Raw genomic sequence first — 60,948 nt, 5'->3', positions numbered from 1 at the left:
ATTAACTCCGTCCTGCCAACAAATCCACCGCCTCTGGCTGCATTCGAGCTATTTTAAGGAGTTAGTGCCCTGCCCTTAAAAATCAAACTCACCACCTTCCTCTCAAAATGACTCTTTGCATTTCATCAGATGCAGTATGAATCATTCCTTTCTGACTAATTGGTGCCGTTTTTTTTTTTTACTTTTATGTTTATTATTTCACTTTCACTCTCTCTGATTGCCTTGTATACTAAATAACATTGATTTATGTCTTTAACACTTTCTGACAACCTGGATATCCCACTGTAGCAGTGGGCTTTGGTTCAACTAAACTTATCTGACTTTTCTTTTAAGTGTCAGGACAAAAAGGGATGAAACTATGATAAACAGGACGATGGTCCACAAATTAATCATGCCTAGAAGACCAATTGTTGTTTTATAAGTATGCAATATTGTTTTTATGTATCTTATATGTCAAATACGTCTGTAATTAAATGAACATTTACCCACACCTGCCATGATTTTCACCCAAACTCCTAAATTACAGAATGTTTCAAGGCTGTGAAATACGCTTTTCTAATTTTTCATATGCATAAATAAGACAGAGTAAAAAAAAAAAAAAAAAAAAAAAACGATTACAACAGGTGCTTATCAGTTATTACGTGTCTGCTTCAACATTTTTTTTTTCCTTTTTCCTTTCTTTTGTCTAATCTGTTTTCAGAAAGGATGATGGTTTTTTAGATGTTTCTTTGCAGGAATAATTATTGCATTTTGTTTTGTATAATTATTCACTTGTTTACTTGTACAGACATCTTTCCAAATATTTTGAAATGCATAACAGGAGAAATATCTGAATTATGAGGACTACGTCAGATGCACAGGAAACACACAGTGCACACAGAAATACACACTATAAACACCTCAAATATCCGGTAAAATCTATGAATTTATTTAATTTGACATCTCAGCACAAACTTATTAAATATATAAAGCTAAGATATTGAAAGCACAGAGAGAGGGAATCTTATACACATGCAGGTCACTCATGATGAGGAGTTATGAAACGGTGACGCACAAAGTGACGAAACAGAGGATAGGACAGCATGGGGCAGATAAGGGCTTGAGGCGTATTTGAAAGACATTTGTCACAGGTGGCGGCTACATTTGGAAGGGTGACACATGTAGGGAGGAGAAACTGTCCTGGCAACCTTTAAATGGACCAAACAACCTTTAAAAATTTTTATTTTTGTGCTGTTCATGGTTTTTCAACACCCAATTATTGGCACTGTGGACTCATAAACACAGCACTTCAAATATTTCATGAAATTCAAATTAATGAAAACATTTAAATGAAATTTGCAAACTTATTCTGTAGTAATTTAATGATTCAGTATGTAGTGCTAACTTAACACCATGCAAGACTTTTGCAAAGCTTAATGTTGACCCTGAGCCATCTGTAATGAAGGTTTCGGCCTGTGTGATAAAACAAGTGGGTATTCATGCAAAGCAAATATACTACACAATAACTAGAAAATTTTAAGACAGTCTTTGTGGGATAATTTTCTGTGAACAGGCTGGAAACTTGCTAAAAAGTTGCATACGCACTTCAGGTGCAGTCGTCTTTGTCTTAACTGTTTCATAATTTGCCTCTACACTAACTGGATGATTTTACCAACACCGGAAGTGATGAGCTGGTCATGACTCAAATTATCTTCAGGAAAAAGTTTCCTCTGTTGGAAGTTTGACGTTCTCAGGAAATGAGGAAACAATAGCATGAACGTTCTCTAGATTGTGAGTGAAAGAGGGCAATCAGCGGGAATATAAATATCCACATTTAAAAATTATCAAATGACACTCAGGATTGATTAGAACCTTTTATAAATGCAACAAAAAACATAATTACTGCATGGCATCTTCCCATGGGTGATTATCCCGCTCGATTGCAGCCAATCAGAGACAAATTGCATTGTAACGAAGTGGGTTTTTGCAGGCACCATCTGTGCACATAAAAGAATCACACTTGCCGCTGTATTTAGTTTCAGTAATTTTCTCCCACGTCACAGCAGTGGATGTCACTGCAAATAAACTATCTGCTTTGGTATTTTAGGAAATAAATCTTACAGAGGAAAACCCTCAAAGCTTCAGTCATTCTTGTGGTCCCTGAGCTGAGAATATTAGTTTGTTACTTGAGGGAAAGACATGTCAGCTGCTGGACCCAGGTGGTCTGTGATGACTGGGATCGCCATGCATTATCAAGATTTGGTAGTAATTTCTTTAAAAAAAAAGCTTATATTGCCTGAAGAAATAAGCAGTGACAGAAAGGTGAAATGAAAGCTGATTTTACACATTTTACAGTCACACACTAGCTGTCAAAGCTCAAAAGTCTGACTTTCCTGAGGATGCATTCAGACAAAGAGAAATATCTGGTAATAAGTCTAGATGAGCAGCTCTTTAAATGCACATATTTAAACATATTTCAAATTGAATGTCTTAACAAGTCTTGCCCTTTAACAATTTAAAATTTTTGCATAAAACAGGTTGTTTTGGGTAAAAGACTTATTGTAGACAGAACCATTTTTAGTCGTGGCATCATCTGCTACTGGAGTATAGCTTCAACGATAAATTGCATTGGTGACTGGTCTGAAATTAGTGTTTATACTGACCCTACAGTCAAGATTATAGCCTGAAATGATATACATCATTCACATCTCAAGAATCTTCCCTTTTCAATGGTGTATCACATGTGCAGGTACATAGAAGGTAGACTTGGCAAAGTACATATTCTTTTGTCATATCCCACCCACGGGACATCTGGTACCAATGGTACATTCTGAATGCAAATTCCTGAATGTAATACAAAGGTTAAACCATCATCACTGAAACACATGGTGGACACTTGACATGTTTATTATGAACTGCATTTTCCATAACTTCACCTTTGCACCTTCATGAGGGGAAAAAAAATCTTTCTCCTTGGGGAAGGGAGCTGAACAGACAGGTAACAAGAAATATTATATATATATATAGTGAAATATTAGAAATAAAACATCTGACATTTACAATTTTGGGAGGACAGTCTGAGCTGGGAGATCTGCTGGGACAAAAGCTAACATACAAACACAGCTTTAGATGACAAAGATATTTTTAGAGGAAATCACTGAATTAACTAACAATAACAAACAAAACTAAAAGAGTTTTAGAGCTTAATCAGAGTTGGTTGAATTACACTGATTCATTGCAAAATGAACATGATAATAGTTTGGATCAGTCAGAGAGATTAATTTAATTCACAACCTTACATTGGGAAAATTTCTAAATAATTAGTTGATATGACATTAAATGTGATAAGATCACTAGTTGGGGATTTATATTTAGTTTACACTTGATATTCTGCATGCATCTACTTGCTATTTTTATTCTGCTCTTGGAAGAAGTCATTGCAGGCGACAGTCAGGGCGGCCACCAATACAACAAACTCGTTGAAATCCACCTCGTTGTCCTTGTTAGAGTCTAGGTCATTCATGATTTTCTCCACCAGCATCGGATCTTTCTGAGACTGTAAAGCAAACAGAGAAAAGCAGGAACTATAACACCGCTGTTCATGGTGGCTCAGAACAGAAATGGAAAGCTGATAGATGGTGCTGCTAAATGACCTGTGTATAAGATCACATACAACATTTTCTGGTTTCACCTTTTGCTTCAAGACTGAGGAACACGACTGGCTTTCCTTTCCATCTCTGACCTCAGATGCAGAATCTTTGTTTCACTACGTGGTAAGATTTAAATTCAACCCACAATGATGCATCTCAACCAGAAAATATCAGCCCCCTTTTTTATGTAGAGCATCAAACAATGCAAAAAGGTTGGAGTTAATGCTCATGGAAAGGTTTTGTGGCTATAAAATGAGAGAAAATGTGTGGTATTAACATGCAGCATGACGTTTTATTGATATCAATGTGCTATGTCATTATATCCAGCAGTTTTTAAAGCTCCCTTTGAGTTTAGAATAAGAGCAAAAGCTCAACAACAAATCCTACATATTTTTAATTAGTAAATAAATCAAGAAATTCTCCTTTGATTAAATTTTATTTATTGAACAAAAAATATATATATCTTTGTGTTGATGAGAGAAAAACTTTTTAGCTTAACCACTTTTTAGAGGTTTCACAGGGCTCTATTCTTAAACCAATTTAATTTACACTCCATGTACAAATTTAGCTAATGTGTGTCAAAATATTCTAGTATATGCAGATGATGTAGTCATTTTTACACAAGCAGAAAATGTTCAGAAACATCTGCGTTTCATGTCATGTGCAATTAACTTCACATTAACTGCATAAATTAATTAATGCAATTCATGCTATTCAGTTAATGTGCTCATTTGATTTTAAATCTTGTTGTTGAATGTTCAAAGAAAAACAACCGTTAATCATCTGAAATTCTTATATTCCAAATGAACCTTTAGACAGTACCTCTAAGATGATTTTTACTCAGTAATTTTTTTCAACACCAAACACTGTATTACTTTGCTGTAACAGCACTTCTTTTTAGGTGTTTAATAGAAAATCTAAATATTTTTATTGTCTGGAAAAATATCATGTAGTCAGCTGTGACAATTTTATCACTTCAGAATAAGTTTGCATTGGGTTTGCATAGACTTGGCATTTATCCTTTAAATGAATCTGCCACTGAGAAGACTAACAGTGGTATTGGTACCAGGGCATTATTAGAAAAACTAGGAGTTCCCTGTGGATGCACTACACTGGGACAAACTGTGTTGTCAGTAAATAGAAGTAAACAGTTTCTTTGCAGATGTCTACTACCCCAACTTTAAGATTCAGCTCAAACAAACAATTGCATGTTGTTTTGTTTGTATTGTTTTATTTCTATTTATGCAATATTGTCTATAAAGTTTTATTTAAGTGCCTTGGGGCTACAGATATTGACATTTTGTATTCCTGCAACAACGATCATTTATTTGCATTGTCTCGATTAAATAAATAAATAAAATATCAAAGTTTTCTGTCAACCGAAACTGATGGTGAATGTCTTACTGCTGCTACATCTATTCTCAGAGGTGACTATAGCTCAGGGGGATGTGATGACATCGTAGGGCTGTCTATATTTGGAAGTGATATGGGCCAGTGATGATGATGATCATCATCATGGTGTGTGAACACCTGAGGCTTCCCATTCTCATGAAGGAGGACAAGCAATGCAGAGAAAGACAACCAAAGGCATCAGAGGTTTAAGATCTTGGTTGCTTTGAGGATGCGTTGGTCTCAATCACTCCAAAGTCAGTCTTTCCTGGTTGCTATCACACAGACTCAGAACCTGGACTTATCTCAAATGACCTTATTAATCTCCTTCTCCACATCCTTTATTTCTCAATGTGCTATGATGTGAGAGCCCTGAGCAGTTACACTCTGACAGCAGGATAAAAATCAGTAAAAAATCAATTTCCTCTACAAGGTCAGAATACTAAATCATCTGAAAACATCCTTTAATTTGACCTTTGTGTGAATAAAGCAAAAGCAAAGTGTCCTCTGAGATGCTGAGAAATCTCTAACCAAATTAATAAAATTTAAGTGCATGATAAACAAGCAGATAGTGTAACCAGGATAATAAAATGTCTATGTTACCATGAGGAAGTCCGTGAGCTCGCTGTTCAAGAGCTGCTTCAGCTCGCCTTTGTTGAGCTTGTGTTTATCGCCATCATTTCCAGAGTAGTTGTAGAAAACTGTTATCAGTGCGTCCATGGCACCCTCAAGCTGGCTTGGCATTCTGCTGGAAGGATAAAAACTCTTGCAGCTTTGTGGAAAAGAAAAAAACAAAAACAAATGTTTTCACACTTTATAAACTCTAAAACTGTACTTACATAAGAGAGAGAAATAAAGTAATTATTCTTAGATGAGAGAAGTGTTCTCACCTGGTTAGAGTCCTGTTCAAATGTGAAGAAAGATGCTGCAGCACAGCTTGTTTATTAGGAAATGAAGAGAAGCTAAGTGGGCCATCCTCTATCTTTGTGGAGATAATTAATTCCACAGGTGAAAAACCCATGGTAACCATCTTCCTTTCCAGATTTTAATCAGTATTGTTAAGTGAAAAACAAAACATGCACTGATGCAGCCCTGGAGCCCTCATGGGCATTCATCAAGACCTGGGCCATGCATGGGCCTTCACAGGTGTGTCTGCATCACTCATTACATCCCCAAAGTCACTCTAGGAGGATGGGTTAAAACATGTCTGTGCTTTTAGGAGGACAGTCATTAAGGACGACACATTTTTTTCATCTTTTATGGCTGGCTTTTAATGATTTTAATGATTCAACACAATGAGTCATGAAAAGGTCTTCCACATGAAAACATTGTGTTACAATATATAACATGACAAAAATAAAAAAAATAATAAAAAAAGGTTTTGTGTAATTTAATAAATAAAGAAAATCTATTGCCTCTGATAAATGAGAGCCTCACCAGGAGAAATGTGTAATTAGATATATATGATATTTTGCACTTTATTAGCTTTAGATTTAATAAATTAAATCCATTGTCATCTACACTTTTTAAATCTTAAAACTAATAACACACTTGAGGTAAAATTCATTTTTCTTGTTAACATACAAACATACAAGGGAAACATTTTCACTCCACCAGTTTAAACCAGACTACAAACTGGGCTCAGGGGAGAGTTTTTTTGTTTTTGTTTTTGCTCGTCTTTTTTTTTTTTTTTTTACTCATGAGAAATAAACCATGATGACATAGGGATGTCATCGTGGTCATTTCTTATTTAAGCCAGTTGTAGGATGTGCATTTTACTTGTAATACACAGCAACGTTTGCTCCGATGTTAAACCAGTCTGATGTTCACTGTAAAATATAACATTTGTTTATTAGAATATTCTTAGTGTGTATAACTTTTTAATCTAGTTGTATCTTAAATAAGTTGTATGAACTTTGGGGTGTAAAAAGTTGTATAAATGACTGTACTTAACTTGAATCTAAATAAGATGAGTACATGAATAATGGTGCTGGTGGTAGTGGGGGTGTTGCCCAGTGCTGCTGACTTCTATCAACCCTCCGGTCATTTTGACCCAAAATGAAATCCTTTTGTAATCATTTTTACTCACTAAATAATCTGAAAGTTATGGGTTTGTCTTCATTACACTTCATTCATGTCAGACGAAAGATGTGACAAAGAATTGATTAATAATTTATATTTTAAATAAGAGGTAAACTAGGGTCAGAACTCAGAGGTACAAGGTGTAACAACACTGGGACATTACAAGGGTCAACAACAAATTAGAGGTAAGGAGGTCAAATTACCCAATATATTTTTAAAGTTTTTTTTTTTTATTTAATTTTATTTTATTGGTTAATCAATAATTCAGATTACTCAAAAAAGGTTTCTAATGATTTCCATAAGAAGTAAAAAATCTGACAAACTATAATGCCGTTTCCATTTTCTAGTCATAATTAGTAAAATATCTTCCTTGTTTAGTTTTTTACCTTATTGTGTTTTAACTGTCATGATGAACAGCAATCATCAGTAACAGTAATTTAAGAATGATAACGTAAAAATAAAATAAAAAAAAATCATCCCATGTCACCGTTGATGATTTCTACCTCTAAAGCCTCTCATTTGAGGAAGCCTCAACATTTTTGGTCTCCTTATTGACCTCATATCAGTAATAATCCACCTTTCACCATAGTTTCAGTGATGTTATGGGCATTAAACACATCTGATAACAGTGGCTGATAATAAAAAAGAATTATTGTTTTGGGAGCTTTCTTCTTTTTTTTTTTAACTTGTTCTTTAACAAACAGAACTCAAAAATGTCAGTATCAGCAACACGCTGTCCAGTTTAAGATTTATTAGTAGAGGTGCACCCAAGACTGTGTCAGCTCACCAGTACTTTTTCCTCTTCATGCAAATTATTGTGCAAGCAGGAAACAAGGCAACATAATTACCTTGAGCAACACTCAGCCTGGGACACTGAAGGGTCCTTGCTTGGTTTACAGTCCCCCCAAGCGGGGGGTTGACCATCCATAATAAAGAAATCAACCAGGTTAAATTCTATAGGTATCTTGGAAATTAAGTTGATTACCTCTTCAACAGGAATGATTATCTGTGTTCTCATTTGCAGCAAAGACTTTATTACTTATAGACTTAGGGTGTTTGCTGTAAACCAGAAAATCATGCTTCTGGAGAGAATCTATAGATACAAGAATCTCTTGGCACAAGCAGAATCTATGCTCTTTGGTACAGTTTCCCATGAAGGTGATGAGGACGAACGTGCTAAGAATGCATAGTAGTATCTTGCTTTATTTATTTTTTTATTATTATGCATCCTCTTCTTCCTTTTTTTCTCCCAAAATGGATCATGTACAATATATCTACATATGATATATATTACTTTTGTTGTATGGTTTGATGATTGTGTTCTATATTATTACCTTATTGATTAAGTAAAGGCAGTAAATACAACAACATCAGTCCAAGAAAATTTCCCAATGAGGACAAAAAATCTATATGGCATGGCATGGCATGGCATGGCAGGCATAGTGAGAAGGAAATCAAACAAGCCTTAAAACTAAAACATTTGCCCATCCCGGTCAGGTCTTTGTCCTTTAAAGTGTACTGTATTACTTCACACTGCTTTATATTGATGCTACTTATCATAAATCAAATGTGTTCCTGCTCCAGAGGAAAAATGAAACTGCTTGTGACTGGCTTTGCTGTTTTGCTCACTGTCTTTGTTCTTTGTTTCACCTTGTGTTTCAGAATTGTCATGCTCTCATTGTTGGGTTTATTTTTAGCAACCACAGCTTTCATCCTTTGTCATTTTGTGTCCTATGGTCCCTCTCAAACCTCCTCCTCTGTCACTGTGTCATAACTGACAGAGGAGAATAACACTGTTAAACCTTTAGCCCCCACAGGCAACACCTGAGGGATGTCAGTTGTCAGGTGTACCTGCAACTTCTTTCCACTGTCATCAATAAAATAATTTTCCATTTGTTGAAGTGATGTAACTGTTTCCCCTCACAGCGTCAGATTGTCAGTGTTGCTCAGGAAGTCGCCTGTGGAGCCTTAAAAACAAAATTTCACCAATTTAATTTAAACAGAATGAGCCATCATTTATGGAAATAAACTATGTCAACTGCTTTGACATTAAATTCTGACATAAAGACAAAATATAAGTTGCACTGGGATTTTATGCTTTTTAAAGGGGATTGATGCTCCCTGCCTATAAAAAGGTTTGTCTCCTTCCTACATGACAAATGATTCATTTTACATTCACTTACATTCACCCTCAGGTCCTCTGCAGCGTCCTCACAGACACTAAAAGGACAAAAATATGATGTTTCCTTTCTGTTTGCACTCAAGCTTTAACAAGACTGTTACAGAGAAGATCTACTCTGAGCACTAACGAAGCTGGAGAATTTGTGTTAGTAATTATTGTTTTCATGCTTTCATGTTATGCTCTTTCATGAGGTCATTTTCTGTCTAAAAAAAAATAAATAAATAAAAACGTTGGTAGAGTCAGCAGAAAATCAGTCTAACAGTTCCTTTAAATCTCCACAATCTGAAACAACTCAAGAGCAGTGAAGGTGTGTTTTCAGATTAATCAATAATCTTGTGCAAAAATGACCAACTTAAATTTAATGAAAGAGTGAAGCACCTGCAACTGGGGTGGCCATTTAAATTTAAAGCAAATTATTTTCTTTATAATTGCAAGATGGAGCATTGACATCAATAGAAGACCAACTGTGTGGCTTCAAGCCTCCAGTACTTCTCTCACACCTACAGTTTCCACTACAAGGTTTGCACTACAAGTCTTTCTTTCATGATTTTATTAATTTTTCATTTGACATAAAAGATTTTAAAGATCACAATATATTATTTGTGCATGAGTTTTCTTCCTAACACAAACTAATGTGTACCAATGCCTACACCAGGGGTCTGTGGCACTCTGAACCTTTCACAACGGCTCCTAATAGATGCTTAAACACTAACTAAAGATATACAAAAACAAATGCAGATTTTTAGCAATTTCCCAGTTTTTTTTCTGGAATAATAATAATAATAACGTGACACTAAAAGTACCAGTAATATATATATATATATATATATATATTACTGGTACTTTGTCATTAGGTTGAAAACTATGAAGCATAATAAACACAATTTCCCACAAATATCTACATCCTATAGAAGAAAGTCTGTCTATCCTGTTTTTGCAAAAGTTTTATGTTTGTCTTTGTTTTAGAACCTAAAAATATAAATAAAAATGTGGTTCTTAAAAATTTACAACAAATTTCCTATAGTAGATATGATATATGATATATGATATATATAATATAGATAAAAATGATAAGTTGTCTTGTAACATTGCGGCTTTAAACAAGTTTTATATTTAGCTGAAGGAAAAATATCTGTTTGGATTGTAAAGGTTGCAGACTGCTGGCCTACAGTATCACAGCTTGTCATTATGTTATCGGACACCTGCTGGCACCCAGCAGTGGTCTAGTGTAACACTAAGTTCAGCTTTGTTTATTTTAACGACACCAGTGACAAGTGGTAAAGCAGATCCAGAGATGTTGTTTTTTTAATGATTTACAAACTAATTATTGTGACAATGTGCAAACAGCCATACTTTTTTTTATATTTGAGAAGTTAGTCATGTAAATTCTCTTCTCTGACTTTGACTGACTGATGAAAATTAATTACCACTGGTCAGCTGCATTATGGAAACAGCTAAACATCATAGCAGGCCACATTGCACACATGCACACACGCGCACACACACACACATACAGTAAAAGATTGTCAGAAATTTTCTGTTCAAATTCATTCAGTATCTCTTCATGTTTTGCTTGCTGTTTATTATGTGTGTGTGCTCTGCAAAACACACAGTGGCTTGGAGTGATATTTTCTGCTTATCTACAGGGAATATGAGTTCAGAGGATTTTTAAATCACCACATCTCTTCAGGTTTTCAGTGATGCTGTTTCACCAGCAAAAGCTACCCGAGCATGTGGGGGCATGTAGAGATGTGAGAGACAACAGAGACCCAGTCGTCTTCACAACCAGGATCTTTTGGTTGGAGGATGAATGCAATTCCATGTGTAATATTTAATTTCCCTTCCTACTAGGGATGGATAATATGATCTGGAACCTAATTTTCACTTTGAAGATGCAACTGGTACATGTATCTTGGATTGAATAAAATATACTATAAACAAGTCAGTGACCTTAATCTGGTATTACAGAATCTTTTTTTTGTCCTTCCTAAAGGGACGATTATGATCATTATGATAGCAAAGTTACTTATCACAGTCATAAAAGTTACTTATCATAATTATTTGGAGTTCCCTTCAGCTACTGGTTTTTTCACAGGGTTTCATGAGTGACCGTCTTTACTTTAAGGTTAATTTCTGCTGCCCTCTGCTGGCCAGTATTAGAAAGTGTGCTGATCACAGCTGATTTTTGCTCCCTATAGTGGACATTTTGTTGACAATGTCTTAGAGACATGATGCATGATTTTGGAAAATTATAGGTTAAGTTGTATTGCCTGCAGCGGTCCTGCATAGTTTTACATACAAAATGGATAAAATGACATTAGTTGCAAAAAACTATACAAATGTTTTACAAAAAGTCAAAACAAACAACAACTTTGAATTTAACTTGTTTTTTAACAACAGTGTCATATATATATATATATACAATGGGGGAAATAAGTATTGGACACGTCAACTTTTTTCTCATTATATTTATTTCCAAAGATGCCATTCATGTGACATTTCTTCCAGACACTGGTATTAACTCAAATAATCCACGCATGAAAAGAAATCACAAGATTCAAATCCATAAATAGTGATTATGTGGAATTAAGTGCAATAACACAGGAAAAAAGTATTGAACACACCATGGGAAAGCTGTATAGTTTGGCAAGGAAAGGCACCATACCATCTCAAACCTGAAAGTAATTAGTCTTTGTACTTCCTATAAGTGCAAACCAACATCAGCTGGGTTAGTGCTAATTGATGGCCCTATAAACAGGTTGTTTTTTTTACTAAGTAGTCAAACAAGACACATCTCATGATGGGTAAAAGCAAGGAGCTCTCTCAAGACCTTCGCAGCCTGATTGTTGCTCAGCATCAGAATGGAACTGGTTATAGACTTATCTCAAAGAATCTGAGTATTCCAGTAAGCACCGTTGGGGCCATTATCCGCAAGTGGAAGAAGCATCACCTTATCATCAACAGGCTGCGCACAGGAGCTCCTCGCAAGATTTCTGACCAGGGAGTCAGAAAGATGGTCAGAAGAGTTCTCAAAGAGCCAAGGACCACCCGGAAAGCGCTCCAGAAGGACATGGAGGCAGCAGGTACAAGTGTTACAGAGAAAACGATAGGCAATGCACTCCACCGCCATGGCCTCTATGGACGTTCAGCCCGCAAGACTCCGTTCCTCAAAAAAAGGCATGTTGAAGCTCGTTTACAGTTTGCTAAACAGCATCTGGATAAGCCTGTGGAATACTGGGAGAATGTTGTCTGGTCAGATGAGACCAAAATTGAACTTTTTGGCTGTCATACTACACACCATGTTTGGAGGAGAAATGGCACTGCACATCACCCAAATAACACTATACCAACAGTGAAGTTTGGTGGTGGAAACATCATGGCGTGGGGTTGTTTCTCATCTCGGGGTACTGGCAGACTTCATATAATTGAAGGAGCAATGAATGGAAACATCTATCGGCACATTCTTGAGATGAACCTGCTGCCATCCACCAGGATGATGAAGATGAGACGTGGCTGGACCTTTCAACAGGACAATGATCCGAAGCACACGGCAAAGTTGACTCTCGAATGGTTTAAAAAAAAAGAAAATCAATGTGTTAGAATGGCCCAGTCAATCACCTGACCTAAATCCGATTGAACATTTGTGGAAAGAACTAAAGATAGGGGTTCACCAGAGGGCACCAAAGAATATTCAAGATTTGAAGACAATCTGTGCGGAGGAATGGGCAAAAATCACACCTGAGCAGTGTGGGCGATTAGTTCATACATACAAGAAGCGTCTGGAAGCAGTCATTGCAAACAAAGGCTTCTCCACAAAGTATTAAACGAGTCTCAGATAGTGTGTTCAATACTTTTTTCCTGTGTTATTGCACTTAATTCCACATAATCACTATTTATGGATTTGAATCTTGTGATTTCTTTTCATGCGTGGATTATTTGAGTTAATACCAGTGTCTGGAAGAAATGTCACATGAATGGCATCTTTGGAAATAAATATAATGAGAAAAAAGTTGACGTGTCCAATACTTATTTCCCCCATTGTATATATATATATATATATATATATATATATATATATATATATATATATATATATATATATATATATATATATATATATATATATAGTAAATAGTAGTCTGCCGCTGGTGACTGATACTTGTCTTTCATTGGTCAATGTTATTTATTTAAAGTATATAATGGTGGATATATAATGACCATAAAGCATTGATGTTATTTGCATTTTTAATAGAAACAATAAATTAAACAGAAACTCATGTGAAAAGAACATAACATAAGCAGTATATCTGCATTATGTACGGAGGGAAATTATTCTAAGTCTGAAAATGTTTTTAACCCATAAAATGTAATAAAACTGACAGAAACTAAACAGGGAACAGAGCAGAGAATAGAAGGTGCAAGTGGTGAAAACAGTACATGTGGGAAATTGGATCTCAGTATGTCAGTCATGTGCAAACTTTTTTACATCCTGCCTCAAAACGAATGTCGACTTTTCCATCACATAAATATTATGCAACATCTTAATCCTGGCGTCATTTGAAGGAAAGTCCAAAATCACCCATTTTCTTACGAGTGATTTCTGACTAGTTTTCAGTAAATCACTGAACAAATATCGATTGGCTATCACTTTTACTGTTTGTAGCCTCAAGCCCGAACAAAAAGTGCTAAAAGAGTTGAATTGCTACCGTCAGTACTTTTCCCTCTCATTGTCCATAGTACTCATTTCCGAGTTTAATCAGAAATGTTGTTCCATAGCATCCACAGTGACAAGGTACTAGTGACATGCTCATGGTCATGAAATATTGTTCTGATTATCAAACTGGCAAGTAAATAAATATAAATAAACAATAAAGTCTTTTTTGCTGATAATAAGATCCCTGTAAAAACGTATAACTGAGTGAGTTTATTATTTTCATTTTAGTGATGGGGTCAGGTGGTTCACAAGTGACACCTGGAGGGTGTTCGGTGTCATCTGTTCACTATGTGAGGTTAATGCAATCTCAGTTATTTGTTTGTTGGAGTGTGTGTGTGTGTCTGTGTCTGTGTGTGTGTGTGTGTGTGTGTGTGTGTGTGTGTGTGTGTGTGTGTGTGTGTGTGTGTGTGTGTGTGTGTGTGTGTGTGCGTGCATGTGGAGGGGTGGGAGTGGGGGTGTTCCTGCTCTGAGATGTGGTTAGATAAAAACACAAGGCCCCTTAAGGCAAGGCAAGGCAGGTTTATTTGTATAGCTCCCCAGGTAAAAAAGTAATATACTTTAATGTACTAAAAATGTACTTAATTTTCAGAAAGTACATTTCTAGCACATTTTGACTTTATGTGTTAAAATAAAGTAAACCAAAAATATATTATAAATGTATTAATTAAAAATATATTATTCCCTCAGTAGTACTTCAGTTTACTTAGATAAAGTACACTATGTAGTACTAATACTTAAATTCATATTAAGTATATTCATATAAAATATACTAACACTGAAATATATATAAGTGTTTTATTAGTATATTTACTTATTATGTACTTCGAATGTGTTAAATATAAGTTTAATGTCAGTGTATTTGCATCTACTTTTATCAAGTGCACTTTTAGCACCCTTTCAATAAGTTCACTTTTATAATACTTTTTTTTATATCATTGTTAGCACAGCAGTGTTAAAGTGCACTTAAAATAAGTATATTAATAATTGAATACTACTTCAGTGGTAAATTAGTGTATTCTTGATAAGTACACTATAAACCAGAACAAATTCATCAGTATGTAGCCATTTCTTTTAGTGTGCTAAGATCATTTTAAAATAATGTACAATAACAGTTAATTTCTGCAGCTGACCTTTTCTCTTCAATATTTTAAAATAATGTATTTTACCAGCAAAATGCAACAATGCTGTTATGTAACAATACCTTTTCTAATTGAAAAAATATCCTTACTTTTCTATTTCAATTTTAAAATGTTAGCAATTAGTGTTATAAAGTATTTGGACTATTTCAACAGCACAGTTGTTTTTATGCAATATTTAAAGATCCATCCATTCTCCAAATGTAATGGTGAGTTTTGAATAAACATGAACATCAACAACAGAGTTCCTTTCAATTGACCATGTGCTTTTATATAATGCAGTAGTCACCAGTATTTCTAATAAGAAAACAGTACAACCTTGTGTATTTCTTATCATCACATGGAAAGTACATATTCCAAAGCTTGGATTGTTTCACTTACATTTGACAGCAATCAGAAAACACATTACACTTATGAACATATTAAGATGTGTAGATAACAGGAAATTTGCTTTGCTGCTTGACAGAAAAATTAATCCTTTGAAAGTCTTTGATTTTGCATGAAAACAGTCTGTTAAAGTTCAACATTTTGAGGCCAGGTACAGTGCCTTGCAAAAGTATTCACCCCTACAATTTTGTTTGTGTTTTGTTATACCACAACTGTTATACTAACTGTTTAACAGCACAGTCTTTGTGTGCTTGCCCATGTATGCCTTATCATTTTTACAGACTTAATCCTCTGAAGTTGCCATTTTTGGACATTGTCCACTAGTTTTAAGGCACACCAAGAATACACACTGATATGTAATCCCTATTTCTTACAATTTGGCAGTGGTTTCAGCAATTTTTCTCTAACTTCCCCAGTAACTATTTAATCTCTCTCTACATTATTTGGTAGAGGAATAACATATTGTTTGTCTCTTGATTGGATCAAAACACATTTCCTGTGGAACAGGTCAGTGGGCACCGCATAAACATTCCTAGATTCTGACACCTCAGACATAAAAGTGGAAGCAATGTTCAGTTGACTATCCTTGCAGAGCTGTCCCTCAGTCTTCACAAGCTCCTTTACCAATATACAGTGCAATGACAAATCGCCTGCTCTGAATACTGACATGCAAAGAATTCTACATAATCTTCCATCCTGTAACTCCACTGTTGAGTTGATCCTTTTTTTTAGACTTCTGTTACTGCTGGAATGATACAGTACGCCTTTTACAATGAAACGGTGAAAACAAACACAGTGTTCGACTGTAACACTTAGCAAGTCTTTGATAGCAAGTTTTTCTAATGCTGACAGTTTGTGATGACAGGGATTACCAAAAACCCTGACATTTTCATTCAGGGTAGATGAATTAGAACTTGATACATTGCTGTTTAGGAGATGTGAAAAAATGCATTTCACCCCTTCATTAGCATCTACCATGTACTTTTCGGCTTTTTGTGTTAGACTCCTCCAGCAAAGAAACCTTTTAACTATTTGCTCTGGAACATGTGTTGTCCCATTGAAGTACTGTAACAAAGTGCCATTAAATGATTCAAAGGAAAAGGTTGATGTGGCCCACAAAGGGCCCCAGTTCCTAACACTTGCTGCAAGGTGTGTCAGAAGATGGACATTAAATGTCATATTTGCTGCACCATATAACTTCTCAAACTGCAGTGAGAACTTCTTGAGAGCTCTTTCAGCTACTTCAATATCACAGCGTTTCACCTTTTCTCCCAAAAGAATGTGCATAGCGAACACAAACAGAAAAAGGTGGTTCCAGAACTTCTTTAGTAAGACCCCATTCAGTAAAGGCAGGCAATAGAATAACAGGAATGACCTCCACTCTGATGCTTTCCAATATTTTCTGTCTGCAACAGATCGTGGTACTCTTGTTATCTCAACAGGGGGTTGAATTGCAATGAGCTCTTTGTCAATGCGGTCTGATTTTGCTCCTAAGTACCACTCTTTGTCATGATTTCTTGAGTCAAACCACAGTTTTGCTAATTGCCTTGTCACACCAAGGCAGACACAATGCTGATACTCTGGAACAAATCCATTTATCATTTGAAACTTTGTGAGTTTCATTAATGGTGAAGGTCCTTTTACTCCCATTACTGGACTGTCTGGTGTTGCAGCCATTGCGTGATCAAAATGCTTAGCTTCAGTTCTAAGATGTGGTTTTGGGCCTTTGTTTGTGTAAGGACCACCACCAACATGGTAACAAAAATCACATCCATAAAAGCCATTAAACTGTTTGGTGTTTCTTAGAAGTGGGCGAGCAACTGAATCTGAACTGCATATCAGAGCATACACTTTGGAGACATGTTGTACATTTGCTGAGTCCTTCCATTTAATACCATTTTGTTCTAAAATTTGCAGTTCATCAACAAATGGCTTCAAATATGTTAAGAAGTTTGGCTTCTTCTCGCCAAACCAGAGACAAGGAAGACAGATATTTGCCTTCCGTTCTTTAGGTTCAAGTTCTATAACCTGGCACTGAATGGGCCAAATTTGATACTTTGAACTCCTGAAAACTGGAATTCCATCACAGTTCCAAATTAAAGTTATGTCATCCTCACCTAATTCACCTGATTCTTTGAGTTTATGGTACTCTTCTCCACACTGTATATCTGACATGACATCTGCACATTGCCAGTCTTTTTTTAAACTTTGGTTTTGTTCAAGCAATGTTTTGATTTGTGAATCCAAACTAAGCACTAGAAAGAAACACCCACTTTTGAGACAGCTCTCTGAATCAGTTACTGCATTACAAGCTCCACACTGTAGTTCACTGGTATTATTTACCCCCAAGTAGTTTTCACATGCTGGACAGTAAAAATGGGGGACATAATTTCCATATTGTCCATAAGCTTTGTGAAAAAGGTATGTGGTTACTGGTACCATTCCAGGGAAATGTTCATTAACAATCTTCAGTAGATGTTCCAGTGCCACACCTGTCACATTGTGCCTTAGTACATAAGACATCAGTAAGATTAAACTTTGTCCCTTTGTCAGTGGAGCTCCAGGATACGCTGGATCATCTCCATCCAACAAAAATGTCTCTGCCTGCGAAGACATAAAAAAGACAAGATACTGTAGAAAACTGTTACATTCATCTGCATTAAAAAAGATTGCTTACAGATTTACAGAGAAAACATAATGTACAATAATACATGTTAATAACCTGTTGGTTTGGTGTCTCTTGCTGATCAGTTGGAGTAGCAGGCACATTGCATCCTGGTTGCTTCTCTAACATGTCCTGGCAAAATATAAATGGAAGCATAAATATTTTCATTTTCATTTCCTTTATAGTTTTGACATATAAAACAATACTAGTGCTCCAAAAGATAAGTGGTAGGTACTACAAGTCATATGGTAGTTTTTACATTTAAAGAATTTGCCATGTTGCCTTCTGGGGTTGTTAGCAGAGAGTTATGCAAATGGAATATACACTAGCTTCATATAAAACTGATGTGATTTCAGGGGAAAGGATGAATGTAGTGCCTGTATTCAGTAAATATACAAAATGTGTAACTCCTTGCCCAAACCTAGAAAACAAATTAACTCTATTAACAAATCAGAAACAAGAATACTGAAAAGCACTAATCCTTGGGTGGATGCAAGACAGGGCATCTGTTTCTATCAAGACAGTGAGTTCAAACATTAAGCCAAAACTGCATAATAATGCTTAATAAAAAACAAAATTGTTGTATTGGCGGAATAAAAAACATCAGATTTAAGTCACATTAAGCAAGTTAAGCCACATTTGCATTATATGTGCAGTGAAGATCTAACAGATGGATAATATCCAGGAAAATGGTGACTACAGCTTCACATACTGAAGAACTGTAGCCATCAAGTGCCAATGTAGGCTATAAGTCAGCCACCTGTTAGAAACTTTGTTAGCCTCATGTGGAACTACTAATTTGCTTGAATCACAATGTAAATTAAACATGAATGAATAATGCAATCATACTTTTAAATAGTTATATGTACACTGTAGTTATAATTCTGTGACCAAATGAGACCTTGCTGGTGTTCACTTTCAATACATGTTTATTATCGGTAGCCTATATTACTATTTGTAGACGTCGGTTTAGAAAAATAAAAAGTACTCTATTCACATTTTCTGTATCAATTAAAGGGGTTGTTTTTAGGATAAAAATAAAACTAGTAACTTGTAACTATAGTACCTGTGCTTCTGGTCCGATTTGCATATCTTGTTGATCCCCACAAAATTGAAAAGTGCAGTGTGAGTAGGTGGAGGGTGGCAATTCTAGCACTGGGTGGGTATTTCTGGAGACCCCCTCTCCGGCAGGCTGCATATAATGAAGATATAATACATGGAAATTCTCAAGTGAAGTATTAATGACAATAATACATGTATGTGTCTCATTTTAAGGAAATACACTATAGAGGCTAGGACAATCATTATTTTCATCACGTTTAATTTAATTGAAATGACTATTATACAGAAACTATACATATAGTACAACACAGCAATTAATATCTACAATTTCAATTGCTGGTATTTTAATACCTCTGATGAATCTCTGTTTGGTCTGTCCTGAAGCAGATGCTCTGTTATTGGAGTGACAAGATGCTTTCCTCTCAAACATTCTAAAGATGACTGACCGCTTGGTCCTTCTGCAACAAGGCCCTCATCGGGAACATTCTGATCATGAGACAGCACATCGATTTATTTAACTATAATACTGTAAACATTTAGGGTATGATAAACATAAATAAAATTATGGATGAATAAAAGCTTTAGAGGAAAGTAATATGTATTTTGTGAACCCCTTCATTTTATTTCAGAATGGAAACATAAAACATAATGATCACTGTTTTTACCTGTTTGTTAGTTGTGGGATTGTCTCCTGGATATTCCTCCAGAGAATATGTTCGTTCACCGTTATTTGAAAGTGGAATCTGGGGAGAGCAGTTGCAATGTCAACTTGCATGTAACACTATCTGCAATTCATATTGTTGCAAATGAAAAAAATGGTCTACCTCTTTCAAGACTCCTCTATTGTTAGTTGTACAGGATGCACTGAGGTATTTCTTGTAATTTCCTCTGCAGTTTAAAGTATTCTGCAATGAACAAGACAGTTCTTGCGTTTAAAATGAAGAATTATTCATCTTATTCTATAATCACTGCTGTTGTTGATAATAAATGTGAAAGCTCAAATACCTCGTTCTCCTTTGCTAGCCGTCTGTATTTGGTTGCCTTTGAAGGTTGGCTCGACTCATTCAGCAGATATTCTTTGTAATGTCTTTTGGGTGCCATGTCTGCGGGCGGTTTCTCTAAGCCCGCTAAAATACATCCATGGGTAAAGTAAAGTGCAGAGGGCGCGCGCAGTGTCCTGGATAAAACGTCATCGTAAACGTGCGCATGCGTGCATGGACATTACGGTGTACACAGACTTTAAAAAAAAATGTAATTATATATATATTTTTTTTTGCAAGAACGTCTGCGTCTGACAGACCATTTTCAATGTCAAAATGGAAAATTTGAATGTGGTGGACATTTTCCCAATTGACCCTAAAGTACTCGTGGCGCTGTGCTGCCGCTGATTGGTTACCCCCGAATGCAACGCACTTGAATGTACAGTAGATGCTGAGGGAAGCGTTGTCGCAGTTGAGTTACAATGGCGCAGTTCAAGTTCGGGATGTTTTATTTTAGGGACAACACAATTCACGTCGAAAGTACTGACATTGTGACACCTCAGTACAGACAGCAGCTCGTTCAGGTATTAAAACGGCCGGACCTCTCCAGTGAAGACGGATGGATACAAGTGTGCTGGGGCACCAGGAAAGCACCTAAAAACAAGGTGGCCGCGAAACTGCTCTTACTCGGAGGTTTGTATTGCTCGTACTCGGAGGTTTGTATTGCTCGTACATGGTGTAAAATATCTTTTGAATAACTGTTCTTTCTACTAATGACTAAGTTCAACAAGATAATAGGCAAACTTATCATTCACAAGCTGCATTAGCTAATAACTAGCTAGCTAGCTGTTAGCGGCAGACGGCAGCTAATGCTAGCGTAAATGGTGCTAACTTAGTAACTTCTGCAACTTCAGATGAGATTTTGTGTGAACATTTGTGAGCGTGCTGTGTGGAGAATGTTTAGCAAAATTGCCCACTGTAAAGAAAATAAAAAGAAAAAAATTGTTGGTACAAATTTGTTATGCTAGCACTTGCCAGCCACTAGCCTACTGTTAGTGCTGTTAGTGTTAGTGAATAATTTGCCAGGGGCTCATGCTAATGATTGTTAACGTTAACCTTGTATGTAATTTAATTTTTATGTAACTATGTTTATAAAAAAGACTTAAAGTGACTTGTGTATAATATTAGATTGACTGTGGTGCATTTCACGAGACATACAAAATACCTAAAATATTGAGCAAAAGAGGGAAAAAAAACATGGTTTTGATAGTTTGTCTGATGTATGGTTGTGGTTACAGACAACTACAAGGAGTTGATGGGGAAAAAAGAAGCCTTCCTCAAGGATGAGGACATCTGGCACATGGCAGTTGCAAGGAGAAGGACCACACCATGTACCACAACACGTGATGGAAGCAAACCAAAGGTTATTTTTGTTGCTTGTGTTGGTAGTTTCTTTAGAAAACACACTTTAATTAATAGTTATATTGTGTTGCAACTAGGGATGCCACAATACCACTAATTTTATAGATAGTTCTGACGGCATCCAATTTTGTCCATAACAAAGTCGATAACAGTGTTGCCAACTATTTTCAGTGGGAAGTAGCAAAAGCCTGCAGGAAAAGTCCTGGATGTCTCTAGATAACGTCATGTGCTAATTTGCATATATATGATGGCATGAATTTATTACATATATGCAAAATATAAAAAATATTTTAAATTAAGTTAAACTAAACTGACTGACCAGCGTTTATTTCAAGAGGCTCCTCAATGTGCATCCAAATCTGCCTCTAATGTTAAAAAACTGTTTATACAGGCTGTTGCATCGACTGTAACTGAAGTATCGTGAACAGATAGATGATCATGCACTGGAATAAATTCACTATTGTTAACTAGTAAACTAGTTAAACTCAAATAGTATTTTTAATTGTAACACATAAAATCGTTAATGAATTTATGACACTGTAATACTATGATGTTTTTTAGTTGAAATGTTTTTCTAAAAAATCTCTTCACCAGAAAGCGTCTATGGTAAAGTTCATATGTTGTTGTCATGTAATACATTCTTTCTCTTCTGTACAGAAAAAAAGAATTACTGCAACTTCCAGTCTCACTTCAGATGAAGATGAAACACAGATTGACCCATCACAAGTTTTTCAAACAAATGTAAGTATTTACGGGAATAAGGGAATATTGTGGGAGGATAAGACATATTTTCCTTTATAAGTGGCTTTAGGTTTGACAGCAGTGCAGTTGCAGAAGTGGCTTGTGGCACTCCAGCTGTGTTAGTTTTGAAATACTGACACATTGTATGATATTAAAAGATAAAATTGTGAGTAGTGAGTACTGTTACTCTAGTGAAATATGGTCTGACAATACCTTAATAAGCTGTACAGTAGGTGATAGATTCTACAAACATCTACAAAGATGGATATTTACCCCTCTTGCCTTTGCAGTTTAACATTTTACTTTTTCTGCCCTTTGTTTAAGAAGCCGAAGATGACAAAAGCTGCAAGAGACAGAGCCCTTTCCCAACTGAAATCCTCGCTGCTGAGAAGAAATCCAACAACCTCCACCTCCTTGACAAGTGATGTTGATACAGACATAGACACCAATGTGGACTTATTTGACCCACCTCAGGCTTCAGAATCAACTGTAAGTATTTACAAAACACAAGAAATAAAACTAGAATTAGGGCCCTATTGTTTCCGCGATCACAGAATTGCAGACGGAATCGCGGAATTGAGCAATAAAAACGGAATCTACTTTTTAACACTGAATATCACGGAAAATGACATAATTTGACTGAAATGCTGTTAACGGTGTCAGCGGCACAGATCTCACGCGGTGTTGTTTCAGTGCGCTGCCCTCTCACATGCTGGACCCGGTTCGGCACATAGTTACAACAGTGACAACAGTTCTAATCTGAAACGAGTTATTAACCATTCATTATGGTCTTACTCTCTCTCCTTTCTCCTCCAGCGGTGCCACGGTGCAGAATTACGCACAGGGCTTTCCACTGTATTTATACATTTATAAAAATAATTATAATAATTTTTATTTATAGAGCATTTTCCATCAAAGTGCTGTACAGTTACAGAAGGTTAAAAAACATGTGAAAACAGACACAACAATAACAACAATTCAGAAATGAATGAAAGAAAAGGCAAAAACACCTACTCATACGTGACAGTATACAAGTGGGTCTTAAGCTTGGCTTTAAAGACCTCAACTGAACATGACTGCCTGATGTCCAAGGGAAGACTGTTCACAAAATAGGTGCGCGGAAGGAAAAAGCCCGCTCACCTGCTGTTTTTTTTATTCACCTTTGGGACACTCAGATAATCAATCGTCTGGGAGCGCAAAGGTCGTACAGGTACATAAGTCTTAACAAGGTCTGACATATAGACTGGAGCAAGACCATTTAAAATTTTGTAAGTGAACAACAGCACCTTGAAATCGGCTCTGACCCGAACAGGGAGCCAATGAAGAGAGGCCAATACAGGGCTAACATGTTCATAGCGGGATAGTCCAGTCAGCAAACGGGCTGCTGCGTTTTGGACTAATTGCAGACCACGAATGCTCTTTTTGGGCAGCCCAGATAAAAGCACATTACAATAATCTAACCTTGAAGTTACAAAGGCATGAATAAGAGTCTCTGCGTCTTTCAAAGTGTACAGTACAGTTCACAGTACAGTAATTAGTAATTTGTAAATTACAGTAATTAGACCAATTGATAAAACTTTGAATAATCAGTTGACACTTCTCCTACAAGAAAACAGAATGTAACAATTGTGCGAACGATTACTGGAATTTTTTTCCAGGCTTTGAGATTTAATTGACTCTGGATTATATGTTCACACAGTATCACAGGAACATATAGTTATTTTACACCATGCATTTATTCCATACAGCCACGCTGTCCTTTCCTCCTGCGCTCTGGGAGTGGACAATATGACGGAGAGATGGTGGTGATTAAATTAGATTCTAAGAATATGTTTCTGAAACATCAGCCCGACGCAAAATAAGTACGCATGGGTCAGAGTTAGCTTAGAGCTGCGCACATTCTCCCGTCAAGTTTGTTTTTTAGAGATCACAACCTTGGCGTGAAAAGTCACGTACGCCACTTTCAGCCTCGTTTTGTGCGTACGCAACGGTTATAAATGAGACCCCAGGTGAGTCATACTAACATAGCATTGTTGACATTTTCATTTATGCAGGACCTGGGCCAAGGGGAAAGTGAAGAGGAGAGTGTCCTGATGGATCAGTCCAGATCCAGTGTTGACATGCAACAGGACGTGATGGATGCTCTGAAAGGTATTCATACAAAGAAGAATTGCTTATGTTTTTTTTTTTGTCAGTAATTGTATCGATAGGAGTCTTATCTCTCATATATCTGTGACTTGTGTTTTTTTTCCTTAATGCAGAAATTCCAGCCTTAGTCAAGTGTGTCAGAGATCTTATTACAACCATGAAGAGAATGCCACCTGTCATGGACACTGACAGTACAAGTTCTGGTTCTTCCAGTCCAGCTCCAGAAATGGTATGTTTTGCATTTATACACGTTTTGTAAATACTGCCTTTTTATTACAGGAAACATTTCATCCAAAATTGTTGTAAACTACTTGACTGTTAGCAGTTTTGTCTCTGTAGTCTCGACCCACATTTTGCACGAACTGTATTTGATAGAAACTGTTTTTTTCCATTTCAGCATGCAGTTGTTCAGAAATTATACTTTAATTCATTGAAGACCACTTGCAGAAATTAGAACTCAACTAATATTTGGCATTCAATAGTTCGGCTTTGTCTTTTAAGAAATGCTTTCCTAATACCATTTCTAATAATTGACTAACTCTATTTCCTGGACACAGATTTCCTTGGGCAACACGGGGGTGCAGATCAGCAAAAACTGTTTCCTAAGACTAAACCGAACAAGAATGTCCCTGTTCACACAGGACTTAGCTGTGCTCATCTTTGGGCGGGATGTTTTGGCATCCTCGACTCTCACAGGAAAACCAGGGCCTACTGGAACAGCGAAAGAGCAGCTAAATCCGGAAAAGCTGAGTGCCCTCGTTGGTAAGTATTGGTTAAGTCTATTTTTCCTTATTATCATTTTGTTTTTATGCCTCTACCCTTGCCTTGGCCATAGCCAGAAGCAACATGTTTCAGGTTGTCCTCATGTATGTATGCCCCCTTCTTGCTAATGTGATAACTCTGGAAAAGCATGATTTGTAACACCATTTTATTTGTCCTTTTCTATTTTACAGATACAGTTATTGCTGAATTTCCAGGAACAAATGTGTCTGATGTGAGGGCAGTGATTCGGAGAAAATGTAACAATGAGAATTTTGTGAGCAAAAAGAAACAGTAAGCAGTAACATCAGTAACTGTTTGTAATAGTTTTTGTTTGTTTGTTTTTTGGTGGACATACATTTTGAGTTTTAACAAACTGTGTCAATGTTTCACATGTAAAAGTTTCAAGAGTCAGTTTAATGTTCATCCCTGTCATTACTAGCTTCTCTGCAGTGCACAGCTAGCAGGGTAGTGCTACACAGCTATTGTTTCTTTTTATTTTTTACTTTTATTATTGTTTTTTAGTTAAGTTGTTAAAACTAAAAAGAATTCTCTGGGGTCAGATGATCCAAATTTGAATAAAAATGTTACGATGAAGAGAAACTGTTTGAAAATGTTGTTTTAGATGTTTTTAAAGATGTACTTAAATGTACTTTATTATGCACATTTTCCCTGTAATGCCGTGCATGTTAAAAATAAACTTTTTTTCTATCTCAAGTATGTTCTAATTATTTTTTATGTTTACTTAAAAGTAATTTAAAATTCAAATTAATTATATAAAAAATATACTTTCTGTGTACTGTTGAAGTGTACTTTAATGAAATACATCTAGTGTACTTTCTGCACACATAATTAGTGTACTCAAAGTATATTACTTTTGATGTGCAAAGTATAGTAGTAGTAGTATAGTAGTATACTAATGATATATCATGAGTGCTACTTTAGACATACTAAAGTACAACTTAGTGTGATTATCTGTACTATTTTGAGACACCATTAAGATGAACTATAGTATACTTAAGTACAACTTTTACATTTTTATTTAATTTTTGTAAATGTATTTAAAATGCAATGGCAACACATTATGATTACATTAGAAATACATTTCCAGTATATTCTAAATTTATTAATAGTAATCTGAGATGTTGATTAAAGTATACTTTAAATCGAACTAAAGAACATTATAAATAAGTACAGTATTAGTAGAGGAAAGTGTACTTAAGTATATTTAAGTTGATCTTAATGGTGTCTCAAAATAGTACAGTCAAGTACACTAAGTTGTATTTTAGTATATCTTAAGTAGCAATAATGACATATCATTAGTATACTAAGTACGTTTTTAGTACTCGAAAATAACACACTTTGAGTACAATACTTTTGTGCTCATGAAGTACACTAAGTGTACTTAAATTTAGTATGTTCAAGTATACTTTTTTTTCGCCTGGGTCATTTCATGTAAAAGACAATTCAAAGTGCCTTACATAAAACATTAAAAGTGTTACAGCTGGGTGCAATAGCAGTAAAAAGTATATTAAAAACTAACTTTAAAAATAAATAAAAGGAGTTGAATAAAACAGAAAAAGCCTAAAAAAAATAAATATAATGCAAAAAATAAAGTTCCAGTGTGAGGAAAAACACTCTCCACGTTTAGTTCTGATTCTGGGAACAGAAAATAGATTAGACTCTGATGGTTTAAAGTAAATTATTTGACAGACAGGAAGCCAGTGTAAAGATCTAAGGACTGGAGTTATATGATCTACTTTCTTGGGCTTAGTGAGGATTCGAGCAGCAGCGTTCTGGACTATCTACCGTAGTTTCTAGTCTCCTAAAGAAAAATGCATAGACAAGTTTTTCATCACTCCTCTAATCCTCGATATGTTCTCTAAGTGATAAAAGGCTGACTTCGCAACTGTTAATATAACTGCTAAAATTCATTGTTTACAGCCAACTTGTCATATGAGACAGAACATTATTAATAAAGCTGATTTGTTTAACCTGACAGGGAAGAACAAGTAACACAGCTGTATGCGTGACTTCCTATGCAACATTAAACTATTTCTAAACCAAAGAATACCCAAAAAAGAAAAGACCCACAGACATGAGTGCTGCAACGTTTTTTCATCACATAGTAAAGGCAGGATTCATGTTTTGCAGGTTAGTGAGACCATGTACGTGTCTGTGCACATTATAGTGGGTATTTAGCATTATAATAGAGGGTGTGCTTTTCATAGGGCCTGCTCACCAGCTGGAGCTTTCATCGGTGGATTTTTAAGGCAGGTCTTTTTTATGTACGCTGAGGTACAGCAATGTTAACAATAATCCCCCAAAACATGCCATTCTTAGTTTTATGGGTGTATTTTTTTCTGTTTTTGTAATCATGTGAAGCACTTTGTCATCTCTTTACTATCTTTCCTTGTATGTCAACTATTGGGAGTATTGGCAAGGCTACGATTTCACTACTGTGCCACACCCTGCTGTCCTTTGTATGTGACAACAAAACAGTCTGTCTACAAACATAACTCATCCAGTTGTGATTGCTTCAATCACTCAACTTTTCAATATACATTTTCTGTCATGATGTCTTACTAGAGCTGTGTCCTCCAATGCAATGACTAAACCTTTATGTATTGTTTGTTTTGATTGTGTACAGAAGCAGTTTGGATTCATTTGACAATTACATAGACAGAATGCAAATAAACCCTGTACTTCTAACCCGGATAGAAAAATGTATCATTTGTGTCCTATTAATTTAAGCTGTTTCCATGAGAAAAAAACCTTTTGAGTTACACATAGAATGCAAATGAGGTACATGCTTCATCTATCCAGCTAACACTGAAATGTTTTTACCCTTCAAGTAGTCAGATCTGATATTTCTGATCTTTTATGTAAGGACATATTGACATCACCTTCATGAGACTGAAGGTAGTGCATTGCAGACTTAAAGCAGAAATCCAGCCATAGCAGTGATGCTGATTTATGTCTTACAACACATAAAAAATATATCAAATGTTCATATTTACAGGATGTGATTAGCATCAGAGAAGGACTACAAAAACATACAGTAATGGGAAAATGTGCCCAAATTATTGTATGTTTAGATTATTAATTTATTTTGATTGTTTTATAATGTATTTGCAAAAAATGTGGTTTTAAAAATTTTATGTAGCCCGTGCTATATATGCCTTCTAGCCTTTGTGGTCCTTGACCCTGATTAGGCTTTACACAGTAACATGAAAACATAAAACATCACACAGTGAAAATAAAAGAAAAAACTCACAGTTAATTAAATGCAAGAAAAACAAGTAAAAGGGAATTAAAATCAATCATATATCACTAGTTTCCCCAAATATCTATAGTTTTTTTTGTCTCTTAAGTTTTGTTATTCTTCCATTAAACACAGAAAGGATGAGTTGTAAAGGTCTGAAATTTAAAATATGTGTATCTTTTATATTAAACACTTGCCAACAAATCGCTTAATCTAAAATGTTATTGCAGGCCTATAAAGTAAAGATGAATGATGCTACTTCTCAGGCTACAGTGAAGGCATTAATGTAAAAGAATATAAACATACAAAAACCTGTTGTACTCTGGACTTTTATTATTATTATATTATTATTTATTTATTCCCCATTTGTGATGTGCATCAGCTGCTACCAGTAACATAAAAGAGAGGAGATAATTAACCAAATGTATGACATGGTATAAAAATATATTTATTAAAATGTCCTCTCCCGGCAGAATTATTGCATCACACCATAGAAACAAAAGCTGCTCCAGTTCTGTCCAGTTCTATTGAATGCATGTCTCATTTGACAACTTTTCCATGATTAATGACTCTTTTGGGCTCATGTGGTGTGTGCATGTGCATCTGTGCACTGTATGTGTCTGATGATCAGAGAGTGTGAGAGACAAAACACCACCAGGCTCATTATTGAAATGCTGGCCTGGAAATATTACTTGTTGTGTTAAAGTTTGTTTTTTTTCCAGTTCGTGCTAACAGCTGAGAGACAGTGCTGCTTTAGATTTTTGTGACCAAGTCAAACTCACAAGAAAGCGGAAGCTCTCTCTCCATGATTTGGGTCAAAAATGAGAGCTGTTGTGGCCCGGCTCCTGAGTCCTGGCTGCGGGCCTTGTGGCCATGAAAAAGGGCCTTTACAGAGCGGCTTCTTTTAAAATGCAGAGGGTGGAGGGGTGGAGGTGGGGCTTGAACATACATAAGAGGCAAAGGCAGTCCACCAGTCCAATTTGGCACATCACCACCAGACAATTTGCTGTTTCTTAACCTATATGAGGCTGCTGATTGGGTCTCTCCATTCATTTAGACCCTCTTTATCTTTTCCTGGGGCTTGTTAGAAAATAATCCTCTTGGATCAGTTGTCTTTGTGAGAGAAACGGTACATTAGTGATGAGCACAGGCAGAATACTCAGAACCGCTGCTTTGTCCTGGATGTCGGATGTAGACAACGTGACTGGGGGCCAGTCCCAGGACTTGGTTCTGCAGCCTGTTTGGGACTATCTCCGCCAGAACCACCACGACCTTCTGAGGAGCCCTCTCTTCCCTGTGGTCCTCTCAGTCACTACTTACTTCATGCTGGTTGGTCTTTACACTGTGCTGGACCTGCTGGCTCCCACCTGGCCCTGCATCAACCGTTACCGGCTGCATCCCGACAAACCCATCACCTGGCCCAACATCTGGTCCACCCTGGGCATCACCATCTACAATCACCTGCTTTTTGTTTTTCCTGCTGCTGTTGCACAGTGGCTGTGGAGGCCACCCACCCCTCTGCCTCGTGAAGCACCCACTCTCTGGAGCTTCTTCCTGGGCATCCTGGGCTGCATGGTTGTGTTTGATTTCCAGTATTACCTGTGGCACCTGCTGCACCACCGGGTGCCCTGGTTGTACCGCACTTTCCATGCCATACACCACCAGTACAACCAGCCTTTCAGCCTGGTCACCCAATACCTGTCTGGTTGGGAGTTATTCAGCGTGGGATTTTGGGCAACAGTGGACCCCATCCTGCTGCAGTGCCACTGCCTCACCACCTGGGCCTTTATGGTCTTTAACGTCTACGTATCTACTGAGGACCACTGTGGCTACGACTTTCCTTGGGCAACACACAACCTGGTGCCCTTTGGCCTTTGGGGTGGTGCCCCCAAGCATGATGCTCACCACCAGCGTCCTGGCACTAACTTCGCCCCATTCTTCTCACACTGGGACTGGCTGGGGGGAACCCACACTGTGCCAGCTCCCTCCAGCCACGCCGCCACGGGAGAGCCAGAACAGTTGAAAGGGAGAAAAGACTGAGGAGCCTGAATAAATCTCTTACTGACTCTGCCTCTCTTTTACTCAAACTGCCTCTTTTGTACCTGCTCAAATTCCAATGCACTGTTTTTTTCTCTCTGCTCTCCTGCAGACCGATCTTTCCCTCTTTTGCCTCCCAGCATTTCATTTGATTTTGATATTATCATATTTACTCACTTTATTTGGCATTTTTCTCTGCTGATAATCAGTCTAACATTACTCAACTGTGTGGTAAGTCATCAAAACGGAATATCTTTCGTGTGTGTGTGTGCTTTGGTAGATTACCCTATACTGTTGTATATGCACATTTGTCTCTTAGAAATTTCTCATTTATGTTTCTATTGGCATTCTCAGGTCAGTTTCCATGTATCTTTTTCACTTATTTGAGTAATGAGTAAAGAAAAAAACTATGTGTTGGTTAAAAATTAGCAGCCCTGACTGAGCTTCTGCTGACGGTGCGTGGTGTGATCTGTCAGGGTGATTATGCGCACTTTAGCACGGACGCTCGCCCTCTCTCTCCCTCCTCAGCGCTGACCCTCTCACTAGCATGAATGCCGTCTTTTAGCTCCATCCCAGAATGATGCGTGGGCGCAATACTAATCTATCATTCTGTCTTAGAGACAAACTGCTCCTGCTGGAGTAGTTCTCAATTAAACTCCTCAAAAGAGTAGATGTGATATGAAAAGTTTACTACAGAAACTTAGCTATCTCAGTGTTAGGAAGACACATAACTTGAGATGATTCAGACAGCAATCAAGTAAAATAATTTGCCAGTGCAGTAAGATGATTACACTTGGTAAAATTTTTTCAGAAAAGAAAAACCTTGAACTTAAGACAAGTGAGAAATAAGGGGTGAAACACTCATTATAAACTCAAAACTACCCCGTTAATGCTTCTTTCAGTGTTTCTTTTTTCTTGAGAAAAGATCTTAAAACAAGAAGAACTAACAAGAGCATCTTTTAACTTATTTAGCTTGTCACGTGTGTTTAATAATCTTGATTTAATTTAGTTATTTTTCTATGATTTTATCATTTTATGATTTTTCATTTCTTTTGTTTATGTCACGACATGATTTCTCTTTATGCTCTTTTATGTGCCTTTTGATTCTTGTTCTGCACCCTGCTGTAATGCTTTTGTTCTATGTAAAGCTTTTTGAAGTTTTGTACATCAAATGTGCAATATAAAAAAAGTTTTGGTCCTAAAAATGAGACAATGCATTTACCCTAAATGAAATCAATAATGACTGATTAGATTAATCTAGTGCTCCATATTTAGTCCATAATAAAAATGATTGACAGAAATGTGCACCAACCTGTGCCGGCGGTGTCTCCAACACCAACCAAACATTGATACACCAGAATGGAGACAAGGTGGGTGAAATGTCTTCCCCAGGTGCAGATTGACCAGGATAAAGTGGGAGTGGAAGCACCAACCTTCCAGTTACTGGACAACCTGTTCTACTGCCTGAACCACTTCCACCCACAACACCCCCAGTATGAACTGCCACTCCAGCAATTCAGAAAACTCAGCTTGTTCAATTGCTCTTGTTTTCAGATCATATCTCTAAAAGTGAGAAAGAAGAAACACAGAAAGAAGCACGAACAGCTAGTTTAAAGGGATTTATTTTACTTAATAAAGGACTTATGATAAATGTTTGATCATTTGTTCTATGAAACTTGTTTCTCCCTTGTCTAACACTTCCTGCACTGGCAGATAATCTAATTTGGTAATCAGCCAGGACTTTTTTTTTATTGTTTTCTTTTTCATCTAATTTTTAAAGTGTGTGTGAATTGGTGCTGAGAGGTCTTAAAAGACGATTTTTATATATAATTTGGTGTGAAAGATACATTGGGATCTCAAACAGTGTCTCATTGATATTATTTAACCTAAAATGAGTGTAAAATCAATTTTAGGATATAGTAATTAAGTAAAGAACAAAAGAAAGACTCTTAAGACATGATTAATAATTTTGTTCTGCTCTTTTCTGCCTGAGTGTTTCAGTCTCAAAAACATGATGAAAAATGCTTTTTGGCTGTAGGGGATATTGTAAGACTTGGATAGAGAGACAACTTTTGTAGTACTTACAGAAAAAGTTATTGTTTTAAATGTGTTCTATCTCTTTTAGACTATTTTGGCTTTTATTTTTACTGTGTACTGCTCTGTGGTTGGGCTTATTACTCTTTTAAATGTGTTTATAAATAAAGAAGTATAGTATGGTATGGTCAATGCTTCATTAAGTTGGACCAGTAGAGAGCCATTTTCTTTTATTTTATTATTTCTGTCTGTATGGAAAATAAAATATAAATTCCTGTGGTTATACTGAGTCATAGTTTTCTCAAAAAAGTGGTTGTAGGAGTATATATATATATATATATATATATATATATACATATATATATATATATTTACTGGAAAACAGTGTGGTTTAATTCTTTTACATAACACTAAGTAAACTTTAACATAGGAACCAGCAGATGTGATACTTTCTGCAAACCGAGGACTTCAAATAATTTAAAGATTAGACTGTATAGTAGAAAAATAAATGTATATCTTATTTGCATCTTATTTGAGTCATAAAACTGTAGTGGAATTCGAAACCATGGTGTTCTCTGTGACTCCTGTTTGTTTACCCTTGTTTTTTTTACCCTGCAACAGTCCTTATAGTCAGAACTAGTTTAACAAGTTTCTGTTTTACATAGAAATTGTTGTAACAAGTTTTTATGGGATAGCATTCAGACACTTTCGACTTGTCTCTTTGCGTCTTTGTTAAAATCAGACTAGCTAAATAGACTTTATCCTCATGTCGGGTGAGGACATAGATGTATTATAAAAATCTATTTTCACCATGAAGTACATTTTCTCTCTCTCTATTCAGGTAATAAATAAAACAAACACAGTTAAAAAAGCAACAGCCAGAACAGTTTCAGGGTTTGATGTGTAATCTTTTGGGCAGAAATCTACTTCCCCCTCAAATCAGGAAACGTGCCACTCCCATGAGCATGTGCATCTGCAGAAGTGACTTTATTTGAACTTTTAACATATTTCAAAGGTTTTGAATTATTACAAAACAGAGATTTAAAATGTATTGTGAACATTTTCACTGATAGTATGATAAGAGGCTTAAAATCAGGGTCACTTCTGTACGTTAAATATGAGGCTACTCACTGACTAGTTTGGTTAGCTCAGCTCAGTGCTGAGACTGGAGGTAATGACTCATCTGACATAACAACCTTGAAATTGGGTTAATTAAAAAGTCTGTTAAAACAAACAGGATGGAGAAAAAGTAGACAAACAACCATGCGTCACTCTTCTGGCTGGTAGTTTTTTATCTTTTGCCTCCTTGCATTGGTTCCATTTTGGGATTTTTAACATTGTTTTGGTCACTTTTAATCCCATTTATAGGTCATTTGTAATCCTAAAATGGTTGTATAGCATCTTATTTGGAATATTTAGTGTTTGAATTTTGTCAATTTATCTCTCGCTGTCATTTGCCTGCATTTTTATTTATTTTCTTTAGCAGCTTTTTTCAATTTGAGTCAAAGTGTGTGTCTGACTGGTTTGTGTCTTTGTCTGGGCCAAATATTTAACTTCCCATGGCTCCTTGGGGACTGGCACATTGTGGTTTAATTACACATGTGTGTTGACACTGCATATCATACTGACTTTGTTCTAGACTCAAACAAAAATGTTGTAAATGTGTGTTGTGGAACTATTATAATAATCCACCTTTTTAGATTATTACAGAAAAAGTGGTCAATAAAAATTTGCATTAAACAACTTAAGGGTGCAGTTATAAGGAAACCCGAAAGCTAAAATTATAGCTTTTCAGCTTCTAGAAATTATAACCAACTTCTCAGCACTCATTTTTATAAAAATGATCTACTCAAAAAGACTTGAACAATCTCCCTTTTTTTCCCTGAAAGTTACATTTTCAACCTTTATTTATTCTTAACTTCTGCTGTGGAGAGTTGATTAACAGTTCTGTTTTAAATGCACGCTAAGAAATTATCAATCATGTAATCAGTCGTTGTTCTCATCTTTTTTACACCATGCAACTCTGGATAATGTTTGAGAGAAGCTGTGTAAGTGTAACTTTGGTAAGTTGGGCGTGACTCTGCCCTCACCACGTGAACAGAAGGTATTCAGAGCAACAACAAAAGGTAAGGCGACACTAAAGAGCAATCATTTACCTCTTCAAACCATCCACAACCAGTCATTACACAGGAAGCTATCAGCAATCGTGGTGTGTCAGGGGACGTGGGGGATGGTTCTGACTCTGGGAGGGGTCATTCCCTTAAAACAGCAATTCCCTTGCTCCTTATCTTGGTAATAAAGAACACAAGACGACTCACTTTGCTGCACAACTTTGTCCACTTTAAACTGGAGAGCCAGAAAAGGAAATAAATGTGTATAAAAAAATTAATTGATGAAGCAGCAGCATGAAAAGCTGGAAAGGGAGATTGTAAATGATGAAAACATAGCTAACATGACTTGAATGTTTAGGTTTCAAATCATCTACACTGGGAACCACTGAGACACTGAAACCAGTGACATAATCACATCTTAGATCATCTATCACACACGTCTGAACACGTTCTCAAACATTCTTTAACATGATTGACTCCAACCCTCTCTCTGACTGGCTTTTTCCTTTAGAAATCTGAATGATTAACCAATATGAGAACGTTCAGTCTCTCATTTAAAGAACAGGTCTGTGCACTTTGTGACACTGGACTGGACACAACACATTTCAGGAATTCCAAACATTTCCACAAGGCAAAGTGTACATTTGAATCCATCTTCATGATGACAATAAGGCTACAATAAGGTGACTCATTCAGTACAATATGTTGCACAACAGTGCAAAGGAGTTTCACAGAAACCTGATCCTGTCATTGGCTTTTATTTAAAAAAATATGTAACAATATTGCAATTTTCATGCTCACTTCAAAACATAAAACCAAAGATTTAGCATGAAAGCTTTGAAACAATAAAACATTTGTTGGCTGCAAGAATGTGGCAACAAAACACACTTTATGCTTTATAAATTGTCCTTACATCGGAGCGATGTGACCGTTTCATGATGGCTGCAACTTACTTTCACGCATCTTCAATGCAGGTCAGTGTAGTCAGTCAAAGATTAATCAAACATTATATGCAGACCAACATGGCTAAATGTGAGTCTTTAAAAGATTTATATTTAAATAGGCGTATATACAGCATTTAATGTTTCACATTGTAACACAAAGCAGCAGTTCAAAGTTTGTCACACACACCATGAACTGCAGTCATCTTCACATTTAAAGTTCATCTTTGGTTATCCGATGCTTTATGTTCACCTGGTTAATTCTAGTGTTACAGTGTCAGACCAGTCAAACACACGAGAGTGAAAGCGTTGGAGCGTCTTCCCTGTTTTTCTCACTAACAGGTGCTGCTTTGTGTGTTCCCAGTTTCCGACACGTAAATCTTGCTTTTCTTGGAGTATTTCATTGAACTGAAGGACACCCTCATCCTCTCTACTGTCCTGCTGCTCCTGCACAACAGAGTGTTCTTCACGTGGTCTCTAAATTCATCCGAAACAAAGTAGTAGATGAACGGATCCAAACAGCTGTTGAGGCTCGTCAGACACAGCGTAGTGATGTAGAAGCCATAGCCGTTATTAATCCCTCCATCTTTTAATAGGGAGTAATGCACCACCAGCATGATGTTACTGGGGATGAAACACACGAGGAACGTCACCAGGACGATTATGATCAATACCACGGCTTTCTGTCGGCTCTTGGACGCTGTGCTCTCCTCCATGGTGTTCCCCAGAGCCCGCAGTAACAGGATATATGCCACAATAATCACCACACATGGCACAAGGAACACAACTAAACCCATGAAGATGAAGTAGAAGTACGGGAGCTTGACAGAAGGGAATGGATCCATGGGGTCCTTTATGATGTTTACATCGTGGCAGGTGGTTATGTTGGGGTCTTTGATCTTGGCCGTGTGGTTGTACAGGTACAGAGGAGTGGTGGTGAGCCAAATGAAAGCCCAGACAGACAGACAGACACCCAAAGCAATTTTGTTGTTCCTCCTTTGTGAAGACATGGGATGAGCCACGACCCAGTACCTCTGCACGCTGAGACATGCGATGAACAGAACAGAACAGTACATGTTCCCGTAGAAGAAGCTCACAAAGACTTTACATAACGGCTCCCCATAGGTCCAGTTGTTGCCATTAAAGTGGTAAGCAATTTTGAGAGGCATCCAAATAACAAAAAGCAGGTCAGCAAGAGCCAAGTTGGCCATGTAGATGGATGATGGGTGCTTCTTCTTGGTCCGAAACAGGAAGACCCAGATGGCCATTCCATTTGCAGGAAGTCCCACTGCAAAAACGATGATGTAGACGATGGGAATGAAGACGGTGGTCAGACTGCCCTTTAGTGTGTCTGATGCAGCTTGATCAATAATTATTTGATCCTGGTTTGTAGGGTCTGTAACCCCAAAAAAGCCTCGTGAAGAAGGATTACCTGAAATTACAAAACAAAATTAAGACCAGGTCTGAAAACTGATTAGAAACTGAACAGAAATGTCTATGATCAGTCTTTTTAAAGGTTATATGTGGATTTGAGATAATTGTTAGATTTTTTATTTCCCAGTGTTTTTATAATTATTAGAGCATCATTGACACGTTGATTTAGATTTGATTTGTTCCAGACAGATCATTGTACCAAACATTACATAAACACAATAAGAAAATCTGATACTGCTTTAAACTATGTGTACATATGTAATCAATACATATGCATAAAATAAATCTATAGTCTTTAAATAAATCTCTGACCACTATACATACACACATCTAACATGCACATCTATTTGTTATACGTGTGCGCACACACAGCAACACACGTAGCACACACTCAACATGTCTGAAAGGGGGAAAGAAGCTAAACTTATTTAATCCTTCTCCAATAATCAACAATTACCCTTTAAAATCATCCTGTTTCCTGAGTCCCATGACATAACACTGAATGCCATTTATTCCTACTATGTCATTTCTTTTAGGTGGTAAAAACCCCTACATGACCTGACCAAAAAGTGAGAATATAACCTATATTACATCTGCTCAACATGTTTTAAACATTTAACCCACAACGGATGAATTAGTTATAAAAATCAGCTTATTAATCAGTCTGCAAACGACCTCGCGCGCGCGCGCGCACACCCACACACCCACACACACAAACACACACAATAGTGATTTTCCGAACCTACCTGCTGCGCCATGAGAAGCAGAAAAACAGCAGAAAACAAACAGGAACGGCAATATCCGAGTTAAATCCATGTCTGCGTACTTGACCATCGCTACTTTGCTTCTGTTTGATGGTCTTTCTTCGACGGTTTCTCCTTAAATGTCTGATAATATCCGCAACCTGAAAGGACACTCCCCGAGACTACCTGTGCTCATGCTGACGTCATTTCTGACCCGCCTACCTGGTTTGTTCCCGTTTCCATGGATCTCAACACACCTCTGACATTTTGTGAATTGCAAGATTTAATATTTGAATAAATCATTCAAATACAAGTAGTCAGAAATACTGGCTTACAGTACATCACATTTGAGGAGTTTTATTTTTTTTTATATTTGTTTTAAGGATAGATAGATGGATTAAGATTGTTCAAAAGATTTCAGTAGATGATGGTATTGAAAGCATTGAGGTGGGAATAAAGAGTTACTCAAAAAAAAAAACCTAAACAAAACAAAGAAACAACAAAAAAAACTTTTTGAGTATAAATTATGTGAGAAAAGAAGGTCTTAAATGTTTAAAATAGAAAAGAAAGTAGTTGCCAGTTCTTATATGAACACAATGTATTTGATAAACTTTTAGATGATGCCCAGCAGAACAGATATGAATCTCTTTGATACTTTAACAAAAGCTAGTCTAACAAAAGAAAGTGGATTCTGGTACTAAGATCGTTTTACACACAGGTAATCAAATCATGCAGGCTGCTGCTCTCTGAGAAACTTCAACACAAACCTGCTCTGAGAACAAAACTTTACTGTGTTGTTTTGAAAATAAGGAACATCCAGTGTGACCTTTCCACAGCATGCCACACAGTACATCCTCAGACACAACGCTAGTTACTGTCAGAGTTTTAAAACCTCTTTTAGTTCCATATGAAGTGAATTTTAAAACCTGACTAGTTGTTAGTGTTGTCAACGTGCAACTCAAACCAGAAGTCACATTTTCTTGAGGATATTTTTAAAATACAATGATAGCAATGAGGTTTAAAGGGTAAACAATACTATTGATGTGATAAAATTCTGAATATAAATCTGTTTTATAGCTTCCCGAGCAACTTGATGTTTTGATCTAAAGAACTGAAACAAAAAACTGCAGACAAAATGGAGTAGCTTCCCTCAGTCTGCAAAACAATATGGGAACTTATCAGCTGACATCAGATGATTCAGCCTCTGGGGACAAAAGCCTGATGGCTTCCAGATATAAAGTCTGTCCATATCCAGACCAAGGCTGCAAGGCAGACACATTTTTCAAAAGATTATGTCAGCATGGTTGTTAACACTGTCACCTCAGAGCAAGAAGGTTGCTAGTTTGGATCTTAGCTGAGACCTTTCATTGTAGAGTTTGGATGTTCTTTCCAGATACTCCGGCTTCCTCTTAAGGTCCAAAAACATGCATGATTGGTTCACTGGTGATTCTGAAATTGACCCTATGTGTTCGTAAGGAGATGAATCATGGATGAGTTGTTCTTAGACATCCAAGACTGCAAATCAACCAATTTTTAAATAAACTAAACACTGCTTGGTGTTTTCTATAATTTTAGCATGACATCATCTGTTCATCGGAACTATTTACAGCGCTTTTGTGTCATAATGATTTAATTACTTGGGGTTAAAAGTAGTCTGACTTCTGTCAGTGACATACACGAAGCTCATGAAGAGGCAGCACTGTAATCAAGTCTTGTGCTCATTGAGTAATGTTGAGGTTTGGACTCAATCCATCAGTTGCCACTGATTTTCAGTCCAGTTCTTGTATCATCCGGCATACCACTTTTCCTAGTTTCTTTTTCTTAAGAATGGTTTATTGACAGCATCCACTCCTTGACCATGTCCGGTGAGGCTTTAACCAAAAATAGATGGAGCAAGTGAAGGTCCAGATGCATCTCTTAGTTCCTGTGTCAGGTCTTTGCTGGATTTTCTCCTTTTTTTGTTTGTTTGTTTCTCTCTCTCTCTCTCTTTTTAGGATATCATTTTCAGATCATGTTCAGATAGTTATATATACTTTTTTGTCCTCCACTTATCCAGTTTTTATTAAATATTTGTCACAATGCATGACATGCTGAGTAATGTCAAGTTTCCACTAATAGTTCTTTGGGAATCACCTTATTGTTGCTAAATTTTATTTTCTGTCTGCAAAACTTTATCTTTGGAATTTTCCATAAAGACAACTAAAGAAATGGAGCTAAAAAATATATACAGAATGCCTCATTACTTGAGTTAAGAACCTTTTCTTAGATTGGAATGATTTATAATTCAGTTTTGAGTGGATTAACAAACAAAACACCTACCTTTGAAAAGGAGAGGACAGAAAGCAAATGAGTGAAAAAGAAGTAAATATTAATAGAAAATCTTCAAAAGACCTTTAGAAAGCCGGGAGAACTATTGCTCAACAAAACTTCAAGAGCTTACAAGAAAGTCTGGCTGCTTGGAAGCAAAATATTTTATAAATTAGGGCCGGATTACTGCACAATACTGTGTGTACAAATACATGACTTAAAAACATGAAACTCTTCAGTATTTTATAAAAAATAATAATAATAATAATAAAAATAGCTTTAATGCACAGGACTGACATCCTGCAGCCAGCCAGGTCATGTTTTCATTTTACCATTGAATTACATCCTGAATAAACATGATCATCTACTGTAAAAATGTTTGCAAGGATAGTTAATTAAATCTTGTGAAAAGAAATCTGAAGTGTTTTATTTACCTTAAGGATCTATTTCTCTGAATGCAAAGCTTTTAAAAATTTAAAGGACCAAAAGAGGGAAAGAAAGTAGTTGTACAAAAACTTTCAGAAATAATTATACTGGTAAAAAATATATATATATAACCCTTTATTATGTAAAATTAGCCCATTTAAAAGGATGGGTCTTGTAACCTTCTGACATACTTAAATCATAAGAAATTAATCTCTGAAACAATTACAACATGAAAGAAGAAACATTAAACTTATCAAAGTAGTCATTCATATCCCGGCTAAACAGTGGAATACACAAAAAAAAGAACATTAAATGACATCTGTGTCATTAAATATTTAGGAGACAACATATTTCAAAATGTATTTACAAAACAAAAACCAGTTACTTAGCTCAAAATTTCCATGAGGTCAGTGTTTACATGTTTCCCTCACACCAAATACACCTCATACTAAACCTGAAGATCCACCTGAGTGTACTGATAAGAAATAAAACTCATGAAGCAATGACACATTAACAGCTGCTGCTCTGTGTATTCCCCGTGTCAGACGTATACGTGTTGCTCCTTTTGGAGAATTTCAGAGCACTGAAGGAGACTCTCATCCTCTCCACTGTCCTCTCACTCCTACAGAGGAACGTGTTCTTCACATGCTCCCTGAAGTCTTCAGAGATGAAGTAGTACACAAAAGGGTCCAGGCAGCTGTTCAGACTGGCCAAGCAGAGGGTGGTGATGTAAAATCCATACATGTTGTTGTTCACCGAACCCAACAAAAGGATGTAGTGCACCAGCAGCATGATGTTGCTGGGGGTGAAGCAGACTAAAAACATAACCAGGACAGTGATGATCAGGACTACAGCCTTTCTGCGCTTCTTAGCGATGGAAGGATCTGCCATGCTGTTTCTGAGAGCTTTGAGCATGAGGACGTAGGATATGATGCACACTATTGTGGGGATGACAAATCCCACGGTTCCCATGGTGAGGAAGTAGCCTGCTGCCATGTTTTTCTGACTGGGCCGGGTGATGTCATGGCAGGTCATGATGTTGAGGTTTAATGCTTTCACTTCTTGATCGTACAGGTAGAGAGGGATGGTAATGAGCCACACCACCACCCACACTGCGATAGAGATGAAAACAGCTACACGGGTGTCCTTCTGCTTCTGGGATAGGGGGTGAACCACAGCCCAGTAACGCTGGACACTCATACAGGCGATGAAGGCAATGGAGCAGTACATGTTGCCATAGAAAAATCCCACCAGCACTTTGCACAGCCCATCCCCATAGATCCAGTTGTTGCCGTTGAAGTGATATGCTATTTTCAAGGGGACCCAAATGGCAAAAAGCAGATCGGCCAGAGCCAAGTTGGCCATGTAGATGGAAGCTGGGTTCTTTTTCTTGGTCCTAAAGAGGAAAACCCAAATGGCCAAGGCGTTGGTGGGGAGCCCCACAACAAACACAATGATGTAGATGACTGGGAGGAAGACGGTTGTTAGACGACTGGTCAGGATTTCTTCAGCCTGGCCGGAGACCCAGACCCCATCTACAGTCTCTGTGCCTGTTAAACCTTTGCCTGTGAAGCCAGGACATGGAAATATAGGTAAATTCCAAGAACAGCAGGCTTATTATACGCCACTATCTGAAACTGAGTGATCATGATTTTCAGTTGTAGTTGCCCGTTTTCTTTTAGGTCTTTAAAACACCTCCTTTTTACAAATGATTTTTAATCACAATCATCATTACAAACAGACCCACCCAACAAAATTAGTCTGATGTGGCTGTATAATGTTAAGTGAAGAACTTTGTAGCTCCTAACTCTGAGCTGAACATACATGTTGAGACAACTCAAACAATGATTGTTAGTTTCCCACATTTCTTCAACCTGGCCTATCCTACATATTAAAACTGTCTTTTTAATTTAGGAAATTCATGTTTTTCTTATTTCAGATACATATATTACTTGTTTACCTGCATTTTTCTGTCAAAGTATCCTACTCTAAAAAGCGCCCAGAAATTAAACCCACCAACAACAAGATATTATTATTGTTATTAAAGAAAAAAAAGGGGGGAACATTACGTTGCATCAGACACGTCTGAGTCCAACACAAACACAGGAACAGCTGGAGCCATCGCGTCCTCAAAATCATGACTGCACGAGGAGATTAAAAAAGAAAAGTCCTGTGTGATCGGGCGCGGTTCAGCCTCGCTGCTGCTTTGTCTGTGCGTCAACTCCAACCTGAAAACAGCCGTTTCTCTTACCTGCATGATGTCACGGGGTCACTCGGTCAGGTGACTTGCGCGCAACCAGGAAGAACACACCCAATGTCAGCTTTCCCGTGATGAACAATTCGGGGAAAGAAGACAACGCATAAATAAACGTGTTAAAACAAGTAGCTGCAGTTACTGATGTCATGTGCTCTCAGACATCTTTCAGCTTAACAAATGAACTAATTTAGACTTAAGTTTCTATTTATGCCAATCTAGCGATAAGATTAGATATTAATTTCCAATTTCTTAATTTTAAATAGCTATTTAGAATAAATTTATCACTTATACACAAAACTATTATTTCTTTGCTTTCTTTAAATTACTTTGAGAAGAAAGAATGAGGAGCACATCTGAACATGGGTGAAATTTTTTTTCATATCTTTTTTTCCCCTCATAGCTATTAAACTTACCAGAATCTAACTGGGTTAAAGTTCTGGTTTCACTGAGCCAGCTTTGATATTCAATGTCTCAAAACAAACTCAATTAACTGTAATTTAGCGCCACCTCCTGGTACAAAATATCAACTGGCGAATGCTGTTTGCTTATTTTCCAATACTTGGACTTTACTTTAGGGTTTTCTTTCATTATTTTTTTTCTACATCTCAATGAAAAAGTCAAATAAAATACAAATTCAGACCTTTTCACTTTAAAGATCTGAAATCTTGTCAAAATAGAAATTTTTAGGATTTTGTTCTGGTCAAGTACTGCAGTACTGCTAATTAACTAATAGAGCCACTGGCAACAATTTCATTTATTCAAATCTATTATAATTTGTATCTCCAGGATTTTTATAAATCATTTGATAGGTAGAAGAAAAACACAGCTAATCAATAGATTAATTTTTTGTGATAGTAATCATTAGAGGAAAGTGTGCAGGGTATGGTTAAAAATAAGATTTCCCAGTCTTGATTTTTTCTTCTTCTTACAACTTTTTTTTTTTAATTTTGGAATTTATTTATGTATTTATTTTTTCATTTATCTATTGTCATTAAGACAGATGGGTCCAAATAGGATGCCTCCCAGACACATGCTCTTTGAGGACCCAGGACAAGCTGGAGGACTCGGCTGGCCTGGAACAACCTTATAATATATATAATAAGTTAACTGTTTCTATTCTACTTAATGTTTTATTTGCGGGACTCTAACCAGTCATAAAGTAATTTTAGTTTCCGTCCAGGATTTAGCCTTAATTGTCACGCTGTAATTTACATGTCCACCATTAGGGGGCAGTATGAATCAAACAGGGATTTTGGTTCACAGTACATTGCAATTCATTCTTTTTTTCCTTAAATAATTACAAAAAGATTATAAGAGTCTCAAATATTTATTTAGAGACTAAAAAACATTTTAAAAAATGAAAAGGGGTGTACATTTGAAAACAAAAAGATAAATGACAGGTGTCATGGAAGTGCTTGGGAATAAGCTCATCAGCAGAAATAAACACAAAAATACATAAAACAAGAACAGTTCCCTTCCATTAAATGCAACAGCATCTCTGCAGAGTTAACTCAGAAGCTCTTACGTGCAAATATAAATGAACAGTGCAGAAACAGAGCCATTTCATTGTGTATATCTAATCTTAACTTCCTTCCCTTCTTTGGTTCTTCATTCATCTGTCATTGCATATTTTTAATTACGGAACCAAAACTGTTGGTAGCAAAAGTTCAGCTATCATCTAATATTTCTAATCATAGAAGAGAAATATTCTCTAAGGCAAACTACAAGTGCTCCATATGTGCAGTAATTCATCAATGTTCATGTGTTGTTTCTGTACTTTACAGTCACGTGTGACAGTCAGTTAAAATATCCTGATCAGTAGTGTTCAGTGTAACATTTAGTCAAACCAGGAGTTTCTTGTACTGGCTGTTGAGGTTTTCTTGGAAAGAGTCCATTTTGGTAACTGAGGTCTTAATATGGGAGCACTCTGTATGGCTGGATTTCAACATTTTTCTGGTGCTGGATCTGCATGAATCAGATGATGTGTGAGTGATGCTGCCCCTCTCTGTAATCTTCTGACACCTCAGCATGCTGGACAGCTGCCTCTGGCACTGGGATGATCCAAAGTAGTAGACCAAAGGATCCAGGAGGCAGTTCAGACTTCCCAAACACAAAAAGACCAGATAGAGTCCGTAGGATCCATCAGGATTCTCCCGACTCTTGATGGTTCCTTCGTTAAACTGAAAGTAGTGTGCTAGCAGCAGGCAGTTAGTGGGCATGAAGCACAACACAAAAATAACCAGCACTGTCAGAGCCATCACCACTGCTCTCGTTCTTCTGCGCGAGCTTCCTGGAACTGCATGTGAGACTCTCCTCAGCGACCAGATAACTCGAGAGTAAGATGCTACTGTGATAACCAGAGGCAGGAAGAAGACAACGCAGCAGAGGGTGATGAAGTAGTTCTTAACCCACATCACATCACTTGACTCCTGGACATCATGGCAGGTGGTGATGTTCAGTTCATCGATGTAATGAGCCTGGTTAGAGATGACAAGAGGCACCGAGCCAGCACAGGATAGTATCCACATGGTTACACAGGCTATGACTGCGTTCTGCGGCCTCCTCCAAGCCAGTGAGTTGATGGGGTAAACTACCGCAAGAAGCCGGTCCACACTGATGCAAGCAATGAGGAGAACAGAGCAATACATGTTCCAGTAAAAGGCAGCTGTCACAATACGGCACATGAGAGCACCGAATTTCCAGTTATTGCCTTCAAAATGGTAGGCGATCTTGAAGGGAAGCATTGCAGCAAAGAGCAGATCTGCAAAGGCCAGGTTCAGCATGTAGATGGCTGCTGGTTTCTTGGGCCGGATCGCACGAGCGAAGGCCAGTACCGCACAGATGTTGATGGGGATACTGATGCAGCACACCAGGGTGTAGAAGGAAGGTATGAGGATTGTGGAGACGGGGCCTGTTAGAAACAGCAAAGCCTCTTCCGTGGTGCTTGACGCAGGAGCTTTAATGTTTCTTGTCCGATTTCTTGTAGAAACATTGAATTTGCCATCGTCATAATCTAAAATTGAATCCAGGTCTAGTGGTTCATCTGTGGATGAAGGCTTATAAAGAACAAAGGTCCGTCCAAAAAATCCTGTCGAGACAAAACAAATGTAGGATGACCAAAGATGCAGCAGAGACCAATATCATCTCACAAAGCTGAAATGACCGATTAGTCAGCCAAATGAAAACACAAATCATTAGGCAACAGATTTTAGATTCACATATGAATTTTTTTTAAGATGACTTTTTCAGTCCCAAGTCCCTTTGATTACATTAAATATGCATAAGCATTTACTGTTTCATGAGAAGCCTTAAATCAATCTGTCAAGCAAAAATAATTCCCCTTTTCTAACTTCTCAAACATAAGAACCTTTCCCTTTTGATAACATTATTTGGTTTAAATGGGCTTTTTAAGACGATCTAAACACTAACAAATGGGAGCTCAGAAAATAGTGAAAACATCTAATCACAGCTTCTGTAAAACCAAAGTTACACCTTCAAATTATCTGATTTTGTGAAAAAAAAAACAAACAGAAACCACCAAACATGAAATTCTCTGTGTTGCATAATGCAGAAACCTCAAATGGAACAATTAAATTAACATTATTTCATCGTAGTTACTTAAAAAAACTACGATTCTACTTAAAATAAAAAGTCACATTACAGCTCAGTTTATCTTTAAATTCTGCAAATATGAAGTTTTCTTACCGTCTCGGTTTGGTGGAGAAGACGCAGCGCACTGGTACACCAGAACCAGCAGCAAACACTTCAGAGACTTTGGAAACATCCTGTTGGTAAAAAATACAATAATTAATAATGAGGGTGTATTAAAAGTCGTTAACTCGAGTGCTCGACGTTTCTTTCCCAGACTCTTTCTGATCTTCAGCCAGCCTCTGAATATGCGTGTTGAGGTTTCCGCCCCAAAGTCCTGCTGGTCCAAACCGCTCCGTCCACCAATCAGATGCAGGCTGCGCGCAGAGAAAACATTCCTGTCCTCTGAGGTCACCATTCCCGTCACACAGCAACAAAATCTGATGAGGACATCTGCCATCATCAAATTAGTCTCAAATCAACTGGCAGTATAAAAAAGAAGGAAGCTTTTTGGTGTGTGTAATTTGTTCTTCCAGAGTGGATCCATAAAACCAATTAACCGCATGCGAAACACTGAGCAGTACTTTTATTATTTATTTATTTAGTAGAACAATTATTAAACCAGACATGATGTCATGGTAGTTGCGATTTTATTTTTTATTTTTTATATTGTATGTTTATTTCAGTTTATTGTTACAAGGGAAATTACAGCACATTTTAAAGTGGGTGTTTTTTTTTTTTTTTTTTTTTTTTTTAAGGAAATTTGATTATTATAATGGATCTAGTCATTTCATGTAAAAAGTTAAGTAAAAGAAAACAGCAAATGATGATTTTTAAAATCAGCAGTTGTTTAGGATGCTCCTGCATTGAATGGAAAGTTAGGTCTGTGTTTCTTCAGCATTACTGCCCGTTTAATTTTTCACAATCCTCACATCTGGTGGTTTTATGACTTTTACATCCATTTGATAAAATATAAACAGTCTGGACAGACAAATGTGAGATAACGCTGCATGAATGCTGCACTGTGATCAGGAACATGGTTGAGTTGATGTTGAACAACATACAGATGTAAATTACATGCTGCATTCACTTGCACTAGATATAGTACTATACACACTATAGTACTATACTATAGATATTTTACCTGCCAAAGGCCAGTTTACACTGAATATTTGTTAGAATTTGATTGTCTGTTTTTGGGGTGACATCTGGGGGGCCAGTCTTACTTTAGGAGTGGCCTGTGCACCCCCGAGACCACCTCTCTGGCCCCGATCTTGTTTCTTCTTCTGATGATTTAAGATAATTGCTCCAGTGTATGAGAACCACTTAAAGATATTTTTTTAGATTTTGTTTTCATGCTAAACTTTGTAAGCTTGGTGATCCTTTTATAAATGCATTAAACAGCCAGAAAACATGGCTGCAGCACTGTCAGAGGATCTAATGTTTCTCAACATAGATATGTTACAAAATGACTCAGCACAGGATGGCAGCCAGACCATCATTCTGCTTGCTATGCTGCTGGACAGTACAAGTTTAAAAATAAATTAAGACTCCAGTTGGCTGCAACAGTCTGGTTTGTCTTTACTTTTTAGTGATTTAAACTGACCACCAGAGACTTGGCGTATACAATATATGTGTCATGTTGTATGACCTATAAAAATGTCACTTTTGCAGCTGAATATTTGAAGTTTGGGGTGAAGTACAGAGGAAAGTTCTTTTTACTTTCTCAAAGACTTTCTCAGAGAATATAGGGGGTGGGGAATTTTGTTACACAACCTTGTTTATCTGATGTGTAGCAGCTTACCCTTGGAGATACTTCAGTTGTTCCTCTGTTTGCATCATTTTGATGATCTCTTAGCAGGAGTAGATAGTTTCAGTAAAACAGAAAATATAAAACAAGCATATTGCATTGTGCTGGAATTTTGTTTTTTGATATTTTCTCAGTTATCTTGACTTTATGCACTCATCATATCTGCTTAAAGAATGCAATGTCCGACTCCGTGCTGTCTGGATTTCATCCTTGAAGTGTCACTGTGGCCTATCTTGCAGTGTTGATGTTGCTTGAGGACGAAAGCCAGATAGATAAGGTGTCATATGAAAGTAGCATGCCATTTTGATCTGTGAGGAAAACTTCCTATAGACTGCTGTATGCTTTTTACCTACTGTTACCCTTCTGATCAGAATTAAAGTCTTGTCTTTTTAAACTTTAATTCACTTCTCATTGTACTTTTATCAAAGAAAAATCCCACAAGCTGCGGTGAAGCTGAAGTGGAGTGTTGATCACTGCAGGGGTGGAAGACTGACAATCATCTTGTGCTTCATTTATTTCCAAAAATATGAATGCATGTCATAACATTATGAGCTCACAACAGCAGCTGGCTGTCTTGACTTTTTCCCTTTTTTGTACATGTTCCCACATTGTTTGTTTACTACTCGTATAAACAAACTTTTCAGATTGAATCGCTTCTGTTTGTAGCTCATAACAATTCCTGTTGGCTCAGTTAAAAGTGGAATTTTTACTCTCAAATGTCTGAATCTTTGGAGAGATTACAAGAATTAAGAATACATAATAACTGGCATAGAGAGTAAGAATAAGAGGAATGTGCTGATTATTTTTTCTTTGTGAGACAAAAAGACAATTTCTGCCCTAATGGGGGCGGAAAGGGGTGGGAGCGGCCTGACTCATTCATACTGGGCCTCATGTCCTCTGGGACTCAGTATCTGAACTCAGACAGCCAGACTAAACCCATTTCCTCACAAAAACCTTTGTCACACAGACATCTGTTTCTTTCTATTTTGCTTACTTTTACACAATTATATTCGACTGATCCTAAAATCTGATTAAACAATGGAGACAAGGGTAAACTTGATGTTTTATTCATTGAAGTAAAACTTGTGGAACTTTGTCAACTTTTAGGTCAGCAGTTAATTTAAGAGTAAAATTAAATTCAGATGTTTTTGATAGACTCCTGTTGTTTAAAGAAGTCGGTGTCACCATATATATGGCAGTGTATCATGGAACCAACAAGACTACTGATGCTCTTCAGGCTGACATAGATTATAGAATATTCAGATGGAGTTTGGACTTCATTAAACTACAGTCAGATAGATTGTGTACAAATGACAGAAACTGATCTTTTAACAGTCAGTACAACAACCAGAGAGCCACTGAAGACTTCTCTTAGATCAATTAAAAACTGATGTTTATAGATCTATCATCACAAGAATGCTAAACAACGAAAGAGGTTTTCCACCAACATTTCTGAAGCATATTTTAATATGTTAAATGTACAATGCTATCTTGCCCCCACGTTGTTATTCTGTGCCTCTAAATTGGGCTGTTCTACGTTGTATTGTTGATAAGTGTAAAGTTTGCTGAGACCACTGTATCCTCTGACTGAAAACATATTTATGTCTGGAAGAATTTTGGCCACTGACAGCCACCATCCATTCATTACTGTGCTTGGCATTTGAAGACATTTGTTTGTCCATCTTTACCACCAGGTGTCATTAACTCTTACACATTGTCGCTTTAAGAAGTTTCTATCTGTCTGAACCAACATCTTTATTCAGTTGCCAGATCAGAGGGCTAGATGTGATGTGTGTGAACACTATGATCTGAAGAGGTCAGTATAAAGTTCTTATTACTGAGGAGCAGAAATGTACCTTTGATTGATCAAGGAAAAGTAGGCCTAAATTAAAACTGGTCTCCTTATGAAACCTTAGAAAATCAGGTGAACAGGTGGTCTGTCAGTGAGGATCAGAATGGATTTGCAATAAGACTGTTTTAGGACAATATCTGAGTATTGCCTGAGCTATTGGATCCTAATTAGTTTTCAATGCATTTAGAGAGTGAACACACCTGTATTTAGCAACATTCACTTATGATCAGATCAGCCAGGATGTATGTTAGCACTTGATCTGAATAAGGCCTTAGAAAGACCTCTTTAAAATATATGTAAACTCCATGAGACTCAAAGAAACTGAAGGCCAAAAGCAGTTGGGCAGCAGGTAGAATCAGAACCTTAAGAACCTGGACCACGATGTCTCTATGTTTGACTGATTGGAAACAAGCTTTGGAGAATAGAAACATTCCCTCTATATAATTTTTTATGTTGGTATGTTCCTAAATGTTCCCCAGATGGTTCCTTCCTTTGCCAGCCAGTTGTTTGCTATTTTGTCAGGAATTTTTTCTTTGCTGAAAACAATGAATGTTGTCACAAAGAAACATAAAAGTGCAGGAAGTCGTTATAGCTCTGAAAAACTGAAAGGGAACCAGAATGGGGGCAACCATTTCCTGTAAAATGATTAAAACCTCTGAGGGATTACTTTGCAATACGAGTGATGCTCCGTTGCAGATAGACATGGTACACACAGAAAAGATCATTTTGCTCCTGCAGCCTGCTGGGACTGGGCGTTCCTAAACCAACATCAGCTCATTCCTGCTCTGAGGAGGAGGCAGGATGCAGACTGTAAGAGATTAGGTCCAGAGTCAACTCATGGCACAGCTACAGGGTCAGCTCGTGCACATCTATTTCCTGCTGTTTTGATGCCTGCTGCAGACAAAATTTTACTTATTCACTTGTTTTTTCTAGACCTGGCAGACTGTTATTCTTGACAGAACTGAGAAACACATAGAAATTTCACAAAGAATATAATATACTGAATATAAAAAAATATAAATACTTCAGTATTTCCTCAGTCAAACTTTTTTTTAAGTGCAGAAATTGTGCAAATTTCTTTATGATTTTGTAAAAAGGAAATCAGAAACAAAAACAGCCTCATTCTCTCTGCAGAATTAGCATGAAGTTACACCATCTGTTGAGTTTTAAGGATATATTTAGCAAGAATCATTTTGCAATTTTTTCCAGATACCATGAATATGTAGCTGATGAAAAGAATAAAAGGGTGCTGATACCGAAGAAAACATTTACAAATTCTTGCTTAGTGACTTAGTGGCTTTGTCTCTGTAGAGTTTAAAATAGTTATTAAGAATAATTTTCTCTGCTTTGTCACTTTATGATAAGTTTTACCTCAATGGTTAATATTTTTTGATAGATTTATAATTTTATAATATAATTTTCCTCCTAATTTTCTGTTTCTGTTTATCTTTATGCCAGAGAGGTTTTCTAAGACCTGGTCAGAAACAACTAATAAACAAGTAAAAATATTAACAAGTAAAAATAAAATTAAAAATATAAAGGCAGGAAGAAATTGTTTATCTATTATCCTATAACTTTTGGAACAGTTTTTTTTTCTTAGTCTCATAACTAATGTGTTGTTATGTTATCTTGTAAGTTTTATATTCTTTATTTCTCTGTCCTAACAATAAAATGTCTTCTGGATTCTGTGTTCTAGCTTTTTGCTGCCTCCCGTCTATTTCTGGAAGCAGCCCAGCCTGAGTTTATTATTTCTGTTCAGCCCTCACCCGATATGTACAGAACTGTGCACAAGTATTTATATTTCACTTCCAAGCAGCCAGACCTTGTTGTAAAGTAGACTCTGAAGGTGTTTTTTCTTTGGACATTGGCTGCTTTTTCATTGATTTTCCAGCCCAGTTTCTGATCATTTCCAGATAAATATGTTTTTGTATTTGTTAAACCATAAAATACTGACCTATGAATCATTTAAGCATAAAAATGTCTCCTAACCTAAGATATAAGCTGCAAAGCCTCTAGGGCAGCTTAGATTTTACATGTTAAAAGCAGTTAAACTGGTCAAACAGAAACATTTCAACATTTATTGCTTGTGTTACAAGTCATTTCACAACTTCTGAGTCAAATGTTGTAAGCTTTCTTTGTGTATTGTTTTCCCCAAGTTCCTGAGAAAAAGTTGCTAAATGTTCCACTCTTTTCCAGCTGGTTTATAGCTTTGCATGTCCACAGTGTTAGTACTAAGTGAAAACAGCTGCCTCTAACATCTGGAAACAAATGTGACAAGCTCAGCAAAAGCCAAATACATGAGTAAAGTTTTTAACAATGGGAAAAATTCAACAAGAAAGCATTAGGAGGGACATCTCACACATTCCTCGTGGACATCTGTTTTATTGTTAACCTCTTTCACATTTTTGTAAAGGTTTTCCTGTAAAATCAAATGATTTATAGATTATTGCAACATCAGAGAAAACTTTCCCACAATCGTTACAGGGTGCTTATATAAACACAACTGACAGCTTTGAAGAGTAAAAGTACAAAAAACCTTCCAAACCATCTGCTTATCTGGGCCATCTTTGACTTCAACTGTCAGTAATTACAGTTCTTTGGAAGAGTGTGCCAATACTTACACAATCTTCTATACATGCCTTTCTAACTAGTCTAGCTTTAAGAAGTATATGATAGGGAGGTTTGATAAACACAAAGTATGGCAGGAAAAAAGAAAAAGATTTCTGACATCACAAAATGTACAAAAATCTAAATTGTCATAAAGGAAGAATGTCTCCCTCTTGTGGAGCCATTCTTCAATATATTCAGTTCATCTAGAAAAATACTTGTCAGATAATGACAACAAAAGTGAATTTAGAGTTTAGTTTTTTTTAATCATCACACACACACAATGTATCTGGTACATATGTATGATGGGCTAAACCTATGTTTAATAGGCTAAACCAGTGCTTATATTTCTAGAAGGTGTCACTTACATACTGTGTGATTATTTATGTGTATATATATATATATATATATATGGTCCCTGTTCTATAAACCAAGACAGTAGGTAAGCCTGTGCCTATTTTTTTAGGCCTCTGCTCATAAATAAGTATAACCTCTGCTACCAAAAGATATATTTGAATACTTTTGGAGTCATAGTAAAGGGAACACTTGTGAGATTCGTTAAGACGTAAATATACAGTGTGTGGTGATGATTTGTTGTAAGTGGTGATGTGCAGGAATGAAATCACTTACAGAACCAGGACTCTGGGTGATGATCGGGTTTTAATACAACTTTAGTGGGGTGTGGGGAGAACATACCTGTCCTCCTACCCCCATGTGGTAGTCTTTCAATTCTACAAAAAGAGGACATGCAGTTACAGAAATAAACATAGTATACTGGGCCTACAAACAATTAGACTAACCCTCCATTACAATACTACAGTACATTGGCACAATGATGTACTGAAACATTTACTTACAATATACTGCTCATACCATGGACAAGAACATGGTCAATCACCAGTAGCTCTGATTTCATCAGATATTACTGTTCTTTGTCTTCACACACCACCTCGACCATCTCTCACATGAACTACTCCTCCTACTCCTACTCCTCCTTCTCCTCCTCCTTTTAGATTTTTATCCACTGTAGTGCCTCAGAAACCAGTGCTCTCTGAACTGGCATATGTTCCCTCACATCATCAACAACAAGTGTGATAAATTTTGAGTTGTTATGTTCAGCCGGTGACGCTTGTGTTTTAACTGTGTTTGACTTTTGCCATTCGTTCTCACCATTATGCAACACAGGTGCATCACAATGAGAATGTGATGGTAAGTTGTGCCTGAACATGTAAAAAGTGCTTATGGTTTTGCCAAAGGTGTGACTGATTCCATCAGTGGGTTCAGGCAACTGAGCATTTGGTTCAGAAAATAGTTGTTTTTTTTTAAGCAATTGAGAAAAACTATGTTTGTTTTGCACTTTGCTGTAGTGCTTTTAATGTTTATGTAAAGCACTTCGAGTATAAATAAAGAAGGTACACAGCACAAATGAAAAAGTTTCAGCCTTGCCTAAAACCAAAACCAAACACTTTCAGGATGAATATTTGTTTTGGAATGAGTAATAAGTCTAAACTTTTACTAAATGTGTGTCAACATTATCTCTGCAAAAGTCTGCTATGATAAAATAAAGCAGAATTAGAGAGATTTTAGTACAGACAGTTCAGGCAAGGTCTCCAAAATGGCCATTTTGGCACAGTTTGGCTCCATCTGTTCCCAATTCCCTAATTTGGGGATATCAGGTTTATTTTAAAGTTAAATTAAGATAGATAGAAAACACTGCAGAAAGACAGTGAAGATGCAGCCACGGTGTGTGTTTTCGGTTGTGTTTCATAGAATGGCATTAAAAGAAACAGAAAGTTTAAGCCTGGGGCTGAAACGATGCAGAAAACAGATGGCGGATGTAGATGCAGGCTGTTACTTTGAGGAAAGGAAGAAGGTGTATTGTTCCTCAAGGCCAGAATTAGATGCCGGATTTCTTGTTGATGAATACCTTTACTTGTGGTGTTTCTGTGTTTTTATTATTACAAGAAAACCTTTGGTATTGGTCTTAAATGACAGGAGACAAACATGAGATAATTGCATGAAGATTAATAGAAAAAACTTTGAAAAGCTACTTTCAGTGAAAAAGAAAACAGCAGGCCTTTGCTGTGCTTTCGATGCAGCAGAGACCACTGCTGTGCAGAGCAGATGCATTTGTTTGTTCTCTGTTTGAGACAGCGTACTGTTTTTCAGTTTGACGTCACATGCAGTGAAACCAGAAGTACCTCGTATGTGCTAAAAATCCTTTGTTGTTCTGAGTTCAAGGTTCAACAGCTGCTTGTGCTGTTTACACACTAAATTAAACATACAGGATAAAAAAAGAGACAGATCACATCTGTAACCAGCTGGACGTCAGCCCTCAAATAATAAACTCTCCTTTGCTAAGACAAGTTGTCCTTCAGTCTCCACGTGTCCTTACTGTAAGCAGATATTTCTTTATATGAACATAAATAAATTTACATGTTTATCTTACTTACTGTAGTTACACGTGATCTTGTGTTTAAGGATGTGAACAGCTGAAACACACTAACCCTCTTCACAAGTTTCAGGAGTGAACTTCTTCAGGTCTTAAAAAAAACTTCTCTATTTTAAAAATATATGTCATAGAGGAAGTGGAGACTAAACTAAAATGCACATGAGAAGCTTATCATTGTCATACAACCATTTCCTTTGTCACCCACAGGGTCCTTTTGGTGTTTTACCTCACATCCTGTTCTCCCCAAAAGTGTCATAGTTCCCATGTACTCGTTAGGAGAAATAAAAACTGTACATTTCATTTTAAAGTAGCATTTAGCTCTAGTAGGTTGACTCTTTCAGCTAAGCCTTGATTTGTCTTTTTCTTTATTTCATTTATCTTCATTTATCTGTCATAAATGTAAAAGGAATAGTTGTGAACCAGTTCAGAAAGTACAGGGGAAAATGTGAAACTTCTTTAAAACCTCACAGACATCAAAGGGTGTGTTTTTTTTTTTTTTTTTTTAGATCAGCCACAATGAATCATAAAACAGAGGAGGGCTCAGAGTGACAGAGATCACGAGCAGGGCGTTTCTCCAGCAAATGCAGGACACATTTCTGTGCTGCAGCCTGCTGATGTCCTGGTTTCTGATCTGTTTACACCCACTGATGTAACACTGAACAACAATGAAAACAGTCCCAGAGAGAGACGAAGGGTCCGTCTGAAAGCAGAGAGCTCCTCACCGGCAAGATGAAGAAACTGTTCGTCCTTGTTCTTCTTTTTGTTCTCTTTGTAAGCGCCACAGGTCAGAAAAAAGGTAAGAGATGCTTTTCAGAAATGTATTTTGCCTTTTGGTTTTGATTTCACTTTCATTTTAAAATAGACAAAATGATGATTTTGTAAAGAGTAAAGAGTAAAAAGTAATGGTGGAAAGGTTTTTGAGCTAATTTGCAAAATGAGTCAGATTAATTCAAAACAAGTGATAACTTTCACAGTTTTACAGTTGTTGCTGAAATAGTTTATCACTAAAAAAAAAGTCATCATTATCACTCATGATGGTTTATTTATCATTTACTAGATATATTTCTACTTTAAAAGATATAAAGAAATGACAGAGAAAACAGGGGGTTCATACCGACCTGGGCTACACTTGATACGTGTTATATGTCATGTGCTTATTATAGAATATAATGCGCATATTGTGTAAATTGGCATCATACTCTCATTGTGTAGTTGATGTGTATGTGTAGTTATACTGTATGTGTATGCGTTGTTATACTGAAAATATGTATCTATATTGATATATAACATATTATGGAAATAAAGACAGAAAAGAGGTTCTATTTGATATAATATGTAAAGAAGCATATTTATGATACAGTTAATATGATGGTAATATTTATTGTATTAAAATTCCAAAAGGTATTATATATATTAATATGAATATTTTCATTGCTTTGTGATATTTTTGTGTTTAGTTTTTTTTATTATATATTATAATAAATTATTGTTTATTTATTCATATTATATATATTATAAATATTTTTTTATTACATATAGCATGGTCCAAATAAAGATATCTCTTTAAATATATACACATGTAAATATAGAGAAAAGAAATCTTTTTTAGTATATATCTTATGAAACACACCAAAATTAGTCCTTTGCTTTCAACCCATTGCTAGTTAGGAGCAGAAGACTGAGACAGATACAGATAGATCATATCTCTATATAAACGGACTTTAGCCCTTTATGGCACGGTGTTGCTTTCAGGTAACAAGCCACATATATGGTCGTTGCATTGCCCTTTAACTTGTTTTAGGAGATAAAAAGTTTGAAATATCAGATTTTATGAGATACCACAAAATGTGGTGAAACATTTTTTTCTCAAAAAATAAAAAGTCGTACATAACCTTTAATAAGGAAGGTGATAAACATAGATTAAATGTATTAATTGATTGAATAAAGTGAATTTGCATGTTTTTGTTTTTCTTGCAGGGAAAAGGAAAACAAAAATGCAAGTTAACAGCTCTGAGGTTGCTCTCGTTAATCCCAGAACATTTATAGGGGTTCCAGTCATTCAGACCAAATCTGTTCTAAATGGCACCCAAGCACCCATTCCAGCTCATTCCCCTCCAGCTCTGCAGTCCCTAAGCAACAGTGCCAAGGAGTACCTCCTCGGGCCCCTAAGCACCCGAGTCATCCCCATTATTTACATGCTGGTGGTTACTGTGGGGATCCCAGCCAACATCGTCATTCTGGGCTTGCTCGCAACTAAAATTAGAAAGGTTTCCTCTGCCATCCTCTACTGCAGCCTGGCTATCTCCGACCTCTTACTCCTCTTTTCCCTCTTCTTCAAGGCTCACTACCATCTCCTTGGAAACCACTGGGTTCTAGGCGAGACTGCCTGTAGAGTGATCACAGCCTGTTTCTATGGCAACCTCTACTGTTCAGCTGTAACTCTGGCCTGTATCAGTGTTAAGCGTTACCTGGCTGTGGTGTACCCCTTTACATACAAACGCCTCCCAAAGAGGATGCTTGCCGCCTTGGTCAGCCTGGCTGTGTGGGGGGTGTTTTTTATCGCCGTCATCCCTGAGCTCCTGGTTCAGCAGAGTTTTATGCTAACAGAGCTGAATCGCACCTCCTGCCATGACGTGCTGCCTCTGAATGAAAGCTCTCACATCCTCCTGCTCTACTACAACCTGGTCCTGACAGTCCTCGGTCTTCTGCTGCCCCTGGTGATCACGGTTGTGTGCTATGTCAAAATCATCAAAGAGCTGAGCAAATCACATTTCGACTGGACCAGAGTGCTGTAATGAGAGTGGCGACACTCTTTGAAATCGCCGACAGGAGGTCACGTGGTTCATGGAGCTCTGAATAGTTCAATACAGCACAGCGTTCTTCGTTGGGTTCAGCGGATTCTGGCGGGAGGCAACGCGGACATTACAATTTTATTCGTCATTTTCGGTAAATATTTACTGATTATGTTTAGTGATTACGTTATTAATCCGTATTTTATCCAAAGCTTACTTTTGGAAGGAGCAGAGACACATTTATCACAAATTGTAGATCTAGGAGGGAAGATCTGTATTACGAATAGCCTTCATTTAAAGATACTTAGTGATGAATAAAAAACCTGAGCTCATGTACGGTGAGCTACTAATCAATAAAAATCTAAATCAGTTTAAATGTGCATGTAATGAATTGATATGTCTGTTTTTTTTTGTTTATGCTAGCATGGGGATGCTAAATCTCATCCTCTTACACAGCGTGGAAGAGATTACATGTTCTGCTTCTTCTTACCTTCACATCAACGTCCTTCAACAAAGCCTCAATCAAAACTGTGGAAGATCTCATTCAGTTTGTTTTCTCTGCCTGGTATCAGGTGGAAAATGTACTCATGGCAATGTTAAATGAATAATTTCAAGCAGGTTTGAAGGATAAAATGTAGCTGTAGATGCTAACTGGTGTCTTTAGATGAATTATTTCCTATAACAAACATTACTATTCTATTATCATATCTGATCATATTTTCCTGTCATATGAGCTTAATACATGCATCTGTATCCATGTATATTGTATTTCTAACCAGAAAACTACCGTAAAATGGCACTGATCTGACTCCACTAAATGTTAATTCACTGACCCTTTTATAATATTAGCTAACAAGTATCCATGTTCAAAAACAGCTTTTTAACAAAATATTTTTATTAAACAATGTTATTATTGAAAGTGTAATAAATGCAGAAATAAAGAAGTACTTTTACTAATACTTGTAATGTTTAATAGTTGAATCTGCAACAATTAATTGTTTAAAGGTTCATTCAATGAGGGTTCATCCTTCTCAACTTGGCAGTTGCTTCATTTGGTAGTGACCATCTCTTCGAAACATCAGTGGACTCTGGTAACAAAAAATACAGAAATAATTCATCATCAAAAGCTCCAAAGTCAGACTGAAAAACTGGTGGTGTGTTCCTTTCATTTCACTTTTCATTTATTCATCCATATCAATTTTCTGTACCATACAGAATTACATAAAAAATACAATAAAGCCCTAACATGGATGAAAGGAGCATGTAGAAGATGTCATATATTACAAGTCATGGAAGCCTTGGCTTCCAGCATCCTCATCACTCCATCACTGACAGGTCCGTCAAGTTCCACGAGCCTGGTCTTCACTCAGATCACCTCTGAAGATCAGTCCCCTTGAAAACATGGACATGAAAGCAATGTCTGCATTACAAATTGTAGTATTTTCAAAATTGTTTTGCACGCATATTCTACAATCATTTATCATTGTTCATTCTTAGTTAACTGTTATCTTGTTTAATAGATTCAAACATCACATTGTGTGATGAAAATAAATGAATTCGCTTTTTTAAAAATGCAGTCAGACAGTTTACTGTTCTTTTGTTTAGATTAAAATCTAAAAAAATAACTGCATGGTGACACTAACTAAATGGGGATTTATTTTAATACGGTTTGAATTTTTACAATTGAGTTGTTAAGAGTTTTGATTAATTTGGAAAATGCAGAGAAGTGTTTAACAACATATTACTCTGCTGGTTCTGAGTAGATAACGTGTTAAAAAAGTTTATCTGTCAGTCTCCCGTAATTAATTGTAAATTTGATCCAACTAAATACTTAAAAACCACAATCAAGAGTACATTTTCTTCTTTTTAAAATACAATGTCCACATTTTTCTGCCGTCTGGGACAACGACTGTCATATGTTGTGCTCAGCTTAATAATATCAGTCTCGCAGAGCAAAAGTTAAACATGTTTAAAAAAAATCTTTATATTGAAAAGAATGCTTATAACAGCAAAATGTATTTGGATTAAAACAGGCTTGCTGACGATGTCTAGCGTGACATAAGTTTTGCTAGCATGAACTACTAACTGGCTAAATAATTATTTCACGCTACATTAAATAATAATGCTCGCTTAATATGCTACAGAACATTGATCTAATGCTTACAAAGTTCTAGAAATTTAGTAATTCTTGCCACTTACCGGCAAAAAAGCCTCCAAAAGACCGAAAATGAACTGCGTACAGTGCTGGAGCAACGGCCATTTTGAACTTTCTGCAGCTCCATGGACCACGTGACTTCCGCATTCCATTCTTTCTATAGAAGTCTACGGGAGTGTCGCCACTCTCATTACAGCACTCTGGACTGGACGATGTACATAAAGGCCAGCTCGCTGGTGTTTGGCCTCTTCCTGGTCTGTTTCCTCCCAGCAGGGGTCCTCCACTTCCTGCATTATGTGCAACTGTTTGTGAAAGGAACAGAAAATTTGTACATGTATTTTAACTTGGCAGTGTGTTTGTGCTGTCTCCACGCCTGTCTGGACCCCTTCCTATATTTCATAATGTCCAGTTCTGCCGGGGCCAAGTTTTATTTAATGACTTTCAAAGGTAAAACCCTGAGCATATCAATCTGAGAGAGCCCTGCATGGCAGCAGAAACTGACTGAGTCCCGTATTTGTGCTTGTTGAGGAGTAAAATTTTCCCTGAGGCTGGAATCCAAAAAGGACGTAACTCTGCGGTATGCAGCGCTGGATTTGACCCTTGATACTGGAATGTGCTTTTGTATTTGTATTTGTATTTTTCTTGTAAGTTTGTGCGCTTCTGATGTGTAAATATATATGAAGATATATTTTAATATTTTTAAAAAATCTAAATGGACTGCTTTTTAAAAATAATTAACATTTTTTATGTTCATATCAGCTGTTTTTTAGGATTTTATTTGTATAATGGAACAGAGCTAAACCGTTAACTTTACTCAAAAGTATTAAATACTATTAAGAAT

The 60,948-nt window shown here is 36.7% G+C and overlaps 8 protein-coding genes and 1 long non-coding RNA gene across 13 annotated transcripts in view; 3 read left to right on the top strand and 6 right to left on the bottom strand.

Annotated features, from left to right (window-relative positions):
• Positions 1-3,054: 3,054 nt before the first annotated feature.
• s100z (S100 calcium binding protein Z) lies at positions 3,055-32,366 on the bottom strand. 2 transcript variants are annotated; one of them, XM_041970346.1, is made up of 3 exons: positions 31,911-32,366; positions 5,622-5,790; positions 3,055-3,535 (listed from the first exon to the last, which is right to left on the bottom strand). In XM_041970346.1, the coding sequence occupies exons 1-3, from the start codon at positions 31,943-31,945 to the stop codon at positions 3,380-3,382; spliced, it is 360 nt and encodes a 119-aa protein (XP_041826280.1). In that variant the 5' UTR covers positions 31,946-32,366; the 3' UTR covers positions 3,055-3,379. The 2 variants fall into 2 exon arrangements, with proteins under 2 accessions (XP_041826280.1, XP_041826281.1); XM_041970347.1 differs by lacking the exon at positions 31,911-32,366 and adding an exon at positions 5,909-5,924.
• LOC121630202 lies at positions 15,373-20,351 on the bottom strand. The gene is made up of 7 exons (XM_041970341.1): positions 20,252-20,351; positions 20,071-20,151; positions 19,912-19,989; positions 19,598-19,732; positions 19,251-19,376; positions 18,242-18,316; positions 15,373-18,123 (listed from the first exon to the last, which is right to left on the bottom strand). Exons 1-7 carry the CDS (start codon positions 20,345-20,347, stop codon positions 15,943-15,945), a joined length of 2,772 nt encoding a protein of 923 aa, XP_041826275.1. The 5' UTR covers positions 20,348-20,351; the 3' UTR covers positions 15,373-15,942.
• Positions 20,709-25,924, top strand: LOC121630203. 2 transcript variants are annotated; one of them, XM_041970344.1, is made up of 8 exons: positions 20,709-20,919; positions 21,525-21,649; positions 22,306-22,389; positions 22,717-22,878; positions 24,444-24,540; positions 24,651-24,766; positions 25,095-25,299; positions 25,491-25,924. In XM_041970344.1, exons 1-8 carry the CDS (start codon positions 20,709-20,711, stop codon positions 25,592-25,594), a joined length of 1,104 nt encoding a protein of 367 aa, XP_041826278.1. In that variant the 3' UTR covers positions 25,595-25,924. The 2 variants fall into 2 exon arrangements, with proteins under 2 accessions (XP_041826278.1, XP_041826276.1); XM_041970342.1 differs by having other exon boundaries at positions 22,714-22,878; positions 25,491-25,922.
• ch25hl2 (cholesterol 25-hydroxylase like 2) lies at positions 29,615-31,560 on the top strand. The gene has a single exon (XM_041970345.1). The coding sequence runs from the start codon at positions 29,702-29,704 to the stop codon at positions 30,599-30,601; it is 900 nt and encodes a 299-aa protein (XP_041826279.1). The 5' UTR covers positions 29,615-29,701; the 3' UTR covers positions 30,602-31,560.
• A 3,119-nt stretch (positions 32,367-35,485) lies between the features above and the next one.
• Positions 35,486-38,048, bottom strand: LOC121630477 (proteinase-activated receptor 2-like). Its single transcript, XM_041970778.1, has 2 exons — positions 37,865-38,048; positions 35,486-37,116 (listed from the first exon to the last, which is right to left on the bottom strand). The coding sequence occupies exons 1-2, from the start codon at positions 37,950-37,952 to the stop codon at positions 36,020-36,022; spliced, it is 1,185 nt and encodes a 394-aa protein (XP_041826712.1). The 5' UTR covers positions 37,953-38,048; the 3' UTR covers positions 35,486-36,019.
• Positions 38,049-40,716: 2,668 nt separating this feature from the next.
• Positions 40,717-42,850, bottom strand: LOC121630478 (proteinase-activated receptor 2-like). Its single transcript, XM_041970779.1, has 2 exons — positions 42,664-42,850; positions 40,717-42,159 (listed from the first exon to the last, which is right to left on the bottom strand). Exons 1-2 carry the CDS (start codon positions 42,731-42,733, stop codon positions 41,105-41,107), a joined length of 1,125 nt encoding a protein of 374 aa, XP_041826713.1. The 5' UTR covers positions 42,734-42,850; the 3' UTR covers positions 40,717-41,104.
• Positions 42,851-44,461: 1,611 nt separating this feature from the next.
• On the bottom strand, positions 44,462-46,872 carry LOC121630499 (proteinase-activated receptor 1-like). Its single transcript, XM_041970817.1, has 2 exons — positions 46,557-46,872; positions 44,462-45,939 (listed from the first exon to the last, which is right to left on the bottom strand). Exons 1-2 carry the CDS (start codon positions 46,855-46,857, stop codon positions 44,693-44,695), a joined length of 1,548 nt encoding a protein of 515 aa, XP_041826751.1. The 5' UTR covers positions 46,858-46,872; the 3' UTR covers positions 44,462-44,692.
• Positions 46,873-55,720: 8,848 nt separating this feature from the next.
• The window catches only part of LOC121629826 (proteinase-activated receptor 3), a 5,465-nt gene continuing 237 nt past the window's right edge, over positions 55,721-60,948 (top strand). The window contains exons 1-3 of one of the 3 annotated variants that reach the window (XM_041969643.1): positions 55,721-55,956; positions 57,138-57,934; positions 60,311-60,948. The exon at positions 60,311-60,948 is cut by the window's right edge and continues 237 nt beyond it. In XM_041969643.1, coding sequence (XP_041825577.1) covers positions 55,890-55,956; positions 57,138-57,934; positions 60,311-60,580 — 1,134 coding nt within the window. In that variant the 5' untranslated portion in view covers positions 55,721-55,889 and the 3' untranslated portion in view covers positions 60,581-60,948. The other 2 variants (XR_006008440.1, XM_041969644.1) reach the window with 2 other exon arrangements.
• LOC121629827 lies at positions 58,901-60,304 on the bottom strand. The gene is made up of 2 exons (XR_006008441.1): positions 60,152-60,304; positions 58,901-59,040 (listed from the first exon to the last, which is right to left on the bottom strand). It is a non-coding gene; the product is annotated as an uncharacterized LOC121629827 (long non-coding RNA).

The sequence above is a fragment of the Melanotaenia boesemani genome, chromosome 19 (assembly GCF_017639745.1).
Source record: "Melanotaenia boesemani isolate fMelBoe1 chromosome 19, fMelBoe1.pri, whole genome shotgun sequence".
In the NCBI taxonomy this organism is placed as follows: domain Eukaryota; kingdom Metazoa; phylum Chordata; class Actinopteri; order Atheriniformes; family Melanotaeniidae; genus Melanotaenia; species Melanotaenia boesemani.
Note: the sequence above shows the minus strand (reverse complement) of the source record. Positions and strands in the feature narration are given on the sequence as shown.

What these genes read in the sequence shown, in the direction of transcription:
- LOC121630202 (XM_041970341.1), bottom strand. Translation starts at nt 20,347, where the DNA reads ATGGCACCCAAAAGACATTACAAAGAATATCTGCTGAATGAGTCGAGC. An exon ending in GGCTAGCAAAGGAGAACGAG is followed by an intron (nt 20,152 to 20,251) that starts GTATTTGAGCTT and finishes TGTTCATTGCAG; the next exon opens with AATACTTTAAACTGCAGAGG. An exon ending in AAGAGACACCAAACCAACAG is followed by an intron (nt 18,124 to 18,241) that starts GTTATTAACATG and finishes ATGTCTTCGCAG; the next exon opens with GCAGAGACATTTTTGTTGGA.
- LOC121630203 (XM_041970342.1), top strand. Translation starts at nt 20,709, where the DNA reads ATGGCGCAGTTCAAGTTCGGGATGTTTTATTTTAGGGACAACACAATT. An exon ending in GAAACTGCTCTTACTCGGAG is followed by an intron (nt 20,920 to 21,524) that starts GTTTGTATTGCT and finishes TTGTGGTTACAG; the next exon opens with ACAACTACAAGGAGTTGATG. An exon ending in GTGATGGAAGCAAACCAAAG is followed by an intron (nt 21,650 to 22,305) that starts GTTATTTTTGTT and finishes TCTTCTGTACAG; the next exon opens with AAAAAAAGAATTACTGCAAC.
- ch25hl2 (XM_041970345.1), top strand. Translation starts at nt 29,702, where the DNA reads ATGAGCACAGGCAGAATACTCAGAACCGCTGCTTTGTCCTGGATGTCG.
- s100z (XM_041970346.1), bottom strand. Translation starts at nt 31,945, where the DNA reads ATGTTTGGTTGGTGTTGGAGACACCGCCGGCACAG. An exon ending in TGGAGACACCGCCGGCACAG is followed by an intron (nt 5,791 to 31,910) that starts GTTGGTGCACAT and finishes TTTTCCACAAAG; the next exon opens with CTGCAAGAGTTTTTATCCTT. An exon ending in AGCTCACGGACTTCCTCATG is followed by an intron (nt 3,536 to 5,621) that starts GTAACATAGACA and finishes TTTGCTTTACAG; the next exon opens with TCTCAGAAAGATCCGATGCT.
- LOC121630477 (XM_041970778.1), bottom strand. Translation starts at nt 37,952, where the DNA reads ATGGTCAAGTACGCAGACATGGATTTAACTCGGATATTGCCGTTCCTG. An exon ending in TGCTTCTCATGGCGCAGCAG is followed by an intron (nt 37,117 to 37,864) that starts GTAGGTTCGGAA and finishes TTGTAATTTCAG; the next exon opens with GTAATCCTTCTTCACGAGGC.
- LOC121630478 (XM_041970779.1), bottom strand. Translation starts at nt 42,733, where the DNA reads ATGATTTTGAGGACGCGATGGCTCCAGCTGTTCCTGTGTTTGTGTTGG. An exon ending in TCAGACGTGTCTGATGCAAC is followed by an intron (nt 42,160 to 42,663) that starts GTAATGTTCCCC and finishes CTGGCTTCACAG; the next exon opens with GCAAAGGTTTAACAGGCACA.
- LOC121630499 (XM_041970817.1), bottom strand. Translation starts at nt 46,857, where the DNA reads ATGGTGACCTCAGAGGACAGGAATGTTTTCTCTGCGCGCAGCCTGCAT. An exon ending in TTCTCCACCAAACCGAGACG is followed by an intron (nt 45,940 to 46,556) that starts GTAAGAAAACTT and finishes TTGTCTCGACAG; the next exon opens with GATTTTTTGGACGGACCTTT.